Below are 71,361 nucleotides of genomic sequence, written 5' to 3'. Positions count from 1 at the left end.
GAGAAAACAGTGAGAAAAGAAAGTGAGAAAAGAAAGTAACAACCGAAATTGAGAAAAGTGAGTGACAAAAGAAAGTGAGAAAAGAAAAAGAGAAAAGAAAGTGAGAAAAGTAAATGAGAAAAGAAAATGAGAAACGAAATTGAAACGAAATTGAGAAAAGAAAGTGGGAAAAGACGCTGAGAAAAGACGGTGAGAAAAAAGTGAGAAGTCAGAAAAGAAAGTGAGAAAAAAAGTGAGAAAAGAAAGCAAGAAACGAAATTAAGAAAAAAGAGTGACAAAAGAAAGTGAGAAAAGAAAATTAGAAAAGAAAATGAGAAAAGAAAGTGAGAAAAGAAAGTGAGAAAAGAAAATGAGAAAAGAAAGTGAGAAAAGAAAGTGAGAAAAGAAAGTGAGAAAGGAAAGCGAGAAACGAAAGCGAGAAAAGAAAGTGAGAAAAGAAAGTGAGAAAAGAAAGTTAGAAAAGAAAGTGACAAAAGAAAATGAGAAAAGAAAGTGAGAAACGAAATTGAGAAAAGGAAGTGAGAAAAGAAAGTAAAGAAAGAAAATCAGAGAAGAAAGTGAGAAAAAAGTGAGAAAGTGAGAAAAAAAGTGAGAAAAGAAAGCGAGAAACGAAATTAAGAAAAAAGAGTGACAAAAGAAAGTGAGAAAAGAAAGTGAGAAAAGAAAATTAGAAAAGAAAATGAGAAAAGAAAGTGAGAAAAGAAAGTGACAAAAAAAGTGAGAAAAGAAAATGAAAAACGAAATTGAGAAAAGAAAGTGAGAAAAGAAAGTGAGAAAAGAAAAAGAGAAAAGAAAGTGAGAAAAGAAAGTGACAAAAGAAAGTGACAAAAGAAAGTGACAAAAGAAAATGAGAAAAGAAAGTGAGAAAAGAAAGTGAGAAACGAAAGTGAGCAAAGAAAGTGAAGAAATTCAGAGAAGAAAGTGAGAAAAAGTGAGAAAAAAGTTACAAAAAAAGGGAGAATAGAAATTGAGAAAAGAAAGTGAGAAAAGAAAATGAGAGACGAAATTGAGAAACGAAATTGAGAAACGAAATTGAGAAACGAAATGAGAAACGAAATTGAGAAACGAAATTGAGAAAAGAAAGTGAGAAAAGAAAGTGCGAAAAGAAAGTGAGAAAAGAAAGTTGGAAAAGAAAGTGAGAAAAAAAGTGGGAAAAGAAAGTGAGAAATCTCGGGGCACTTTCTTAAGGCCGCGCTCAACTTTTTGAGTCTCCTTCTGTCAGACTCTCGTTTGACAGACAGAATAACTCAACGCCGTCTGCAACCGTTCAATAGCAACCATAATTTGTTGCTCAAATTTTTGGAGCTCAGCTTTAAAGCTTTGCTGCAGTCCTTTTGTTCGTAAAGCAGTCATTTCTGAAAGTTATCTTTAACAAAGAAAGGCGAAGAACGTTTTGGCCAAGAAAATCGAAGAAAGTTTTAGCGAAGAAAAGTCAGCAGGATAACTGAATTGCAGGATAAGAATGAGACAATGAATGAAATCCGAGCAAAGCCTCACAAACCTTAAGACCAGTTCGAACCTGCCCACCCTAATTAATTTTGATCACCAATGGATGCTTACCAAATCATCGGCCATCTGGGATATGCGAAAATAAATGCATTAGGTATGATATGTAAAAAGAGCAATCAGTATTGCATTAAAGCAACTCAATGTAGTGGTTAACTTCAGTTAACTGTCAACAGCTCAAGGTCTCACACGCGTGCACGGAAACACACATACATACATACACACACACACAAACAGGTTCACACACAAACACACAAGAATAAAATTCAGTGGTTGTACTGCATGCCATGGTTAAATTCAGTTGAATTTTATTAGTTGAAGGTCATAAAGACACACACACACACACACACACACACACACACACACACACACACACACACACACGCACACACACACACACACGCACACACACACACACACACAAAAACAGTCACATAGACGTAAGCGGTCAAGTTTAAAGAACGTTCGAAAACAAATCGAACGTTTGAAAACCAAGCAAACGTTCGAAAACTAATCAAACGTTCGAAAACGCATTGAACGTCCCCAAACCGAAAAGAGCAAAATGTTCATTTGAATGCCTACATGCACACACACACACACAGACACATACGCATGCACGCTCAAGGACACACGCACGCACACACAAATAAAACACATCACTCACACGCAAGCTGAAACCAAGCCACACGCTGCTTGTTTAAGGACCGTTAAAACATGTGAAGATTGGCGCTTAAACATGGTGCTGTAGGATGCATGCCTTACGCTAGGCTGTATGTTCAAGGAATTAATATATAGATATAGATAGATAGAGAAGATAGATAGTGACAGGAGAGACAAGGAGCACGAAAATGTGTAAAAAGAGGAGAGATTGGAGAAAGGAGAAACGATTGCGAAGTTAGTGGACAAAAATCCCTACAAACTACGCGCCTCGCCTGCTCCTTAGTTCAACTCATTGCGCTCCCGCTCCTCAATCCTTAGACCCCGGTTCAAACCCGACTGTTGCCAGTCGTTTTCTCAGAAAAACATATTTAAGGGCCGTTAAAACATGTGAAGATTAGGAGCTTAAACATGGTGCCTTTTATGTCGACACTGAATTAATATATAGATTTGCGCAATTTCTTTATTTTAAGATCTTTCAAACTATTTCGTCGAGTCCAGTAACCAAGTTTTAAGCCCTAATAACGATTCATTCGCTCGCAGAGATTGAAAAACTTAAGAAAAATGATGAAATTTTCAAAAAAAAACTTTCAAAAAAGAATTTGCAAAAATTAATACAACTTTTTGTAATTAGGTTTGCATTACCAAACATATGCCTCAAAAAACAGTTATGAAGAGAAATTCTAGCTTGCTTAAGACTACTAGGAGCTTCAACAAATATCAATTGAAGTCCTGTTCAAGAAAAGTCTCCATGACGGACAAAATAAACAAGAAAAAATAGCACAATTTTGTGGTCAGAACTTCAAAAGTGACGTTGAAATTTGACAGTCCCTGTTCACGTTGAATTTTGACAGTCCCAGCAACTTAGTACATTTAGCACCTTATAAATGTTTAGAGGCATTCGAGGCTTGTATTGCAACTTAATCTCGGTCGAGTTATCTTAATTGGGTTTCGAAAGCTAGGAGTCATCAGAAAAATGCAGGGAATTATCTAAAAAAAAACATAACCGGAAGACTCGGAACCGACTCGGAGTACACCTTCCTTTAGGCTCCAGCTAACCACTCAATGAAAAAATGAGCCTACTAAAACTATTAATCATTTTCAAACAACAGAGGAAATATAACATGATAAAGTAGAAAAATTATATCTGGAAAAATGTCTCAAAAATTTTCATAAGTTAAGCAACCGAAAAGATTATTGCCAAAAATAATTTGCAATACATTTAATTTTCATTGAATAAATGACTACCCTTTTATGAAAAAACGAGAGACGCTATATACAGAGAAATCCCAGGAAAGGGGAAAAATTGTTACAAAACTCCAAAAATGTCGAAATGCTAACTCTCATTTGTTGGTCAAGGGAACCTTTGATAATTTCCTTTGCGCGATCAGTGCTCTACGCAACTGCAGTCAGTACCCCACAATGAAAGGCAAACAACAAAAAAATCGCAGAGAATTTACAATTATTTATAATTCATTAATATCCGCGTCCTCAATTCTAGGCGGCTATTATAGCGCTCCTAATTTTTTTTTACTTCGTCTAACAGATTTTTGTTTCGTCTTCTTGGAATTGACTTTTTCAATGACTTACCTCACTCAAAAAAAAGACTTCTGAGCTTACTTATAAAACTTTAAATTTTATGAGCATTTTCTTATTAAAGGTCAATAGTGTGCATCTAAGTAGTGCCAAACATATGCCCTAATTCTTGAATATTAGAGTCTTGAGATTTTGATTTCGAATATTAATTTTGGGATCTTTTCCGTTTGTGCCCCCCAGTACGTTATGCGCCCCCCAGTTACAGAGTACGTGCCATTACATAGTAAGTCCTTATGCAAAAAATATTTCACGTGCATCTGAGGAGTGCAAATAATATGCCTCCAGTAAGCTGAGGGGGCACAAACGGAAAATATCTTAATTTTGAAAAGCCCTATTAGGGCTTTCTTCTTAGAGTTTTTGTGTCTCATAAAAATGACAGTCCAAAGCTAACCCGAAAAGTCTAGTGGTCTATTAAAGGACTGGTGGTCGATCTGTCTATTTTGTTTCTATAGTTGTTTCAAATTCAAGCTGCCGGCTATGTTTAAAAGTTGCTTTTTTAAAAACATTGAACTGTCAAGACTTAGTAGCATTAACTATATACTAATTCTATGTTAAATAATAATCACGAAGAGCTATTGCCAAAAGCTTAATTAGGACGAAATAGGCAAAACAAAGAAAAAAAAGACCAAAACAGGCAAAGATGTGATTAAAATATAATTACCACATTTTTTAGGAAACAACTCAAAAACATGGCTGGCAGATTACCAGAAAATCCACAATAGCTTCGTAGACCTGCCTTCTCAAAAAGGTGATAAAAGAGACTGACCAAAAAAAATGTTTAATGCTGAGATGAAAATGGAAAAAAATTAATTTTTTACCAAACAATCCAAAATTGAATTCTATTATATCGAAAGACCGCCTAAACCACTAAATTATCTAAGTTCAATCAAAAGACTCACCTGATGCTATTAAATTTTGGTTAAGATTACAAAAATTTTTTTCACGTCTACATTTCTTGCTCTTTCTCAGAATAATGGATCAACGAAAACCACTAAGCTCTCTGCTTTTGCCTTTTGTTCAGCAGATTGATCTTAATTGCAAACCTTTTCGTGAATTGCTCTCAAACGAAGTTGTAGCATTTATATTTTTTTCTAGTCTTAGACGTTAGATTTTTCGTCTTCCAACCTTTCCTCAAAAACGGAATAAACAAGTAAAACCCAGAAAGCATCAAGCGGCTGAGCAGCTCTCTTAAGCCTTAATAATCTCTTGAGCACCCGATGAAAATGCGAAAGAAAGGTACTGAGTTAATGCTCAAACGTTCCCTACATTTCAGGTATTATGCGGTGCTATTGAAAATGTCTTGACGAATCGTTACTAATTGGGCCAAAAGAGCGATGATTGAGTCGGTGAGTGCAGGTGTGCTCATCAGGTACTTCAATGCCATCCAAAATTCAAACAGCGGAAAAGACAAGGCACTCCGGCTATTGCAGTACACAATCAGATTAGCATCCAGAATTCTATCGAAACACAGCCTAGCCGCAGTGCTGGAAAAATTCCTTCAAAGATTAGCTCATTTAGAAGGAGCAATTTCAATATCGAGAAATGTGTTCTCTTTTGGAAACTGTTTTGAGTCCCTTATGTGCGCACTGGATGCGCTGGCAATCGCTGACGACAGCTTGAGGGTGTGGTCTGTTATTTCGCATTCGGCTAAATTTTTTCACCTCTCCGCCGACCACTTGAATTTGCTTCAAAAGATAAAAGTCGCCCATATTTCAGACGTATTGCCAATTTGGGTCAATCGACTTTGGATTTTATCCGCTTTCCTTAGTTTGGCCAGAAATATGCGACATTTCAAATTGCTCTGTGGAGACATGAATGCTATTCAAGTTTTCACCCATTTTGCAGCTCAACCCTCAATCAGGGCGAATTTGCCCGGATCCATGTTTCGGAAGTTCGATTTGAACACTCCTTGTGCATCTAAGGGATCTTCCCAAATATCGGAATCGAGGCTGAATTTGTACAAGGACATTTTAGACCTGACATGTCCCCTGAGTAATTTGGGATATGTGAGGGCGGAAGTTGGTGCTGTGTCTGGAATTCTCTCTTCCGTCATTGGACTGATGCAAATTATCAAAAAAGTTAATTAATTAAAGATTTGAACCAATTATATGCAGCTTTTTGCTTTTTATTATTTATTTTTTGTAACCTGTTGATAGAAATTTCAGTTTTGTAGAAAAATTTTTTTTATACAGAAAGTGATACAGAATGTAGGAAACATAAATGGGCTATCATGTCAAATTTAACGGGGTAAACCGTGGGCGATTTTTATCGTTCAGAGTTGCCTGTTTAGGCGAACAAAGCCTTATCGGGCGCATCTGTCTACATATTTGTTATTAAGTGATTGATGTTTTGGCCCTTAGTCGCAAAACAGCACAACGGAAAATGTATTCTTGACTAATTTCAAAAATATGTTGAATGTATCAATGAATACAATCGAAAACGAGCGAAGCAAAAATCTAAATCCTCACCAAACATGAGAAACACGTGAAACAATGAGATTTTTTAAAATGCAGATTGTTTTCTGAAAGCTTGTTTTGAAATGCATATCAATGTTTTTTCTGCATGTGTTGTTAGCTGTCAATGTATTTTAAAATACAATTATTTTCTAGCATCGCATACTTTGCGGCTGTTTTGAAGCAGACAATTGAACCTTTTTCAAATTGTCGAAAGTTTTTAATCCAATTATTATCTACTTCATGCTCTCTTCTACAAAGTTACTAACAATTAAATGTAGTTCGCCAAATTGTTTTTGGAGGGGTTACAGTTTCCCAAATGATGTTTATATTTAAGACTGGCCTTGAAACGGATAATCATATTCGAAACATAGGAAATAAATATTTTTAGTAAGCGCGAAGCGATAGCTGGGGGCTATTATTGGTCTGATCGTGATTTTTTAAAACTAATTTGTCTTTTTCCTCTATTGTGTTACGACAATGTGATGTCATTTATTACAGCGCTCCATATGAGTTTTTGTGTTAATAGAGTGATAAATTTATTGAGCCCATTTGTTTTAGCTCACTCAGTATCATTGCTAATGCATTCATTTTAATCGAATTTGTAATTGAGGCTCTAGTTGAATCGGAGAGTTGTCAACTAATTTAGATTATTATAAAGCTCTTATAATTGTAGGTCGTTAGTTCAAAATTTATTTTCAAAATATGTATAATGTATAGAATATAAAATTATTAACTTTGTTGAAACGCATTTTCTTGTTTTTTTTTGTTTTTGTGGCATTCGTAGCGCGAGGATCTCAACAGTCTGTTGTGCTGCTAATATTTAGCGATCGGGTGGCTATATATGATAAATATATCAGTTTAATTGACACGGAATTTTTAAGCAAGTTTTGCAGTCTTGTGCTCTTTTTTTAAAAATATTTACGGCTTAAACTCAAACTAATAATCAAAACTCGTGCTAAATTTAAAATTGTGGGAAGAATAACCCGTGGAATTGTACCCAGAAGCCTGATCTACTACTACTACTACTATTGTTTTCTATGTCCTTGAATTTTCGAAGTTCTTGTGACGAGCGGAATATGTAGAAAATGACGACAGTTCATACTTTTTTTGGATGTTTTCAGGCAAATTTCGTAATTTTTTCATCCTACATGACTTAGCTCGCTCAAAAAATGTCTTCTGAACTCACTAATTTTAAATTGAGAATGAAAAATCTAGTTGAATCGTCTTTGAGGTCACTAAATTAAACTATAAATGAAAATTTAGATTTCTTTATCTTTGATTTCAGTGAGCTTTCTAATTTTAATAGTCTCACCGGTCTATTTCGAGGCTATAGTTTGACATTTTAGTGGTAATGTTCTGAATTGGAACTATTTGTAGGTATATTGAAAAGCCATTTTGTCCTTGTGCTGACAAGTTTTGTATTTTTGTGCGCTTAATTGTGCGTTAAAGTGTTTTAAAAAAGCAGAAAATCTGGCGTTTCTGACGTAATTGTCCGCATTTTTGCTGTCTGAAATAATTGGGAACCGAATCTTTGACTTGCGTACAGGTCACCAAATATCCGGTTAGCTTAGAAAGGGTGTCCAAGAAAACAAAGTTTTTGTGTGAAGAATTTAGAAGGCATAACGGAACTAATTGGTGAAATTTTGGAACAATCTGGAATTTTTACTTTAATGATTGCGCATTAACCATTTTATTGCTCTCAAGCGAAGTTTGTAGCAATGATATTAGTCCTGTCGGTCTGTTTTAATGCGATTTTCGATTGACCGATTTTTTGTCTGATCCATTTCACTTTTCGTCCTCAAAAATGGGATAAACAGGTAGCTCCCACCAGTGCTCTTAGAGCCTTTCTGTTCACTAGTTTCCAATTGTGCAATTCAAGGAAACTGTTTTGGAGACTTATACTTATGGTGTGAAGGGTGATTTTTAGAGGTGGACGCTTGTCGGTTATGTTAATTTTACAGTTGGAACTTTTTATTTACCAAAAAAGAATTGTGATGGAATGCCGTTTTGAAGTATGTGTTAGCACGGTATAGACCCTGCTATCTGCGCACCCATACATGAGGAAAAATATTTTTCAAGCTCTTAAGTGTATTTTATTAATCCAAGATGTTAGTTTTACCCCATTTGCTCAGGTGTTGGAGTGCAGATAGCGAGGTCTATATCGTACTTTGTTCAAATCTTTGAAAGAAGTAACCATGGATTAGTACTTGATTGAAGTGAAGGTTTTCAGGTCTAATCTTTGCAATTGTTTTCGGGTTCCCCATAGTGGCTTGATACGGGCTTTGCTGCCTATTAATTATTTTTAAAATTGTTTTTTCTATTTCTGATTGATTTTATTGTTGCTCTATTTTGAGCTGAGATTATTAGCAGATTTTATTTGGTTTAAATAGGTGTATATTTTTAGTGGTTTAGAATAAGTATTTTAACTACGTTTCCTTTACATAGCTGTAGAATTTACTGACATTCATACCAGATTTTTCAATTTGCATTTGCCAACTTTTCCTTTTTTCAAAGGAAAAAGTAACGCGCATTTTTGATCTTTTGCCTGCTCGATTTTTTGAATATGAAGACAAAAAACAGCATTTTTTGTTAGATATCCTGCAATTTTTGTTCAAAGATATTCCACCAACATTGCAATATGCTGTATTCAAAGTCTTGAAAGTCGAACTTGAAACTGCAAATTTAAGTTATCGAAGATATTCATTGGTTTAAAGACATATGTCACTCATTTTCTGTGGCAGATTTTTTAACTGACATTATTTAGAAACATAAAACGAAAAATATTCTACCAAAGAAAATGCAGATCTGATATCACGTCGACAGTATATACAGAGTATTTATTGTGTTCACGGAATATATTTCATGTTGAAATTGGGGATATGAATTTTTTTTTCGTATTGACAACTTTTTAAATATAAACAAACTGTTGGCAGAATAATAATGCCAACTATTCATCCGGGCTACAAGCAATCCTGTGATTATTCTTGCAGCAAGTTTTTGTTGAGTATTGACAGATTTTGCTGTAATCTAACAGCTTTTTTATAAATAGCAAATCATTTCATAATAAAAGTGGTGTTTGCTTTTTCCGACTAAAACCCACACAATTTAAGGGGATTTTTAACAGATATAAAACACCGGTCACTCCAACATTTTCAAATTTTCTGGTTTTTGATTCTGAAGTATAATATGCAAATGAAATTTGTTTTTCGGAACATGTTCTAACTATTGCAATAAGTTTGAAATCATTTGAAACATTTACATAACATTGCAAGTTTCGTTACACAGTGCGATACATAAAAATGTGTGATCAGTCGTGTAGAAGTAAAGGTGTTTTTTCTCTGTAAAAGAGGAGGACTTTGCTTATTTTCAGGATTGATTTGAAGCACAGATGTTTAACATAAAACTTTTTAGAGTTTTAAGAGGGCAATGTGACGAGACTGAGTTTGAGAAAAATCTGAAATCTAATGCTTCAGATGAAGCTGAACTTATAGAGATAAAAGCACGCTGTGGAAAAATACGTTGAGTTAAAGATCCGTTTTTGGTGTGAGATCATAGAATCAATTGACAAATGTGCTGCAATGTTTTTGAGACCTTACAAAGAGGCTTGGGCGGTAATGTGTGATAGATATAAAAGTTGTGAACTGCCTCGTCTAAATCAATTGATTCAAAAGTTGACTAATTTTAAAATGATTTACGAGAAGTTGATGAACAAGTCAGTTCATGCTTATTTCTATTTTTAAAGTTCTCACAGATGATTTTGATAGTTTTGTAACAATATGCAGATTCAGCAAGGATGAACAAAGTCTGGATAGTATTAAAACAGATTCAGTGAATTTTGAATATGACAACAGACAACGTAGCATTTTTGAGCGTCCGGAGTCTACTTTCTTTGGCAATAATAGAGAGAAACCAAAATTGAAATGGAATTTTTGTGGGAAAATGGGCCATAAGGAAGAGTTTTGTTTTGCTACAGATTTTTAAACAAAAGAAATATGAAATTTTAAAATTGTGTTATTTTAGTTCAACTAACAAATGATTAACGCAAACCAAAACAAAACAAAAAGTACTGTTCTTTTTGCAAGAAGAACAACCATGACCGCAGCGATTTCCGTAAACTTAGAAATGGTACCAGTAACAATGAATCAGCTAATTGCCTTCGGGAAATGAACTCAACTTCTGAAAAAGGTTTCTGCTTTTTTGTCTGTAGTGATAGTAATGTTTTAGGTCTGAATAAAGTTGACATAATAATTGATTCAGGATGTACTTATCGAAGGATCGCGAACTGTTTGCTACATTAGATGAAAAATTTTCGGGATTTGTTGGCTGTGTGAACAATTCTGAATCCGAAATCAAAGGAAAAGGTAGGGCTCAATTTTATGTGCGTGAGGATAGTGGAAAGAGAGCAAAAGTAACTTTGTCAGAAGCTCTTTTTGTTCACGACTACGGGAAGAATTACATTTCACTGGGCAAATAGAAAAATTCTGTTAAAAATGGAATTTGGAGACAACGACCAGATAGTAACCAGAGATGGCACTATTTTGGTTAATTGATGCAAGAAAACAGTTTATTCCGGTGGAGTGCTGAGTTTATTAATCATGAGGCTCAAGAAAATGATTTTTGCAACGGACAACGCTTAGCTTCGTCAAATTTGAAACTTTGGCATAACAGATTAAGTCATAATAATTTTCAAGATTTGATAAAACTGCAAATCCATGTTGATGGGATGCAAATGGACAAAAATGATAATTGTGAATTGAAGTGCGATACTTATGAATTACCCAAAGCTAATCGTAAACCAGTTCCAGAAGATAGCATTGACAGAGTAAAAAACGCGCTTGATAATGTTTATGTTGATATTTTAGGACCAGTGACACCTGTATCAGTTGACAATCCTAGATATGCATTTTCTTTTGTTGACAGTTTTTCCAGACTTTCGAAAGTTTACTTTATGAAGACTCGCGACAATTTCCTCCAGTATTTCCAGCAGTTTTGTGCTGATTTAGGTTCACCTCAAGCACTTGTAAGTGACGGCGCAAAAGAGTTTTCTTCTAGTCAATTTTCCAGCTTCTGTCGTAAAATTAAGTTGACTTGAAAATTAAGCACCTTATACACCAGAGGAAAATGACAAAGTAGAGAGAAAATGGGGGACTACTACCGACATGACAAGATTTTTGTTGAATAACGCAGGATTGGGAAAAGAATACTGGACCTATGCAAAGAACTACGCTTTTTACATCAAAAACAACTGTTTTCACTCTGCAATTGGAGAAATACCTTACGAAAAAGTGTCTGGATCCAAACCAAACGTTTCTTTTGTAAAGTTCTTTGGCTGTAAGGCCTTTAGCTACATCGAAAAGCAGTTTCGGGGAAAACTTGAGCATCATGCTCAGGAAGTAGTTTTTCTGGGATTTTCAAATAACAGCAAAACGTTTAGAGGATTCCAGACGAGCAAGAAAATTAAAAGATTACTATGCGAATTTTCACGAGGATATGTTCTGTAAAGCTAAAAACGATCACATTCAACTTTCTTCGGATGATCCCTCAGTAGCCAAATTTAACTTTGGTGATGATAATGAGACAGATCTTTGCATTGAACCTGTTGCAATTCTGAATGAGGAAACAGTAGACAGTCAAATATCACCTCTTCGTATATCAGTTCGACATAACCGGAATACACTTTATGAGTTTTCTGTAGAAGGGGAGGAAATCTTGAATTGTTTTGCTGAACTCCCTCGAAACACTAATGAAGCCTTTAAAAATGAAAACTGGCAAGACGCAATGCAATTACAATATTCGTTAGTTGAAAACCACGTTTGGGAGTTAGATCCTCTTCCAGAAAATGTGAAAGCAATTGGGAGCAAATGGCTTTTTGCTAACAAATATGATAGTGATGGTAATGTCACTAAACACAAAGCACGTTTTGTGGTAAAAGGTTATAGTCAACAACAAGGTATTGATAACAAAGACATATATTCATCAACAACTAGAATCGGTATCATACGCATCATACTTCAAATGGTGACAAATTTAGGTGGTATTCCCAAACCAATGGACATCAAAACAGCGTACTTGAATGCACCAATTGAGAAAAATGTTTGCATACTTCAACCTAAAGGTTTTGAAAAGGTTGACCAATTAAGGAAGTAGCCATGGATTGGTACTTGATTGATGTGAACGCTTTCAGGTCTAATCTTTTTATTTGGTTGAAATAGGTGTATTTTTTAGTGGTTTAAAATAATTTGGTTTAAAATAATTATTTTAACTACGTTTCCTGTACAAAGCTGTAGAATTAACTGACATTAATTCCAGATTTTTCAAATTGCGTTTGCCAACCTTTCCATTTTTCCAAGTCTTCTTTTTCAGTTTTTCTAGAATTAATTCGTGGTTGATGGTTTTCAATCTGTAAATTACAGAATAATAAAAAAATACAATTTTTTTAGCCTATTTTTATTCGAACGTCAGATGTCATACATCAAAATACATCCGTTTGTTTTGGATACAAGTTCACAAAGTTTAAACAATAACCCGCGAATAGTCAACCAGTTTCATGACATCAAGAAATCAGTGACTTAAAAGAAAAACATGTGCTTCTGAATTTTTTTATTGCCTCAATTATTTTCTGATCTTATACCATACGTAATCATTATAATTTTGATTGAAATGTTTTTTGTACGCACATAAGATTCCTTGGCCCTACAGTCGCATAACCTTGATACAATTGATAGATACCGGTTTTAATTATTTTGCTTTCACTTATTTTGAATTGATGCTAGCAAATTTTGCCTACATGAAATTATTTTGTTGCATCATTGTTTTGTAGACTGTTTACTTCTCTTAGTTGCGATCTGAAAAGTCATGTTTTGCCCACAATTATTTCTAATGTCTGTATCTTTTTGATGAGAATTTTTTTTCCCTACCTTATTATTAATTGCTGTCAAATGAAATCTGTAGCAATTACCTTAGCGATCTCGTCTTATTGCAATTTTCCGCCTGACTGATGTGTCACCTGACCCGTTTGACTTCTTGTCTTCAAAAACGGGATAAACAAGTAACGCCTGTAGGCATTAATTTCTTTTAGAGCCTATCGGCTTTAAAACTATACGTATGCGATTCAACAAAACTGCTATCGGGATAAATACATAGTTTGAAGGGTGGATCTTAGATGTTGACCTCCTTCTTACCCCCAAACCCCCTTCAATCTAGCTAAAGATGGCCCCCCTAAACTGAAACTAGCTACTGACGAAGCTAACCGCTCGCCAGTCGTTTGAGAGCAATTCGGTCGGTTATTTCCCTTTGCATAAGTTCTTCGAAGTTATATAGGCCTTGTGATAAATTGTAGTCTTTTCAATCATCACTTTTTTGTAAAAGAGGCTTTTTAACTTTTGCAAGATGCTTACTTTTTTGCAACAACCTTACTATAAGAAATTTGTAGTCAAGTGCAGAAGTGGGAGATTCTGTGCTACGCTCAGACTCATTCGAGCTTTCTGATTTTTCCGTGATCGGTTTCAAAATTACATTAGGAAAATCTCCAAATGGCAAAAGATGACAATCGGTAGAGCCGTTACGTTTTTTGTGGTGAATTTAGAGGACTCGATATCTTTGTTAATTATAGTCGTCATTGTTTATAGGGAAGTAGCATCGTGCCAGAACCAACAGTACGAATGTCCTGTTTAATTAAAGCACTTTCAAGACCATGAGCTTTGGAAAGGCTGATTATTGGCAAAACCTTGACATCAGAGTGTTGGTTTGTTTATTCATCTTTCTACTGGACATTTTGGTTTAGTAAATAGTTTGAATGGAAAGTTCATCTTAAGTGTTGGCTGTGAACAGCGGTAAGGTCTTTGTAGTCATTACTAATAGAATTAGAAATATTTTGCCTTGGCGGTGTTTACATTCGAAGAATTGGCTAGAGGGCGCGCATGGTAAGGTTGATCAATACTGCTGAATTTTGACTCTGAAAAATGCTATCTACAAAATCCACTGGCTCTTCCGCCATGACTCACGAAACAATTCCTTTAAATACAGAATCCACTGTCGCGTCGAAATCGACAAAAATCAATATTCATCGTAATGACTTTTTTGCTGCTCGGAATTGTATAGCATACGCAGGAATCGTCGGTTATTTTCTATGTTACTCTTCGAGAATTATTCTAAGTGTTGCGATTAATGAAATGGTTGTGAAACAGCAGAAGAATGAAACTTTCAACGAAGACTGTCCCGTTCCTGGATCTGACAGAGACCTGAGTCCTGTAACTAAGATTATATCACAAAATCATGGTGAGTTCGGGAACAATTTGACATAATCTTCTTACACTAAGTAACAAGCAACTGATAATAGCTTGGAAGTGATCATAACGGATGGCGATAACGGATACCAATGAGAGGTAAGTGGTGCAAATCTTAACTTTTTTAATGCTAAGAACAAGTCTATTCTGGCCACAATATTTCTTGGGTCTTACCTCAACCAGTATGATATTTGAAGTCAATTTACAGCAATGTAGCGAAAATAAAAAGTCTACTTGATCTCAAACGAAGGTTTTAGCAAATATTTGTGTACTGTTGGTTTTTTCTGCAATTTTATGCAATTGTTCGCTAGACATTTTTTAATCTGACGTGTGACTTTTCGTACGCAAAAACCGCATAAACTGGTAACGCCTGAAGTGATCAAGTCTCTTCTGCGTTTTTTGAGCTCTGCTAGTTGCTAAAAATATTTTCCACCAAAACTCATGAGGTTTAATTTTATGAATAGGTTAATTTCGGGAGGTATGGAACCCCATTTAGTGAGTTGAAGGGTGAATTAGGTGATCACATTTTGTCCAACATCTCTGGGGTTTTTAACAAATTTCAAGCTCATGTCAAGTTTCTTTAGCCCAATTCAAGCTCAAAATGAAATTTGTATAACGAGAATGGCTTCTAATAGCTTTTCTAGTTATTAAGTTTTAAAAAGCTCATTTTCGATTTTTTTTGTTTGAAGCTTTTGAACTCCGCCCTGTCTATTGTAATCAAAATGCTATTGACTAGTAAGTTTCTTTCAAAGGTATATTGGGCAATCTGTTTTATTCGTGCAATGGATGGTTTTTCTCAATTAAAGTGATAACAATGCCAATTGAGTTGAATAAACGTAATTTTTGTAAAATGTTGTGATGAGTATTTAAACGTAAATAGAATGCCATTTTTCAAGTTGGCAATATGATATTTAAGTGTTTTGTTTTAACAGAGCTCAAGGTGAAGTAGGAATTAATGTTAGCCAAATTTTTTGTTGTAGGGGTTCGCTTATTCCGTTCTGATTATCGAATGGTTTTTGGTAACCTAATGCAATGACACTTGAATGCAAATTGGCAACTAGTTTTTGAGTGAAGTGAGAAAAAGAACTGGACAAATTTTGAGTGCATAGGCCATGTTTCTATTTCACATCCCGCAATTTGACTTCCGATAAACCAGTTGTTTCGTAGTTTTTCGTTTTTATTTAAACCATGTGGTCATTTTGGTGCTGAATTCTAATTCTTTTTTAGTTTTTGCTTTTTAACGCCTTCACAATAATGAAAATCATGCTCAAATTACAATCATGCTCAAAAACATAGCCAGTAGAATACGGGAATCTACTTGAAGAGTCGTGCAGCTTAATCTCTGACCTACCTAAATCAAAATATGACGCAAGAAAAACAAAAGACACGAGGGGGTGGGATTGATAGTTGAGGGTAGGTCGATGGTGTTTAAGTAGGTGAGGGGTGGGGGTATGTCTGTTAAAGTTCATCGTTCAAAACCAAGTCAGTGCTCGAAAACAAAGAGATCAAAGTTCAAGTCTTGAACAAACTTCAGCTAAAAAGGAAATAACTGTAGGTTACCATTACTCCTCTTCGAGTCGTAAAAACATACCTCAGAGCAAATTTTATGAATTAGTATGGAATGCCATATATTGCATTTTGAAACGAACACGTGCTATCTTTTTTCATTGTTTCCGAGAACACATTTTTGTTCTCCTTTTTCTCAGATTACTAAACTACAGTTTCTTGACTTTCACGTATGAAAGAAAATATTATCATTAGTTCAAATCCGTGATCAAATATCGCCTCGATCTAGAAATCAAATACCCCGAAACACTTTCTTGATCAAACATCAACAAAAAGCAATCCCAGTGTTTCTGCAGTCATTTTAAAGTTTTCAATAGCTGGGACGTTTTCAATAGCTGGGACGTAATGTTTTCAATAACTTCGTTGACGTTATTAATAGCTGAAAATTGCTCAAAATACAGACATGAACTTTTATTCTTTAGGTAGTAAAACAGTTTTTGGAACGCGGATAGGAGCAAAAGCCGAGAATTATTATCAATTGCTTTGTAATCGATTTTAGACAACCCCGTGCTTTGAGCTACTCAAACTGGCAAAATGATGAAAACCAGTCGTTTTGATTGTAATATTTTGGATCCTTTCCGTCTGTACCCCCGCCCCCAGTACGTTTTATGCACCCCTCCCTCTCAGTTAGAGCACGTGTTATTACATAGTAAATCACTATGTAGAAATATGCACGCAATTCGTTGAGATGCAAATAGTATGTCTGCACCCACTAAGCTTGAAGTTGGGGGGGGGGGGGGCACAAACAGAAAAGATCCAATTTTTTGAACAAGATAATTGGTTTAACTAATTAATAGCCGCCCTCATCTTCTGAGTCGGCTGTTTTACAATTCTTTTTTTACAATTCAAAGAATTTGAATTGTATTGGGGCGCTTTCTTTTTTTTTAAGATCTGTTCACACATTTTCATGATTTTTGAAGTCAAATTGGAGTAGTGATTTTGGTCACGCCGAAGCAGGAAGTGGAAAATCGAGTGGTTTTGCGGCGTGAAATTTATTTGCTCTAATTTTGAAGTAGAGAGAGAATACGGTGTTTGAACAAAAATTCGCGTTAGTGGTTTTTTTCACATGCGGCAATTTCACTTTGATTTTTTACTGTTTTCGATTTTTTGGATCGGATTTTTTTTTCTAAATGGGTTTTGCAATCCATTCATAGTCCGTTCTATGTCTAGTTTTCTGTTTACTTAACGAAAATTCTTTGAGTTGTACGTCAGGTCTTGTCCTGTTATGTTTTTGTACTTCGTCGAACAAAAAAATGTTTCGCTTTACCTCATTTTGCCGCTTTTGCGAGAAAATTTTTTGACTTCTCTAGGCTAGTTTCTCTCTTCTCTCATTCTGCTAAAAGTGATTGTGAACATCATTTGCTCAGCAAAGCAACTCAAAATGAACAGTCAGTATAAAAAATTGAAGTCAGAAATAGAAACGGGATAAACCCATAAAGCCCAATTTTTTAGATGCTCGCTATTTGAACGTCGTTCCTATAAGTCTTAGGTACCATCTCTAATGCGTATTGGTATTGATAGTAGCCCCTGTAGCCTCTCTCTAAGAAACAGAAGTATGTTCAACTATGAAATGACATCAAAATAAATCGGACTTAAAAAATGTTTTCGTACAAAAATCTTTTTTTTCTTCAATATCTTCTATTCTTTCAATCCCAATCATGCTTATTGGAATCAACGACGGCTGTTTTCCGGCAATCTGCCGGGTATGTTTGTATTATATTTTTCTGAAACCTCGAGGTTTGCGCTTATCACATGTCAAATTGTCAGATTTAACAATCTTACTCGAAAACTGTGTGCTCTCACAGAAGAAAGCTTAAGACTGAAGAATTAGGTAATCAGTGGTTTGATTTTGTTGAGGACGATCCTTCGAATTTCTTTGACCGTTTTCAAATTCAGATGTTTATTGGATTACTTATTCTTTTGATGTCTTAGAATTATTATTGTTTTTTACCGGGCCACGTGATAAAGATTTAACAGCTTTTCGTGCGTCCTTGTGGCATGCAGTTTCTGTAGTTCCGCAAAATGAATTCATATATTCAAAACAAGCGTAAGTGATCTCTGGCAATAGCCTTAAGAAGTTTTTGGATGTTAATATTTGTGATAACCTTAATTGTAGTGCGCCTATTCTCTCTACTTTTGGTAATTACTTATTGTGTTGATTACCGTTGCTATTATTAGGCATATTCCGTATGGGCATTATATGTATAGGCTATCAATTTGAAGTCGTAAAGAAGCAAGTTATTGTTGCGAGCGTTGTGTTAATAAAAGAATAAGTATGACGTGGAATTGGATGCATGGGCCGGCGATCGTGCTTCTTTTATTTCTTCAGACTATAATTAAAGAGATGTTAAGATGAGACAATACAATTCATTCAAAAGATTATAAGGGATGATTCCCTTTACAGTATTTATCGGTTACAAAGAGAGACTAAGTAATCAAATAAATTTTTCCGTGTTAATCATAAAAATATGTGGAATTAAGTTGAAGGCAATATCGAGTAGTGTCCTTCTCTAATTATCTAAGCGTGCCTGTCTTCTTCTGTAGTAGTATATCTAAATCCAACTAAAGTATAAAAGTTAATCAGTTCCCAGTTTCTTTCTCGGCCAATAGAAATTGTTTTCGTCATTATTGCGTTGTTCTATTTTTGTCTGCTTTTACTTCTTTATTGTGGATAATATATAATAATATGTGTAAGCATATGACACTACCGGACTTAGGAAAATTTTGTATACAAAATATAGTTTCATTAGTTTAAGCCACTCATCGTCATTTGTTTCTTTTTTTTGGATTGCCGTCCTTTTTCTGGAAAACTTTTGGGTTTTGGGTTTTTTTTCCTAGATGACACTGTACTCGGGGGCACTGGTCTCCTGATCAAAATCTGTGAACTTCGAGCCTTTGTCTGTTGGCAGAGTTTGTAGTTGCACTTGTTGGTTCCTTAATGTAGCCAATTGTGGGTAGACAAAGGAAGAAATAGGGTTAACCGGGGCGTGAATACTGGCCATGTCGTCTTTCAAAGCGGTTGCTCTAGAAATGGGGAGTCCAAACGTTTCCTTCCACAAGGGGCAGTCTGGGTGCTTCGTCAAATAATTGTAGTCGTCTTGGTCGACCACCGTCATGGGTTTGGAGAACATTGTCCTCCCTCTGAATTGTGACCTAAAAGGAAATTTAGTGTGAACTTGTAAATATTTATGGTATGCATAAGTTATCAGAGTATGAAGTATAAATGCAAAAATTGCTGAGAAAATCCATAAAACAATTTGTCTAAAGGTCGAATCGGATGATGTAAAATTATCCGAAAATTGGGGTCTGATTGTTTGAAGTGTATATGCGGTCTCCATTGCTATGGCTGACAGTTGCACTTCGTTGAATGACGGCGTTGGTAATTTTGATAGTTTTTTCCTGATGTCCTTCATCATTTCTTCTTTTGCTGCATTTATTGTGGGCATATGTGGCAATTCTTTCAGCTCAGGTATTTCAGTAAAAATGCGTTTCCGTGGATCGGACAGTTTTAAATCTATCCATATTGGGGGTATTCGTTTGCAGGCAGATAAATCTGATGTAATTTTTATGTTAGGCCCAGATAGGGTATGTCCGCATTCTAAGATAAAAATGCATGATAGACATCCTTTGTGATTTTTCGTTCGAGCAACTTGACCCGGATACTCAGACGGAATTGATTCCGTTAGTTGGTAATTAGACGTAAAGGACGTTATTAGCCATACGCCATGTCCTAAGTTTTCTGCCTTTTCGTACATTGGTAGTTGAAGTGATTTAATATTGCAGTTTTTCACAACTGCATGGGTGTCGCGGTATATAAGTGAGCTGAGACATGATTTGTGGTTTTTCTCTATGGGGAAGCCATTCGTACAGATACCTATGGCCGGCGATCCAACACAAGTATCAAGTTGCTCTTTCGTCAAGAGAACTTGGTTGTCGCCTTGTTGAGCTAAATATTCTGTTTCAATATCCCAGATAGTTGCCATACCTGGGTTGTTTTCATCCGGCATTGGAATTGGTGTAGCCTTAAAAACTGTCATTTCTGTTTCGACTGAGGCGAGTGGTATTGAAACTTGGAAAACTAGGCCAATGTCGGTTGTTTCGACCCTTTGGAGTAGTTGGGTTTCGTAGTAAGTGAGTATTTGCTTCGGTGGAATCGCTAAAGTTAGCTTCTGTCCGTTGTTCACGAGTTCATCAGATATATCTAGCAAGATACTCTCAAAGTCTTCTTTTGGTAATAGCGCCATAGGGATTCTTTTATTTGTCATTGTTGTTATGCTGTTAAGGATTGTAATGCGATACGCATATGCTGCCGATCTATAAGCTTTGATGTTGTTGTAAAAGGTTAATAGCATTGAGACCAAGTTTGTTTCAATGTGAAGACGTTGGTCACGAACATATAGAAAATTTTCACATTCTTCCACCAATCTTGTTCTGTTTATAAGTGCTTCAAATTTAGTGTCGATAATTTCGAAGTTCAAGTTGACTGTATTTGACATTTCTTGTTGCGTCTTCTTAAGGTCACGAAGTTCAGATCCAACTAAATAGAATTTTTGTTGATTTTGCAAAGTTGTTTTGGCCCAAGCGTCCTTCAATGATTCGAAGTTCTGGGCAAGTATTTTAGGATTTTCTTTGTTTTCTTTTGCTTGTTTTCCACAACCACCAAGAAAAGACTTAAAGGCACATCCGAGTGCGGAGCCTGTTCCTAGGCCTGCTGCTAAAGAGCCAACAGTGAGCGCAGCAATTGCTCCGAGACCAATTGCTCTCCTGCTTCGGCCTGACGTTGTTCCATATGTATCTATAGGGTTCACTCTTGATGAGAGAACCTCGTGGATTTCGTCGCGTATGTTAGTGACATCATCCATGGCTTTTCGATGTTCTGCTCTGACCAAATCTAGCAATGTATCGTATTTGAAATGATCTGTGTCATTCAAAGCAGAATGTAGAAAACAATTATAACCTGTTCTTGTCCAAAGGTGATATAGCATAGTTGAAATTTGTTCTATTTGTTCTGTTATATTTTTCCCATTTAATGTAGTGTTGTAACTAGGGAATGGAACTCCGAAATCAACGTTAATATATTTATCGGCCATTAATACTTGTTTGATTGGGGTAAAATCAATTCCGGAATTATCTATTTCGTGTTCTGGCCAAACAGGTCTGGTTTCTTCGAACTCAGTAGAAGTTGGACGAAGTTCTCCCATAAGGAGGAAAAATATTGTCAATATTTGGACTTTTTCTGTTTTTAAAGTCATTTTTTTGTTGCTCTTTGTGTTTTCTCTGATGAACTGGGAGCCTAGGAGTCAATTCACTGAGAATTTAAGCAAAAAAATACTCTTTTTACCTGTTTGTTTACTCTGACATATGTTCTTCTTCTTCTGAGAAGGCTGAATCGGCTGATGTTGACTCGGGACTTAAGACTCCGGGAGGCAGCTGGATTGGTGTAGGGTCCGGCGCAAAAAATCTGGGGTCGACAATTGGCTGTAGTATGTTGTTTGTTATTTCCAACTCGTCGTCTTCATCGTCGTCTAGGGCTACTGGCAAGCTTTTCGCTAGAGCAAAGCCACTTGAGTAGATACGGAAGAAAAACTCGTCTCCCAAATAAGTGTAGTATTCAGCCTCGTCTGTTGTTGCTTGTGGATTGTAGGCAAGATAAGACCAAGTTTGAGTATATGTTAGATGGCGAGCGTAGTGTATATTTTCAAAATATTGATAAGTTGATTGAAGGAAGGAAGGAATTGATTGAAGTTTACGTAGGAAGAGATCAGGTATAAGGTTACTGTGCGCTGCGCAAAAATAACAATAATTTCTAACGGGCATTTAGTTTTTAAAAGATGTTTCCGATAACTGATTTGTTTGTTTAATTTTTGGCAATTAAATTGTTGGAAATAAATTTTGGCCTATTGAAAGAGTATTTGACTGAGCGGCCAATAGGATTGAGAGGAGTAATTGAGTTCTGTTAACTTTAGCTCTGACGATATTCAGGTCGGAGTTGTAATATAATCTCATCCAACCTGGTGGTCAATTAAATTCTTTTTTTGTTCCGGGATAATTTTCCCGCCTGCTTTGTGATAAGGAAGGGGAATTGGAGAGGGATAGTTAATTAAATTGCTTTTAGTTGCTAATACTTTGCAATTTTTCCCTCCTTTTTGTTTTGAGTGACAGCTCTAACTTCCGTGATTTAATTTAAATTCAATTAGTTTTGTGTTATCTTTCCTCAGACTTTCCTCAGTCCGCCTGGGAAAATCGTCTCTTCGGCGAGGGAAAAATTTGGCTTCAGGTGCCCTGTTTTATTGTTTTAGGGCTGTAGGAGACTGGTTGTCTGCCCTGAGTGGAGTCTGATGCAAAAACTGTCTGGGAAAATTTGATGTTATCTTAATTGATTTGAGAAGGTTTTTCGTTTTTCACAGACTATGACTAAGTGCGGTAGTAACGGACTAACAACATGTTTCCCTTTAACGGCTTTTAAAGAGTGATTCATTAACCTTGAAGCTTGAGTAGTCTTTTTGATAATGTTTGTTGAATAAAAAAATTGTTTTCAGATCAAATGGACCCTCATTTGTATTTTGCCATTATTGATCAGTTGCAGGATGGTACATTGCGCAATCGCTCCGAACTGACAACTGCGGACATGAGAGTCCGTTTCCGGAGACGGTTGGAAAATTGTACTCTCAACATCGATGATCTGCCTCTCTTCGATGGTCAATTGATCCCACTTCCAGGCGAGATTGATTGGATTGTTGAGGATCATCACGTGACGGAAGATGGGACGCACACATCAAAGAAGAAGGTGCAGGACATCGTCTCTGTGTTGAGTGCAACTGGTTTAGCTATACCCAAGTTCTGTGGTGGCTTCGAGCGGTTTGTGCGCAGGTATTGAATGTTACATAGGTCTTTCTTTCCCAATGAGAGGGGAGATAAGATCTTCTGTTGTTGTGTTATCCTTACCTGATGTAGTGGGGAGGATAACACAGTCATGTAGTGAATGTGAGGAGAAATTGATTGTAATTGTTTTCATCCAATAAGCGGAGGAAACTGTTGCTAAGAGTTTGTATCCATAGTTGCCACGTGTTTTCTTTGCAGCTACATTCATCAGTGCATACCGTGCTTCATTCGGGACAATTCCAGCTTTCGTCCTCGCTGCTACAGCGTTCCAAAAGAGACCAGGGTTGCTTTGTGTCAGCGTTTCGGACTGCAGTTCTGGCGCTGTACCGTCCTGGAGGAGCGAGCGGTGGTGACACTGGGCGTTCCCGAATGGAGGAATGTGAGGCTGGATAACGCAGAGGGCAATGGGGAATGTGTTATTTCTACCTTGTTCTTCCACTTAACTGGTTTTGTTTCCGGTAAAGAACATTCGTTAAAACTGTTTTAAGTTATGTTTACTCAGTGTGAAAATGTTCTTTCTGCTAGATTGCTCCCGTTCTGATCGTGACTGTGATGTTATTCGTCAATCCATTGGCAGAGAGATGAAGACTGAAATGTTTAAATCTCTCTGTCGGGATACTATCGATCAAAACGTCAATGAGTTTATGGTTGGCTATGAGATGCAGTACCGGGGACGTGGTTGCTCTGAGCAGTGGGTAAATGAAATGCTGTGCTAGTTAATTTTTCTTCGATTCATCAATTTCAGTTTTGTCGTTGCTTTTAGTTTCTTGGAATTGCTTATGCCACTGGCGTAGATGTACTGGTATACTGGCAATACGCACAAGGAGGTGCCTGGGTGAAATATCCCCATAAGCGAAATTCCACGAATGGCGCAGCCTTCGTTTTTCATAACGTGTATCAAGAAATGGGAAACCGGTGTGCGCATCATTGCGAGCCGCTCCTGGAGCTGCCAACTGGCAGGTACTAGCGGCTTATTGCATTGAGCAAAGGCTCAGATTTTGTTTTACGTTGGGTTTTCCTCAAATTTGTTGTGCTTTATAGTGAGGACGGATCGTTTGCTGCTTCCAGCTGTATATCTGCTGTTGAGCGACGAAATCCAGTGAAACGAGCCGCAAAACCAGTGACCTTCAAGGAGAAAAAACAGAAGAAACTTTAAACTGATGAGTAAGTAAAGTTATGTAATTTGTTGTATTTGTTGTTGTTGCTGCTTTGTGTCTTGTGATATTTGCAATGTTTGCTCTGAAGCAAGCAAAAAATTCGAAAAAGCCGAACCATACGTTTGAAGCTAAGGTTTTTTGGTGAGGGGATAGCGTCATTCTAGTGGCACTGGCTGCTTCGTATGTAATAAAGGGTTAGATCAACAAATTTATTTTTGCAACTTTTTCTTGATTTTTTTGTTTTTGTGTCTTTTGAGTGTTTGGACACTTTGAACCTAACTAAGGACTATTGGATGCTCTATAATATGTTGCAGCATTGCTTGTTGTACTATTTGCATTGTTCTAGCGTGGTTAAATTGTTTTGAAATGTTGGTTTTTTTTATATTTTCGTAGTTCTCTGGTGTGCTAGGGTGACGTTTTCGTATTGTTTTTAAGTAGGGTGAGATTCCACTGCTTTTTTTATATGTTCTACGGTAATGCCTACTGCTGCTTACTATAGCAGAGCTAATAGAAGTAGGTATATATGGGTTTTTGTTGCTTTATGGCACTTTATGTTTGGAAGATTGTGTTTCCGTCGCGGTTTTTACTCATTTTTCCGCCGTTTTAAGTGCATTCTTCAGTTCATTTGCTTGATTTTCATCGCTAGATGTGTCCAATTGGTTGCTAACGACCTTCCGACGGCGGCAGGGTAATTTTCGAGGGCCATTTACCGTTTTGGCCTTGTAGGTGTTCCGAAAAATGGCTGTTTTTGGGTGTTCAGCACTTAGGCGGATAAATTAGTGACGGTTGGGCAACTTTGGAAAAAAAATTTTCGATTTTCTCAAATTTTTTCCCCTAGACCTCAAGATCCGGCTATTTTGGTACCCATATGGTAAATCTGGGACTGTACTAACAGTATTTTTGACTCCAGCCACTTTTTCCGAAGGCTAGTTGAGGTCGTTATGATCTTTTTGTTAATTTTTTCGATTTTTCTTCCCGCACAGATTGTTCAAGCTTGAGAATTGGCGTATGAACGTTCCCCAGGTCACGTTCGGTTAGTTCGCGCCCTGCGAAGGCGCCTAGAGTGTCAAGTTTTTATCTTGTGAGCATTTTTGCATGATTTTTAGTAGTATTTTGGTTCGGTTTTTCGGTACTGTCGCTAGTTTTCGGGTTTTAAACAGCTTTTCGATCTTCGGGGTTGCTTCTACTACTCTCCCACTGTTAGAGCGGATGTAGTAGAGTTCTTTTTGGTTATAAAAAATTAGTAACGGGAAAGTTATAGATTTTTTTCTTAGATTGTCCAGGAAACTGTTAATTTGTTTTCGTTTTGTTTTAAAGATTCTATCGCTTTTTTTTCTGATTTCAAGTGTTTGTGCTTGCTTCATTTGTGCTGTTGGTTGTGGCGTAATTAAGTATTTACCGTCTAGGCATGCGCGTTGCGTCATGATGTATAGGATTATTATAGAACTCCGTTTGACTGCGGATGCGGGACGAAGTCCGACGGGGTGGCAAAGGAGGTGTATCGGGATTTCCAATGATTCCCATATTTTGAGGTCTGTTGTGAGTAACTAGGCTTGCCGGTGGGCGCACGAAAGGTGGTCTAGCATAAAAAGGGGCGAACATTGGGGATTGGTGGAGAGTTGGTTGTGTATTAGTGAAAGGTTGGCCTGGACTATGTTGGTGATTAATTCTTGAACCTTGGTGTTCTGGAACTCTGATTACCTCCGGTTGTCTAAACGGTGGTGTAATTGGTCCCTGGTTTTCAACTATGAACACTTCTGAATTCTCTGTTTGTGTTGGTGATACATTCGGTGACGCAGTTATGTTCCCTTGTGTTAATTGGGGAGTTGATGCAGTTGGTGGAGTGAATAAATGACTCTCGTCCAAGTTGTAGTTAGTTTCGATTGGTGTTTGGGGCCTCGATACTGTCGGGCTACTTAATGTCGTTGAAGTAGGTAGGGAGGTTCTTCTGCTTGGGCTGCTAAAAAATGTGCTAGAAGTCAATATAGGGGAGTTTTCATTAGTCGGTTGTGCTGAAGGCAATTGCTCAGCTTCTCTTCGCCGTGGAAATGGAAGTTGGAAGGTAACTGTAGGCGTCTGGTTAGCATGGGGCATTCGCGCAAAAGGGAAAAAACCAAGACGGTCAATTTGCTGGTCCAAGAGTTCGGGTTCCCTAGCATCTTTCTCAATTGATGGATCACAGCTGAAATTTTTTGGATCAATTATTTCAAGGTCGTTTATTTGATGCTGTGGTTTGATCGGACGTAATCGAATACGGTGCGCAATTTGTGTATGGTTTGTTCCCACTTTGCGGATAAGATAGTTAGAATTGGTCAGGGCTCTCTCAACTCGATATAATAACTGAAATTTGCATTGTAATCTCTTCATTTTTTCTGATTGAGTATTTAAAATTGGGTGTAAAAGTGAGCAATAACTTTTAGGTCGTAGTGGTTGTGCCCTTGCTTTCCTATCATAGTATTCACGATACTTGTGATACGACGAAAGTAAGTTTTCGTGCTCTTGTTGAAATATATGTTGCATTTTGTTGTGTAGTTCGATGTTGAAGTCGTATTTTGGTTGTTTGTTTTGTAAGTTCTGTGTGTTGAATCGAAGCTCTAGGGCACCAAATGGCTCTCTTCCGTGAAAAATGAAAGATGGTGTGCATCCTATTGAAGCATGGTACCGAGTATTGTGAGCGTAGGCCGCAGGTGTTGCTAACTGTGGCCACTGTCTTGAATTAAGGTTTTCGTAGATTCGAAGATACTTTTTTAAAGGTCCGTGGGCTCTTTCTAACAGTCCAATTGTTTGTGCGTGTTTAACAGAAGCATTCTCAATTTTGATTTCCAGCATTTGTGCAAGCTCCTTGATTAGGTTACTTGTGAAGACGGAACCTTTGTCACAGAGTATGCTTCGTGGAATGTAGGAATGTTGAAGGAATAAATCTGTTAAGTGTCTAGCTACAGTGCTAGCGTCGGGGTGCTTTATTGGGATTGCAAAAAGGTATTTGGAGAACACATCCATTGCCGACAAGATGTATTTGTACCCTTTGCATTCGGGTAGTTTTCCTACTATGTCAACTTGCATCATGTCCTCAGGATAGAATTGTAGCGCCGAAACAGGTTGAAGAGGGGGTCTCTGTGATGTAAGTTTGGCATTTTTGGCTTGGTGACAAGTTGTGCAATTACTGATGTAGTCACGAATGCTCTCTTGATATCCGGGAAAGTAGAAGCCTTTACGTAATTCTACAAGAGTGTTTGAGATTCCCTGATGGCCTTTTTGTTTTGAATTATGGAGGCGATATATTAGTTCAGTCCTCAAGTGCTTTGGTACACATAGTTGTAAGTGTGAGATGTTGCCAATGTGATTGAAGTATTGTCGATAAAGAACGTTATTGTTAACAGTTAACCTTTTAAATTGCTTACGGTATTTTTGTAAGTCGAAATTGAGGTATTTCGATGTTGGTGTTCGTTTTCTTCGCAACCATATTAGTGTCTCAGTGATATCTTTGTCTTTTCGTTGTTCCTCCTGCATATTGAGCGTTGAGTACTTCTCCGAAAGATCTGGCGAGTCCAGTGGGTTGTTCAGATATAGTGCGTTGAGAGTTCGTTTTTCTTTTGTTGTAAATTTAATTGCTTCTGTAAGGATGTTCTCGTCTGTGAGAAGATGGGCTAGCGTTATTATGAAGACTTCTGGTTTTAATTGTTCTTCTATGCACTGTTTTTCCTCATTGTGTTCCAAATTAGCATTTTTTATTGAGGAGAGTGTGTTATCTGGTTGTTTGGGTGTGATTTCTATTTCGACATCATGAATGGGCAGTCGGTCTTTCAACTGCAGTTTGAATTTAGTGTCGGGATTGACATACATTCGTGAAAGATAATCTGCCGCTGCATTCGCTCGCCCTGGTATATGGCCTAAGATGAGGTTAAAACTCATAAAATATTCCGCTTTCGACCATAAACTAGGAGGGAGGGTCTTTGACTGAAAAAACCGTGTTAGGCTTTTGTTATCTGTTAATAATATAATTGGATATTTTGTCGTCCCCAGATATTTGCCTCAAATGTTTCTAGTGCTTACACTGTTGCCAGAAATTCCTTGCAGTACATTGATAGCTTCAACTGATTTGGGGTGAAAAGTCTTGATCCGAAAGACACGGGAGCATAGTTTTTTATTTTCTTTCCTGCTTGGTTCTCACAATAGTCTTCAATAAGTAGTACATATCCTGCAGCATAGTGACTTGCGTCAGCCAGAATGATGTACTGTAGATCTTTTTGAGCTATCCTTAGAGTACGTTCACAGGCCTTTTTGAGCGAAAAGGTAATTTCCTCTAATGCTTTTTCATGCTCGTGTGTTATGATAATTGCGTTGTCATTCCGGAGCAATGAATAAAATGGGCGAAGCTGATTTGTTAAGTTCGGTATGTAACTCTTAAAGAATTGTACAAATCCGATCAGTCGGCGGATTTGCTTAAGGGTTTTCGGCATCTTCAGTTTTTTCAAAAAATTGTTTACTTTTTCTTTGTTGGGAGTAGTGCCTTGCTGGTTTATTGTGTGGCCCAAGAAGTCGATGGTTTTTACGCCAAATTGGCATTTGTCCATTGATAATCGTAATCCTGCGTTGCGGACGCATTTAAATATCTCTCTCAAGTTTTTTATCAGCTCTTCTCCGCTGTTGGCGCCTGCTCCGATGTCGTCAAAGAATGAATAACACTTATCCGTGGCAATACATCTTTCCAAATGGTGTCGAATGCAGGAACTGAAAATTGTTGGCGAACGGCTTAGGCCTTGTGCTAGGCGTTTAAATGCCCAAGTTCGTGAGCGAAAATTAAATGCAAGAAGTTGTACACTTAATTCATCGGCCATTCCAATAGAAAAATAGGCTTGACTACAATCAAGTTTTGCAAAAATACTCTTATTTGCTAGGTGCTGTCCAGCATCTGTCATTGTAGCGACGGGGAAATTGTTGTTACTATAGTCGTGTCGTAGGAGGAAGTTGATTTTTCTCAAGTCAATTAAAATTCTTAACTTGCCGTTTGGTTTTCTCTTGGCAAATATTGGGCTGGAGTATTTTGAGTAGGGCAGTGTTGTTACAATATCGAAGTATTGCATTAGGGCTAGCTCTACAAGTAAATCTTCTCGCAAATGAACTGGTGTCTGTGGATTGGGAGCATAGATTGGCATATTATTTTCAGGAGTTAATTTTGCCTTGAAGGCGGTGTTCAGCCCGACGTCAAATCGATGTCTGGCAAAGATGTCGTGGAATTCTACAAGGAGATTTTCCATCTTGTGTTTTTCGTTTTCGCTGAAGATACTTTGGCTCCAATTAAATTTCGTTAAAAATTCTAGTCGTTCTTGTTCAGAACGTTTCGGGTCCAGTTCTTGTTTCAGTTTAAAGTCACATAGCGAATCGTAAATTCGGCGCTCGATTTTGTTTAATCTTGATGGGTCTTTACACGTTTCAGGAGTTGGAAACCAAGGTTTCTCCGCGTGTTTAGGCTTACTTGCGTCGGTTTTGTTTTTGATTTCAATTAAGTTCTGTAAATTGTTATGTAGATCTTCTGACTGTAAAAGAGCTGGTTCAAGTGGAACTAGGTATTCTGCTTGTTCAGGAGTAAGTAATTTAAACGTTGCTACTATTGTTTTTGCAGGTATAGTTATCATATAAGGTTGTACGTTGATTGCTGCAATTGTTGTTAGTCCATTTTCATCAATACGGCTAAGTGACGATGTAATACACAGCCCTGTCTTTCCTTCAAACTTGATGGAAGGCTCCACAACTCCAGTTTTGTTTCTCATTTCTGGGTGATCAGTTAAGTCGCATTGTATCAACTCTTGGCAGTCTGGTGGAATTGTAAGTTTCTTCACTGTGTACAGAGCAAAAGGTTTTTTTGGTGTTCGGCAATGTTGCTTTTCGCCTGCTTTGTTCTGGATCATATTTAAGTGTAGACTTAGGTCTTGCGTTATCAGAATTCTGTGTTTCGCATCGATGAGAATGTTATTTTTCTCAAAAAATGGTAGTCCTATTAATGTGTTTGTCAGGTTAGGGGCTATGAGAAACGGTTCGATGTATTCAATATTTGATAGGGTAAATTTTATGACCGCTGTGCTCAATATTTTCACGGGCGATTTATTTGCCACTGAGACAAACTTCTGTTGTTCCTGTTTGATCGATACGATGTTATCAGGGCTTAGTTGTTTTATTTTTTGTAATGTTTTGAAACTCATTGCGCTATGGAAAGCTCCTGTATCGAGACAGGCTTCATGCGTGTAATTTTGTGTTATAAACGGGACATAGAAAAGAAGTGGTTTTTTTGTCGAGACGGCAATCACTTTATTTTTTCTGTCTTCACAGACGTTATGTAGAAAAAAGAGTTTCATTTTTATTAGTATTTTGTTGGTTAATAGGAATTAAATGACGTGGCTTTAGTAGTTTTTTTGGTACGTCTGGTTGCTCAAGGCTCCATGACTACTCATCATTTGAGGCTGCTGATTGCACCCGGGCGCGACAAAATATTCACTAAAATTTTCCACATTGTTTGGAATATACTCAACCGTGTTGAAACTGGCTTGTTTATTCTGTTGGTTTTGGTTATTAATGGTATTGTATGGGAGGAACTGTGGTCTGAGGTGAGGGTTTATATGCCAACATTTGGAGATCGAGTGTCCAGTCTTGTTGCAACCCTTGCATACTGGTCTATTGCGGTAAAACTGTCCTTGATTTGCAAAACGGGGTTGACAGAATAGTGCTGGTGCAGGTGCGCGATTCTGATTGCGATTTACAAAGTTTTGGTTGAGATTTTGTTGATTCCATTTATTGGGAAAGTTTTGTTTCTGAAAATTATGGTTTTTGCTGCGTCCTTGCTGATCTGATGTACTGCTTTTTGTTGCTTTGTCCATTTCGTCTATTTGTTTTTTCATTTCTTCCAATTTCTGAAGAATTTCTGATGTATCTCTCTCTGATTCGCTTAGTGCTGGCGGCGCAACTTGGTTGAACGCTGTGACAACATCATTTTCTGGAAGGAGATTTTCGAGCATCAGTCGTTGTGTATACTTTTCACAGAGATCTTGAACTGTTGTTGTCTCTGGTTCTTGGAGTAATTTACGTTGGTGTTTCTGCGGTAGGCCTTTTATGAAGGCATCTCGTACTCGTCTTGTTCGTTCGACATTTCGATTTTCTTGCTGTACATGTTGTTCGGGGTTAGCTTCGATGTCAGGGAAAGCATATAGAGCTAAGCGTTGTAATTCAGTTAAAAAATCGGCTGGTTGTTCAGTTCCCTGCTGAAATTTACGGGCATGGAATTGAATCTTGTACAATTGAGTATGATTTGCCGGGTTATATCTCTGGTAGAGCCTTTCAAGTGCCCTTTCAAAGTTTTCTTGTATCTCTTCCGGCAGCTGTTGATAAAAAGCTAATGCTCCTCCCGATAAGTTCAAATGCAGGTAGTGATGCTGCATTTCTGCAGGGATGTTACCTATTTCTAGAGATGAAGCTAATTGTCTTGAAAATTTAACAATATCCTCATTGGGGGCTCCAGAAAACTTGGGCAGTGTTATGTTAGTTGGTATTCTAAAGGCATTATTTTGAACAATAACTGGAGGGACTGCCTGATTAGCATCTGCCATGTTTTTAGTACTGTTTACTTAGCTCTTATAGATAAAATGTCATAAAAACTTGCCTGTGTCTAGTTGTTTGTGTCTGAATGTGTCTCCACCTCTGACTGTGTCTTGCCAATCACTATCGGGAACTGCTTGTCTGCAGGTTTGAAGAAGGTGAGTTGTTGGTATGGAGAGACCCGTCTTCGTTGAATTCTTCTCTTAATGCTCAGTCTCTTCAATTGTCTGATGACTTCAACGACTGTCACCATGTGATAACCTTAATTGTAGTGCGCCTATTCTCTCTACTTTTGGTAATTACTTATTGTGTTGATTACCGTTGCTATTATTAGGCATATTCCGTATGGGCATTATATGTATAGGCTATCAATTTGAAGTCGTAAAGAAGCAAGTTATTGTTGCGAGCGTTGTGTTAATAAAAGAATAAGTATGACGTGGAATTGGATGCATGGGCCGGCGATCGTGCTTCTTTTATTTCTTCAGACTATAATTAAAGAGATGTTAAGATGAGACAATACAATTCATTCAAAAGATTATAAGGGATGATTCCCTTTACAGTATTTATCGGTTACAAAGAGAGACTAAGTAATCAAATAAATTTTTCCGTGTTAATCATAAAAATATGTGGAATTAAGTTGAAGGCAATATCGAGTAGTGTCCTTCTCTAATTATCTAAGCGTGCCTGTCTTCTTCTGTAGTAGTATATCTAAATCCAACTAAAGTATAAAAGTTAATCAGTTCCCAGTTTCTTTCTCGGCCAATAGAAATTGTTTTCGTCATTATTGCGTTGTTCTATTTTTGTCTGCTTTTACTTCTTTATTGTGGATAATATATAATAATATGTGTAAGCATATGACAATATTACACGCCAAAAAATCGTCCCTTGTTAACCTGCAGAAGATTCAATTGTTTACGTTCTATGAATATTATTTAATGAAACTCTAATGATTAGGAACGTTTGACTGGAGTGTGAAAGAGCAAGGAGACGTCTTGGCAGCGTTTTTCTACGGATACGTCATAACCCAATTCCCTGCCGCTTTCATCGCCAGACACTTCGGAGGAAAAGTAACGTTCGGAGTGGGCGTGTTCGGCACTGGCATCTGTACCCTGTTGACCCCTGTCATGGCTTATGCCGGAGTGACGTCACTATGTGTGCTGAGGTTTCTAATGGGACTAGTCCAGGCACGTGATTGCCATTCAGTAATTATGTAAAATTATTTGCCGTAACGCGGCAGTGAAATGATAAAATTATACAGTACGCTCGAAAATGACGATTTTAGATCCCTTTCTGTGTCCTGTTTTGAGAAAATTTGGTCACCTAAAATTTCGTGCAAGCATCACTCGATCATTTTGTGCAAGCAATTAATGACGACTCGGGGGCATTATCTCAAATGGAGATAATATGCACGTAAGTTTTGAGCAGCATAAATATGGCATCACCGTTACGGTAGGCGTGGCAAAGTACAGACCAGTTTGTCATAAGTTCTATCAAAATCGGGTTGAAAATTTTTGACGAAAGCTCAAGTGCACGAATGATACGTAGAAATGTTTGTCTAAATGAACTATTGGATCTGTCCTGTGTCTTTCCTGGTCTAGGAGCTATCCTACATAGATACTACTCATGTATACTAATTCGTATATCTATTGTACTAACTGATTAATTTCTCTCCAACAAAAATTGAAGCAACTAATATAACCTTGTATATTTTTATGCAAAATTTTTGCGTGACCGTTGTCGTCTAGAATGACTTTTTCACAAATCAGTTTTTGATTTTTTAGAGTGATTTTAATTGCAAGCATTCAAAAATTAAGACTGATGCTAAAATCAATCCGATTGTGAAAGCTGAGCGGGAGTAGCCCGTGTAGCTTATTGGTTAACGTGAAAGAGTCTCATTAGGGAGGGTAAGGGTTCGAACCCCTCCATGGTCAGAAATTTTTACATCATAGTTCTTCTAGCCTATGCGCCCTTCTAAATTGTTTGCATCGACCGGAGTTTGAGAGCAATTCGTCCGACGTTAATCGATTTATTTTTAAATTATGATAAAATGGCAACCACGGTCACTTTTCCCAGTTCAGGGTGTGGTGTTTGTGTCTATGAATCACTTGATGGGAGTGTGGGCACCAGTCTACGAAAGGAGCTTCTATTCCTCCTTGATTGGGTCTGGTGCCGATGCTGGCAACATTGTGTCTCCCATCGTAGCCGGATATCTTTGCTCTCTCGACTTCCTCGACGGATGGCCCCTCGGTTAGCGAAAAGATTCCCGAAAAATGTAAAAATTTCTGAATTTGATCGGTTTCGAAAAAAATATCACCACGGAAATGAACCCCCAACTTGACTGTTTAGGAGCTGTGTGTTTTAACATGCCTTGCAGGTCTTGGGCATGCCTTTCCGGCCTGTGGAACTTGATATGAAACTCTCACAGCAGAAAAAATTATCAGGACCAAATTTCAACGTTAACATTGGGGTTTCTGAGGAATTTTTCTTATTAGAATCCAACTAGGGGTAATTTTCCAGGGGGTTATTTCTTGGACCTGGATTTGTTGCATCAATTTGCGCTTATCTTCAAGTTATTTAGCAGACTTCAACATGCATCGCTATGCAATGTAACTTCAAACATCTTGTTTCCCTTAGTCAACACAAAAGCGCTATGTGATCTAAAAGAGTATTGACATCTGGTCCCGTATAGGGGAGCGAAAGCTGAGTTCTTAGCATTTCAGCGCGATCAAAAACTTTCTGAAACAAATGTTATATTTTTGAAACGGAGTTGAGGTAAGCTGTTTTGTAGTCGTCTTGTATCAAAAGCATTCATGGTGTCCAGCTTGGGCTATGAAAGTCAAGCTAAGATGAATGAAAAGACGGATAAACACCGAATCGTGTCTCAATTATGTTTAATATCAACGTTCAAGGGACGAGCTAGAGTTTATATTTTCATGATGGTAATTATTACCTTTTGACTTCTAATGTTATGATTTGGATTCGACTTGTAACAACCCACGTTTGCACCCTAGTAACTCATTATAATATGGAAAAATTTTGCTATCGAGCAGCAAAGAATTAAAATTGCTTCTAATCATGGTATTTTTTGTTCCAGTGTTCTACCTTCATGGACTTATTTCGATGGTGTGGATTTTGTTCTGGTGCAGAATAGCAGCCGATTCTCCATCTGTTCATCCCAGGATCTCCTCTGAGGAACTCTACTACATCACAGGGGAATCCGCTCTCACTCACTGCCATGTTACTACTTACTCAAATAAAGCTTCAACATCATCCACAATAAGCTACAACAGAACTCTACCAAAGTTCCCATGGTTCGTGTAAATTTGATTCTTCAAAGATTCCCAAATGTTCACTTGAGAATTTGGAAATCCCTTATTGAGTTTAATCGAAAAAACGCCGGGCTGTTGTCGCTCAGTCCTCCCGCAAACCCGCGTTTCGCTTTACAGATAATTGTACAAACACCTAATTTAGTTTATGTTATTGAGTTCAGCATGCTATGCGTATCCGTGGAATTAATTTATTCTTTGATTGGTCTACAAATTGCTCTTTTAACCTAACTATTATTTGTTGCAATTATTTGGGTCCTGTTTGTCTTTTTCAAGCAATTTTTTGCGTTCCCAGTTTTTGTCTGACAATTATCCTTTTCGTCAAAATCGAGATAAATTGTGTTCGGCGCTCTTGGAGCTCTACCAGTCTTTTAAAAATATATTTTACCAAAAAATGGCCATGCAGGTATAGTTTCATCATTTGGAGGAATTTTAGACTCCCTCAACATATTTTTTTTAAAGTTCCTCAAGTTAGTATTTTTAGCTATTATTTGGATCTTGTTAGACTTTTAAGCAATTTTTGGGCTTGTTCACTTGTTGGTCTGATAATTTTGCTTCTCATAAAAAACCAGTCTTTTAAGGAAGTGTTTCACAAAAACTGCCGAGCTGGTATAGTTTCATCATTTGGAGGATTTTTAGACCCCTTCCTACAATTTTTTTTGCTAATTTCATATTTCCTAATTTGAAGAGGAGTCAGCTGAGTGTGAATAGTTTGTTCTTGGCTTCGACTAGTGTTGGGTTATGGGTTTTCGCAAGCGGAATAAAAAGCGTTTCTAACTAAGTAGAAAAAATTAATTTCTCAAAATGAGAGAATAACAAGAATGATATTTTACAGTAGAATTTAGAGATTTACAGGAGAGATCTGATTATTAGATCAAGATGGTGATTTGATTTTGGAGATGAAAAAGGACTCAAAAATCAGCTGTATATATACCCATTATCAGTGTGAAAAGTCAAGATACAAAACTAATCTAAGCACCATGATTTATAGTGGGGGTCGCAAGGGTTACCCAATATGGTTTGTTTGTGCGAATCAGTCGCAAAGAGAACCAAATGGAATGCATTTGCACTTTTCTAAGAATTCATTCTCACTTCCGGAGATATCATAATCATTTAATACTTGCTGGGAAGATTTTACATCAATTAATCTAACTCTAATAATAGTAATCTAGAATCATCAGTTTGAACCGAGTGTTGATTCACAGCCTTATTTCTTGAAGATTCATTTATATCAGTATTGGTGACTTGAATCAGTTTACCTCTGTCAGATTAATTTGGTAAGTTAAACTTTCTAATAATACTAAGTTTAAGTCTGCAACTCGAATCAAAATTCTAACACCCCCGCTCAAACTTGAGCTGATTGCGTAGAATCTGTTCCCATCAAAATGTTTCCACTTTCGGAACGGGTAAGGACTTTGTGAAGATGTCCGCTGCCATTTTGTCTGTAGGAACGTAATGAATTGAAATAGTCTCATCCTCCGTCTTGTCCCGAGTGAAATGAAACTTTGCCTCGATGTGCTTGCTCCTCTTGTGCATGACTGGGTTTTGGCAAAGTCTGATGCAACTTTTGTTTTCCTCTCCAATTGCCATTGGACGTTTCTGTTGGATGCCAAAATCCTCTAGAAGTTGTTTCAGGTATAGTGCTTCCCGAACTGCTGCTGCCATGCCCTGATATTCTGCTTCTGATGAAGAAAGAGCAACTGTGGCCTGCTTCCTGACACCCCAGCTGAGTGCTGCGCCACGTCCGCTGAGCTTGAAGTAATAGCCCGTTGTTGATTTTCTGTCGTTCACATCTCCAAAGCAGTCTGCATCACTTTCCCCCACTAAATCATAACTAGCCTTTTTTGTGTAATTAAGTTTTAAACCTTTTGAACCTTGAAGATATCGCAGAAGTCGTTTTCCGCATAGCCAGTGTTGATTGGTAGGTGCGTTCATGTGCCTGGACAGAATGTTGACTGTGAACATGATGTCTGACCTCGTCTGTTTGGCCAGATAAAGAAGTGATCCAACCAAGCTTCTGTAGATTCTCTGGTCCACTTCTTCGTCTCCGTTTTGTGTTGTCTGAAGTTTCAAATTCCAATCAGCTGGAATTCTTGAGGGTTTGCGTTGATCCATTTGAAACCGCTCAAGCATTGTTTCTATGTAGCGTTCTTGGTCGACTGTGACTTTGCCCTCTTCTTGTCTGGTTCTAAGGCCCAGAAACCAGTGTAGTCTCCCTCTGTCTTCCGTGTGAAATGTTGCCTCTAGTGCCTTCTTGACATCGCAGGTCACTGTCATACTACTTGATGCTTCTATGATGTCGTCAACCCAGACCAAGATGAAGGTGTGATCCTCTGCCTCTGATCTTGTGAACAAGCAATGATTGTTCCTGCTTCTGGTGAACCCCTGTCTCAGTCGGAAGTTTGTCAGCCCTTTGTACCAGTTGTTAGCAGCCTGTTTCAAACCATAATTTGATTTATTTAGTCGACATACTAACTTCTCCCCATCTGATCCGCGTTTTACAAACTCCTGTGGCTGTTCCAGATACACTTCATCCTCGATTGGTGAGTGCAGGAAAGCAGTCTTGACATCGAATTGGTGCATCACATGGTCCTGCTTCGCTGATAGCTGAAGTAGAATCCTGAATGTCTCTGGCTTACAGGTAGGCGCAAAAGTCTCAATGTAGTGCAGTCCTTCCACTTGTTTGAAGCCTTTCGCCACATAGCGTGCTTCGTATTTGTCGACTTGACCACTGGGTCCCAATTTCACTTTGTAGACCCATTTGCCCGTATGACGTCCCTGTCTGTGGGTGGTCTCACTAGGTCCCAAGTCTCGTTGTCTTGGAGTGCCTTGAGCTCGTCATTCAATGCCCGGTACCACTGGTCCCATTCGTCAGCTTGCTTGGCTTCGTAGACTGTTTTGGGTTCCACATAGTTACCCTCAGTCACAGCAGGATGGGTCCTGACTTCTCCAAAAAATTGCGGAACTTTCCTTGCTCGTGTCCCTCGTCTGGGCTCTGCCCTGTCCGCTTGCTCCAGTGCTTCTTCAAAGAAGCCAACTGTCTGTGAGAAGTCCTCCGTTTCACTGTGTTCCAGTGATTCAGAGTCTCTGAGACTCCCTCTTGTTGCAGTAGATTCTTCATCCAGTGCTGCTTCCTCAACATCTGAGGCATCTCGTCTCAGTGTTGCTTCTTGAGTGTTCACGCTCTCTGCGTCATGCCACTCTTCCTTTATTGCAGTAGATGTGCCCTGCTCCTCTTTGTTGCCATCGTCTTGATGACCATCATCTGGGTGCGAGATTCCCAGTTGCTGTGACCCCTCATCTAGTAGGTCGGGCGTCTCTGTGTTGTCAGGGATTGAGCCCACTTCGGACTCCTTGATAATCACATCTCGAACTGCCACAACTTTTTGTGTGTTGGGTACGTTTACCAGGTATCCGTTGTCTCCTTCAGTGTAACTCACAAACTTTCCTTCCAGTGCCTTGGGTTCAAGTTTGCTGACATCTCTGTCCCGCTTCCTCATGAAGACTGTGCAACCAAAAAGATAGTTTACTAATTGAAAGCTTAGGTTTTATACCTCACATCAGCTCTGCTGGGCATTTTTCTTCTCGTCTCACAACCAAGTTCCTGATCCTTGTTGCGTGAAGAATTGCTGCTCCCCACATCATCTTGGGAAGTCCTGAGTCAAGGAGCAAACATCTTGCCATCTACAGCAGTGTCCTGTTGCACCTCTCAGCTAACCCCTTCTGTTGTGGCGTCTCTGGTATGGTCTCATCCTGTAGAATGCCTGCATCTAAGCAGTGTGTCTTGAACTGCTCTGAGAGAAACTCCTTCGGATTGTGTTGCCTCAGCTTCTTGGGCGTCCCCACACAGAACAAATTTCTTCAGGCTGGCCAGTGCTTCACTCTTTGCCTTAAGCAAGTCCACAAACACAAACTTCGTGTACTGGTCTGCAAACACAATGCAGAACCGGAACCCTGACAGTGACGCTACTCTGAAAGGTCCCATAACGTCTGTGAACACCCTCTCCAGCTTCTCTTCTGCTTGGGTCTCTGCCACTCTTGGTACTGGAGTCTTTGTGATCTTGGCCAATGCACACACATTGAATACATCATCGAGTTCCCCCACTGTCTCTGGTGCATTCGTGACCACATCCACTTGATTCAAATGACCCAATCGTCTGTGCCACTTCCTTGCACTCTCAAGTTTCACGCTGTTGGAACTCATCTTGAATTCTAGAACGCTGAAGGGTAAGTAAAACAAATTATTTTCTTGTTAGTTTTACCCGAGTTCCCTTCTGGAGTTTCATGCAGCTGTTTCATTTCTCGAAAGTGAAGCTATGTCCCCACTCCGTGCATCTTGAGACTGATGGGAGGTTTGAAGAATAGTCCGACACACACAAAGCATTTTTGAGTTCGCATTGGAATTCCCCTTTGTTTGAGGGTATGCTGATCCTCACACATCCTCTGCCCACCACTCTGGAAGCCTCTCCGTTGGGATTTCTGACCACTGATTGAATGGGCACAAAGTCCAGGAACGCATCGATGTTCGTCACTATGTGATCTGTACAACCACTGTCCACTAGCATGCCTGCTGTCTTCCACTGGGTAAGAGCTGCCCAGTATTCCTCGTCTGGTGAAGCCAATGTTGGACCCATTGCTACTGACTCTTGTTTGCCTCCATCTCTTTGTCTCTTGCATGCCCTGTCTAGGTGACCTTTCTCACCACACTTGCTGCATTGTGCTGTCCTTCCTCCTGCAGTCCTTGGCAAAGTGTCCAGGGATCCCACACACAAAGCAGTTTCCTTTCTTGCGTCCCTTCTTGAAGTCACGCTTCACTGCCAGTGCCACTGAACCACTTTGTCCCTTGTGCCTCTGTGCTGTGCTCTGATGGAATTTCTGCAGCCTTCTCCTCAACTGAAGCTCGTTGCCGGGTTAAAGCTTTCCTGTATAGCAAAACTTTCATACCTCATTGGCAGACCATTGAGGACCAAGGCGTTGAAGAGGGTCTCTGAGACTGCTTCCCCTCCTTCCTGTAGCCTTGTGAGCAACTCCTGTCCTCTGATGAAGAAGCTATCCAAATCCTCAGCATCCTCGATCTGCAGTCGAGCAATCTGTGCCACCAAAGTCACCACTGTCGGCGTCTCCACACTCTGAAATCTCTTGCAAACGCTTCCAAGCCTTTGCTCCATCTCCGATGCCCTCATCTCCCACACAGTCATGTCTCATCAGCATGAGGGTTGTTGCATCTGGAGTCAGTGCCAGATGGCACCACACATTGTTCCGTTTCTCCTTGATTTCTGCAATTTCCTTCTCATATGCATCCTTCAGCACCTTGTGGTTCTTCTTTTCATCATTGCTCGCCCCACTGGCTAGTGGTGCAGGCTCGTTGGGTTGCTCCTCTGTCCCAAGTAGTAATTTTGTTGAGTCCCTTCGTCTGCATCATTGCCACAAATCTGGTGCTCCAGATTGGAAAGTCCTGCGCCTTTCCTGTGTAGGTCAGCAGCTTCACTGTCTGTTGATCCATCGTAGTTTGAGCAGGCAAAATAGTTGTGCAAAGAAAGGGTACTAAGCAGAACAGGATTATTACTGTCAACGGCAAATTAGTTTTGTTTTAGAAATTAGTTTTAAGACTTAGAAAATTGCTGGGCGCATAACCTTTTGGGTTATGGGTTTTTGAATGCGGAATAAAAAGCGTTTTTAATTAAGTAAAAAAAATTAATTTCTCAAAATGAGAGAATAACAAGAATGATATTTTACAGTAGAATTTAGAGATTTACAGGAGAGATCTGATTATTAGATCAAGATGGTGATTTGATTTTGGAGATGAAAAAGGACTCAAAAATCAGCTGTATACATACCCATTATCATTGTGAAAAAGTCAAGATGCAAAACTAATCTTAGCACCATGATTTATAGTGGGGGTCGCAAGGGTTACCCAATATGGTTTGTTTGTGCGAATCAGTCGCAAAGAGAACCAAATGGAATGCATTTGCACTTTTCTAAGAATTCATTCACACTTCCGGAGATATCATAATCATTTAATACTTGCTGGGAAGATTTTACATCAATTAATCTAACTCTAATAATAGTTATCTAGAATCATCAGTTTGAACCGAGTGTTGATTCACAGCCTTATTTCTTGAAGATTCATTTATATCAGTATTGGTGACTTGAATCAGTTTACCTCTGTCAGATTAATTTGGTAAGTTAAAACTTTCTAATAATACTAAGTTTAAGTCTTCGACTCGAATCAAAATTCTAACAACTAGTTGTTACACAAATGTCAATAGTTTATAGGTGCTTTTACCGAAAGTTGAAGCGTTTGTAGTTTTGTGTTTTTGAGGCTAAAATGTCTTGAGAAGGCTTTTGGCCCTTAACCGTTTTAAATGTCAGCTTTTCCCATCTTATCTGTTGCCTTTTATTCGATGCCATTTTGGTCATTGTAGAGTCTGGAATGCAATTGGCACTAGTCGACACTGTTCTGCTGTTTGTTTTTTAATCCAAAGTTTTCTTGGACGGCTTCGACTTCACCCTTCAATTCTTTAATATGAGAATGTATCTATTCAACATATGTTAATAACTTTAGTTGCCCTTGGTTTAATTTTTTTTGCGTTTTAATTCAGTTTTCAGTCGTTCGCTACTAAAATGAAATGTTAATTGCGACAACTGGTTGCATTTTCAATTTTAAATTATTTTTGTATTTTAGTTGTCTAGAAGCTCTATTAACGGCAAATGACATTCGAAACCGCTTAGTGTAATCAATGCCAATCTAAAGCAGGCTACAATGATGCCTTGCCGCAGATAAAGCAGGCGACAGTAAAATCGAGCTCTCGCCTGTTGTTTGAGAGAAATTTATCTGACGTTATAGTTAGTTATATATTTTTTCAATTTCTCTCAAATTATTATTTGTTGCTATCATTTGGATCTTGATAGTCTTTTTAAGCAATTTTAGGCTTGTTCAATTGTTGGTTTGATCATTTTTCTTCTTCTCAAAAACGAGATAGACTTTTTCAAGTGCTGTTAGAGATGTACGGGTCTTGTACGTATTTGTCTCACCAAAACTGCCGAGAAGGTTTAGTTTCATAGTTTGGAGATCAATTTGAAGAATTTTAGCCCCCTCCCTCTTCACAACCAACCCACCAATTGAAATTAGCTTCCATAAGCGTAACCTAACTATTAGCAAAATTCTCCCTTTGCCAGTCGTTTGAGAATGTGATCCGCCCGACGTTAGTGGGCCATGTTTTTTTTTTAAATCGCAGTGGCTCAAAAATCTGTCCCAAAATATGTGTACTGTCTCCCAGTTGCCGCGTTTTGTACTAAATTTCGACAATATTCTTGTATAGTTCGTCACATCAACAGAATGTCAAGTTTGTTTTGAGATAGTTTGTTTTGAAAACTAAAAATTATCCAACCTCAAAACAGACTGAACAAATTTGGTTAATATTTGGTTATATTTTGGTGAATGTTTTTTTATAAGGTGTTTATCTGCTTGTATAAAACTGAGTTTAAACGATTCTGAGAATACAAATAAAGTGGAATGTCATTGGTTCAATTATGATAGTGTTGAGGAGTTTGCTCTGCAACATTGTAAGATGTTATAATGGTGCAGCTATTTGTATCTGATATATACAGGTTTAAAGTGATTAGTTAACGCCATTTACATGGTTGTGTTTATATCTTCAGGCTTCAGCGATATAGTCCTGTCAATTCTGGAAGAAATATATTTTCAGTTTTGATCATTCAAGTTTTGCGCGATACGATATATATTTGGCGAAGAGATTATATGAATAATAAATTGGTTATTAAAATCTAACGTCATGTTATGAAATATAATTGCAATTACATCACTCAGATCTGACAGGGCATTAATGGGCTTTAAAAAAATCTGTTCAATTGATGTTTTGAAGTAGAGTTAAAGATATCCATCACAGACGTGTTGATCAAACTTAATGAGTCATAAGTGATAATAACATTTTCCTTTGTTTTAGGAAGAGAGCATTTACTAATCTCCCATTTTTGGCTCTGTTTGTGGCTCAATTCTGCAGCAATTGGATCAACCTCGGAATCATGCTAGTCCTCTCTCCATATCTCTCCAGGGTCCTCAACTACAAAATATCTTCTGTTAGTTTTGAATAACGTGCTTCCAAAGTTTTCAGCACTAAAAATTTTTCACCAATTTTTGCTAGTTTTTGAATTTGAAGTTTCACAATGTTACTTCTCTTCTCGTTTTTCAACATATCCAAATCAGCTGAATTACTTTTCTCGATGCAGAAATAGAGGGAGGAAGGAATTAGCCAAGATATGGCAAATGCAAGATTGAGGGGCCCATTTTTGGCGATGTCGGTGTTTTTAATTGCTCTCAAACGAAGTTTGTAGCATATTAGCCGTGCTGGTTTTTTGCGTTTTTTTTGTACTACCGACTTTTCACAGCGCATTAGGAAGATTATCTTTACAATCCGAAAGGTAACACCCAGTTGGAAAGTCATCAAGTTGGCACGGGGTCCTTAAAGTGATGCAAATAACGCATTTCATGTTTACAGACTGGAATCTTCAGTTGTGTTCCCTGGCTCTGCAGCAGTTCCTCAATCCTATTAGTCTCATACACAACCGACTGTGTGATACGAAAAGGCCTCCTTCCAGTCACAATTGTCCGTAAGATCAACCAGTCTATAATTGGAGCATTCATATCCAGTTTGTTTCTCATCCTGGCTGCCAATTCTGGCTGTGACACAGTGACTACCTTATTTTTCTTCACTCTCGCAATGGTCTGTTTCTCAGCCACCTTCTCCGGATACCACTGCAACAATCTAGGTAAATTATGTTCAGTACGTAATAATAAATACTTGTTCTGTGTTAAAATCAATTTATAATTTTTTTATCCGAAAAACTAGTAATTTGGCAGAAGTTCGACTGTGAAAAAAACTTGTTTCCGAGAAAATTAACATAAGCAAGATTAAAGTTTCATCTTTCATTTAAGCTTTTGTGCTAATTGTGGTTCAGTGCTGACGAAATCTATTCTATTAATTCTAAGTCTATTAAATCGTACTTGAGCGCAATGATTAACAGCGCTGCTATCTTCGCATATTTTAACGGTCTTTAAACATGCAGCCTACACCACCATGCTTAATCTCCTGATCTGCAAATGTTCTTGTGCTCGTTAATCAGCTTAGCGAAAACGAGAGAGATAAAAAGCGATTAACCAAAAATGTGCTTATGTAGAAAGTTTAATAGACAGCAGTAGTTACCATCGGTAGCTTAAGTGGTTAGGCTTCTAGCTGTTAAGTGAGGGGCATGGGTACGACCCCTAGTACTGAAGGTTAGAGAATCATAATTTACGTGGTAAAAAAATCGGGCAGTTGGTTCTCCTTTTCCTCCGTTCATTTCTTTTTTATTGTTTGTTCATCTTCCTTTTGCTCAGTAATTTTATCCTGATGGTTACCCTTTGAGTCTAACTTCTCCATTTCTTGTAGTTTTAACAATTGTTCAAGTAGTCGGATCAGGGCACGTTTCAGGTGTTGGAAACCACAATTTTTCTTATTCCGGGGCCGGTTTTGATGGTTGCTCTTTTCTGTTTGTGTATCTGTGACTTCAATTAATTGATTTTTTTCAGTCAATTAATTTTCACTCATTTTTGCAACATTTATTAGTTGAGGGTCTACTTCTAATAATTCTTCGGCTTGGTCCAACGTTAAGATTGAGAACTTGGCTGTTTCTACGCTTTTTTATTAATGGTGAATGGGTGTTCAGTAATGTTCAGGACATAGATATAGAGAATACTATTTGCAGCGACTTTACTTAGAGAGGACGTTAATATTACTTCGCTATCTTTTTCAAAGATTTCATTCGGAATTATTTCCGCACAAATGTCAGTGAATGATTCTAGTTTGTCCTGGAGCTTGTATTCTAAAACTGCTTGTTGACTTGGCTGTAATATTTGCTTTTTCTGGGTACAAAACCCAACTTCCGTTTATCTACCCTTCTAGGTTGCTTTTCTGGCTTAATTTTGTTTATTTGCAAAGTTTGATGTGGCAATTTAATGTAGCTTTGTCCTGGGCAGATGCTAACATTATGCTTAACAAAGAATGGGTCGCCTAATGTTACAGCAGTTGTGACAAATAAAACAAGGCAATCTTCAGTGAATGTTTGTGTGCCCAATTTAAATGTCACTTTTATTGCTTTATCAATTTTTGCGATTTTTCCGCTTGCCATTTGATTTTTATCAAGATGAGGTTTTTTTCTGTTATTGAATTTATATTTTTGTTCCTTGTAAACCTCACGACTTATCACGTTTGCAAATGCTGCTGTGTCAATTAAAGCGCGTCTATCCAATTCTTCATTAAATTTAACTTTAACATAGGATAATGTTCTGCCAAATTGTGAGACAATGATGAATAATTGCTGAGAATTTTTTACTGGCTTTGATTCGGGATGAGGTACTTGTGTTGGGAATTGCGCAGATTTTTTTAAATTTATTTTTGTTAATGTTATTTTCGCGCTTTCTACTCTTTTTATTATTTTCGTTATTAACTGGTTTTTTTTACTTTTTCTAAACTAGGACTAAAGATGTTTTCGTTATAATGATTAACTAAGTTCTGTGGCTTTTGAAATTTTATTTTGGTTTTTAAGATTGGGTGGATGTATTAGTTTTTTTGTTGATTAAAGGGGTAGTTCATAGTCCTGTATTTTGATACTGAAATGAACCTGCGTAACTGAACTCGTTTGCTTGATGAGTGCCATATCGTCATTAAGCTAAAGTTGGGCTATTATAGACTGTTCCCTGTCTAAGCAGATTTGCAGAGTTAATTTTTGTTGGAAATGGATGAATAGGTCTATTAAAATAAGCTGGGTGAACAAATGGTGAACTATCAGAAGCTTCACTCCAATAATTTTGGGTTTGTGGTTGCTGGTTTTGATAAAACGGCCTAGGAATAATAAATTGGGGTCTAAACTCTCGATGATTTTTCAAACGGGGGTGTACTGTTGCTGGGACTGATAATTTGGCTGATTTTGACGATAATTTGGCTGCTATTGACGATAATTAAGTTGAAATTTTTGATATTGGGGACGACATTTTGGTCTATAATTCTGTCTACAGACTTGTTGAGTGTAATGTGGTCTGAAAATGTTAACTGGGCCTTTCTCTGGCTGCTCATTTTTAGGTGCTTCACTCTGCTCACAATACTGTTCTATTGCTTTTTTATATTTGGAGATAGATGTTATTGCTTTTAACATTTTTTTGTGTTTGTTTCTGTTATTTCTTTAAATCCGTCATCATAGTACTCTTCTCTATTACACATTTCTCTTGTTGCATATTGTTGGCTAGCTAAGGTGCATAACTGATCTATTGTGCCCGTTTATGGCCTTTCTAACAGCTTGGGTTGTAACCAATTTTGCATAGACTATAAGGAAGTGCTTTATTTGCTCGTTTTCTGACATTTTAAGGGCAGAGTTTCTTGCCTAAGTTCCTAGAGCAGATCTACGGGTTTCAGCATCACTTGCTCCTGCTGGTACGACTTCAATTACGGACGCTGGATATGCTTTATTTGCTTCTGTTCTGAACTCGTCGGGGCTGTTATACTGTCTGCAAAAACTAGTCTGGTGGCCTTTGGTAGGGTTAAAAAGTATCTTAGGGCGTCTCCTTTAAAGTTTAACTGCAGAAAGTTTGATTTTCGCGCTGCTGCAACTCCTGCAACTCCGATTGCCCCCGTTATTAAATGTTCAAACACGGTAAAGTTATCAGTTTCTCATCCAGAGAAGGGCGTGATGTTGATTTGTGCGTGGGCCATTTCCTTTTTACCCGTTTGGATTATAAACTTTTTTGTTCAATCAGCCTTAATTCGTTCTAAAGTATTAAATAGCGCACTTAACTTAATGAGGAGATTATTTGGTTTGGACAGATAAATGATGATAAATGAAAAACAACTATGCTAATCATTTATTGAGCAGAACAAAATGTCAGAAAGAAAATTACTGAAACCATTTGCTCGAATAATTTTAAAAATTGGCTGCTAATGAAACTAGTGCCTAAAGCTCCGGTCGAATCATCAGACTGTATAATGTTTAAGCCATAAGGGCTTCCGAAGTCTCACCTTTGAATAGCGCCCCCTAATCTAGGAAAATCGTGGGTACCACCACCGCACAGGCTTTGTGGAAGCTGTACTCAGATAGGCAACGGTATAATGGCCGAGGCCACCGTTTGATTTATTCACCTTCTGAGCTGATTTAATAATTTTGGTTTGGCCTTTCATAATCAATGTTCAAACTATGGTTTCAGTAACTTAGCGTGTTCTGAGGTTTCCTGATAATCAGTGATTACCCTATAAGCGTTAATATCACTGTCTTGTTGAAGTTTGTTTCGAATAAGGACAAATTGTCGCGCTTTTTCATTTAGACTTTTAGCTATCCAATAAATTACAACACGTTTATCGTCGTTATGTAGCATATAAATTACTTTAGATTTGTGGATTGAGACTAAGAAGGCGGTTACTATCTCAGCTTGCGTTTTGTTACTATTCTGCGTGTAGATAATATTATTTCCTTCTATATGTTCATCAAAATTGGGGTAAGCACGGCAATTATTCATAGCGGGAAGAATGTGTTCTTATAAATGACATAAATCAAGCACCATAAGTTAACTTGACAAATTCGTTTACTCGCAATCTCCGCGCTTGTAAAAACTTTGTTGTTTTTTTCCTTTGAGTTAGCTGTGGTTGAGTTTTGTCAAGTTATTGTCCGCTCAAACACTTTTGAATTGTTGTTACAGTTAGTCCTCAAAGACACAAACACAGTTTCCACCTTTTCTATCCTCTGTTACTGTTTTCTACATTACCGTCTTACTTGCAATTGATGTGCTGGATGTTGGCTGAAGCTCCTTTAGGTAATCAAATGAAAGAGGTGAAGAAAAGAATCAAATGATGTAAGAAAATCTCGAATTTGTCCAAGAATTAATCTGAATTTCGGTCTGTTAAGCTGGGAAACAGTTGATGACTCCTGTCAGCATGTTACGCACTAACTTTTAGATTGTTCCTCTCGATGTTACGGAGGTCAATATTCAGAGTAATTAACAAGAGTTACCCCCATTGTAAAGGGACTTATTATAGTTGTTTCATAGTGCGATTTTTGTGGATATAATTTGAATATAATTAGCTAGTAATAGCCCTCTATTGAGCGGTTTGGATGAGTGATATATCCACTGGTTGCTTTGTATTTTTACTGCTATAATAGAGTTCTGTCAGTGTCTATTATAACTTAGAATTTGAACAAAATTTTCCAGTTAAATCTTTAATTATTATAGCCAAATTTAAATAGAAAATTTTTGAAGACGAAAAAGAAGTTTCAACAGTTTCATGAAGTTTTGCGATCAATTGATGATCAGGCTGTTTCTCCGGTGTTCTGATGATTGTAGGTGCCGCAGCGTTGTACCTCAAGTTGTTTTATGTGTCCTTCTTAAATATTTATTGATCTTGAGGTGGGGCAATTTCTGTGTTTTGTATTACTTTATTTACCAATTATATTAATTCATCTTCACGAAACTTGAAAGGTAAATATTGAGGCTTTTGGTTACGTAATATGTTTATCAGTAATAAGTCAATCTGCGGTTGTTTTTAATTAACATAAACAAATAAGAGGTTTCAGGCCTATATGGAAATACTAGCTAGATATGGCCTTGAAATCTATATGAATATGAACTAAATTATAGCACTTTATATCGATATTTAAAGAGAAATCATCACGCAACTATGAGGCACGAAATAGGGGTGTGTCAAGCTTTTTTCTGTTCTGTCACGATGACTTACTATTGGCAACTTTCTTCAACTGGAAGTCCTTTTTGGACTTAAAAAAGATATAGAGCAGTCTTAGGTGACCTAAATTAATTTATTAATTCAATTAAAGAGAGCTGATGTTTGCGGTGTGACAAATTATAGAACAAAAAATGAGTGCCTCACACAAACTGAGATGGAACGAAAAAACACAGGCGCCGCGTACAGCTGCGCTCAGCATAGAGATTCTGGAACAAAAATGAACGAGGTTTGCGTTTATTTTTAAAAACAACGCTGCACTTTTTAACGAATCATATTTTCATGTAAAAAAGTTGAAAGAGAATATATCTCATTTTCTTTACACTTCAGACATTGCTCCAAATTTCTCCGGGATGGTATTCGCAATTTGCAACACGTGCGCAGTTATGCCCGGCTTCATCTTGCCCGCATTCGTCACCTATTTCACCCAGAGCAACGAACACAGTCCAGAACTGTGGAGAAAAGTATTCTACCTGCTGGCCGGGATCAACTGCTTTGGGGGGATAGTTTTCCTTCTACTGGCATCCGGGGAGAGGCAGAAATGGAGTTTGGATGCCGGAGATGGCTGCAATGATGATGAAAGTGATGAGATTTACTTGGAGAAGAGAAGATATGAGATTATTGAGTCGGGTTGACACAGCTATTGAACTCCAGAGTATTGTTTACAGCGTTTAGATCATGTTTAGGTCAATGTTAAAAAAACCGGCCGAAATCTCAACATGGGGCTAATTCAAATATTAATATTATGTTATTGAGGAAATTGTTTATAGAGACGAACTGCATTCACTTCGTCCTTGCATGTGTTGACAAATGATAAATGACAAATGTATTAAAGATTTATTCAAAACAGCTTGTGTGTCACTTAGGGGATTAATTGAAAGACAAATTTTGAAAATACTGACATTGAACATTGAAAACAAGAAGGCATTTTTCAATTGATGTGAAAAATTAACTACCTCATTCCGTAGTAGTAGGTCCTCTAAAAAATAACTTGACAAAAAGCCCCGTTCTCGGAAGTTATCGTCGGTTTTTTGGTGTTAAAAATTGTGTGCTATTGATTAACCAATTAATTTAATTAAAACAATGAAAACCTAAGAAATAAATTGTTTGCTGTGTACCGCTTTAAGCATTTCAAATTGTCTTGAATCTCTGGAGTTCCAGAGAACTTAAATTGAGTTTAAGAAAGATCTTGGTTTAGGTTTAGAAAAAAGAGGGCTGGTCTCAAAATTTGATGAAATTTTTTTAATTCGTTTTCAATCCTTCTCTTACCATTTTTTTCTCCATATTTTAATTTTTTAGTCGTACATTTGAGATACTTAAGTCGTATGTTCTCCCAGTTAGATTTTAAGCGACAAAAACTGAACGAGTGTTCGGCTAATTGTATAAAATAACCAATTTAGGCTAATTGTATATCCTACATCATTTGCACTATTGAAAATGATGAATACTGATAGTTTTCTCTGAAAGATTGTTTCAATCACATCCCGGACGCTACAATTAGTCAAAATCGTGAAGCAAATGCTGCGCAAAAATTCAATTTTATTGGTGGTATTGCCTCTCAATTTCCAGTGCTCAAAATTTAAAACAACCAAATTTTTATTTCTTAAATCTGCCGTGGAAGCTCAATGATGCTAAGGCCGACTATTCCCAACGGCAGCACGTATTAAACTCTGCAAAAAAGTACTGTCACAAACGATAAAAAACAGGCAGAACAGTTTTGACAATATGTTTGATTTACTAAATTGAGTAATTTTTAACATAGATATCAATAACTTTTTCGACGGTTATATCTAGTCGACGGTTTACCAAGTCCACACGTTATTAGTTAATTAACATCAGTACAGGTTTTAAATTAACTAAGTACATGTTTTTAATTAACATCAGTTGTTCTGAGATTTTTAATAATACTATCGGTAATAGAAAAATTTAGAAGTCATAGACAGTGTTCTGGAAAAAAGAGGACAGCGGAATCTGGCGTGGTTGTTAAATTATGCCTAGGATGGTCTGTATCCAGATGCAATGTTTTCACATCATCGCAAATGATGCATCACAATGCTGAGTCGCATATTTTGATACACAAGCAAACATAACAAAACCAGTTGAAAACATATCTTGAACATCTAGTTTAATAGAAAGACTCCTATTTCTGTAACAACATAATTAAAAAATATATGGAAATCGATCTTAATACTTTTGAACTGTTTTTGGTAGCTTTTCTTACAAATCTTACCCTAAGTCGAGGTCTAACTTTGAGAGTGAAAAATAGATGAATCGTTATAAATTGCTCTCGAACGAAGTTGGTTGATGTTGGTCTTTTTTATGCAAATTTTTGCTTGACTGTTTTGAGTTTTCGAGGGACTTCTCCGCCCTTGACGTTTTCGAGGTATGTAATAGCCGTCATTTGAGGTCCACCCAATTGAAGGAGTTAGTTACCTCCCCCGGCTGAAGCAGGCTGCAATTAATTCCAGCTCCGATGAATAGTTGGAGAGCAGTTCTTCCGATTTTAGTCGGTTATGTTTTAAAACTTGGAGGGCAGTTTTTGAGGGCCGCGGAAAAATTCAAATTTTAAGTCATTAAACGCACTGTTCAACCATTTTTTTTATCACCCTTTGAACCATTTTCAATCGCCAATTTGTGATAAATTTGATGAAAATCTATGAGAAAATTTTTACCGTTCCCTAAATTGGGCTCGAGAGATGCTCCCTCTCCTTGGCAACTATCTCGACAAATAACATAGAGTGCATTTTGAGGGCTAAATTGTTTCATTATACAACAGTTATAACTTCAGATAAACGCTTCAGCGGCCCTTTCCGGGTGCATCCAGCTTTATTTTCATTTCGGTATCACTCGTTCTACCCCAAATCTGAGAAAAGTTATGATTTTATGAAAAGTTTAGAGAATCTGAGAAGTTGGTATTTTCAATGAAATGTGATAGGTTAAAGCCGCCAAAATTTTTTGACATAGGGCTTCAATTTGTTTTGCTTGGTGTATGAGCAATCGTATTTTGAAGTCGAACCGTTTGCATCCCAGAAACTTTTGGTAGACAGTTTTTGAACCTCCCGCTTCTGAATAACCGTAAGTTGCGATTTCATAGTTAAAATTTGAGATGCGATTAATTAAACTCACGGTAGTTGACACAAAATCTCAATCGAACGCCTTGAAATATGTTGCTATCTATTTTTATGGTCGGTTGAGATCCCCCCCAGTACGTTATGCGCCCCCCATTACAGAGCACGTGCAATAACATAGTAAATCATTAGGTAAAATATGACACATGCGTCTGGGGGGTGCAAATAATGTGCACCAACTAAGCTGCGGGGGGGGGGGGGGGCACAAACGGAAAAGGTCCGTCGTTTGTAGGTCACAGTTTTTACCCAAAGTCGTCTATGAAAACTATGTACCAAAACAGTTCAGCGTACGCGTTCCTTCATCATCAACCGGATGAGGAATGACAAAGTGTAAGACAAAACAAAAGAACCAATCTTGAGATTATCTGCAACCATATGACATATTGTAGGTGGCACATTTGTCAGTGAATGCGTACTCGTTGTTGCCAACAAAAGTTAGCAAATTATTCTTTGGTTAGGTTGATGAGATAAAAGTAATTAATTAGGCGTAATTTGTGATTGATAAAATTCTCCAGAATCCTACGCCCTCACTTTCGAGATTGGAAACATTTCTCTTTCTTACTTCTCTGGAAATTAGTTGCCCTCGTAATTTTCAACAAAATTTCTCTCAAATTCAGTAACATTCTTAGTTCGTCTCAAAAACTTCTATCATTCCAGGAGCAAAATATTGTGAATTCTGCTTCCATAATTCGTAAACTACAAGTTTAACAAGCAGCGACAAAGAAAAAATGAATTTGAATTGTAAGCTGAAGTTGTTCAGCATTTTGTTCACTGCGCTGCTTGTCTTGCCGGGCAAGTGGCTGTTAGAAGTGTCGTGTTGGGTGGATTTTGGGGTGGGCACCAGCAGTAACCCTGCGAACTCTGGAACTTCTTCGGCTGCAATGCAGGACAGCCTAATTTTGGTGGTCAGTTTAGGTATGTAATATCGAATTGCCGCAGTGCAAAAGACATGTCGACAAATAAAATCTGATTAAATAGCAAAATTGGTTCTTTTCCGTTTCTGCCCCCCCCCCCCCCCCCCGCTTAGTGGGTGCAGATTATATGCACCCTCCAGAGACGCTCGTACCATATTTTAACAAAATGATTTAAACTATGTAATGACACGTGCTCTGAGGGGCGCATAACGTACTGGGGGGAGGGTAATAACGCGGAAGATCTGCAGAATGTGTTAGGTAAGTTGTAAGCTGCTCCCCAAGTTTCAAGTTTCTGTCGAAAAATTGGGATCTTCAACAATGATTCAAGTTTTTGTGGGGCAATAATTCAAGCTTTTGCATTTCAAATAATTCGATGTTGACAGAAATCATCGAAAAGTCGACTTGATAGACTCGTCACTGCGTTTGAAAAAACTTTCAGGTCTGTTGTCATCCTGAAGTTTTCTCCAAAATAGGTGTCGTTGCGGAATATTCACGTTAGCTGATGGCTTATTTTGACTGTATCACATTCTATCAACAATATACTCGTCAGACTCACAAAATAGACCAGCTTTTATTCATTGATTTCGCGATATGTAGCACTAGCTATTAGGCCAACTGGCTCGTTTTGAAGAACCTTTCATAATGGAGGAGAAATTCTAAGCTTGCTTCTTTAAATAAGATTAATTAAGATTATTAAGATTAAGTAAGAATTGTTTTTCAGCAGAATAATGAATCAGGACTTGTTTCTAATCTGTTACTTTTTAGTGAGACACGGAACCGCGACCCCTGGCATTCTGCTTCCCAATGACCCTCATATGGAGATGTGGAACAAGATTGGCTACCCTCAGAAACTGACTCCAGTGGGATCACAGCAGCAGTATGAGCTGGGAAAACTGCTGAGGGAGAGATACGGTAACCAATACATCTCGGAACGCTTCTCCCCAAATGAGGTAGGGGGTGTGCGTTTGCACGGGTTAGGGGTTGAGGGGGTCTACAGCACAGGATGTTGGGTTTAATCAAATGCTCTTTGTATGATAACATTGAATATTAGGTCTTCAAAATTTAAAAAATGTTACGAAATAAAATGTGGCGTGGTTATCATAAAAATCTACTTTGGAAACGACAGTCCTTCACAGTCCAAGAAAACGCTCACAATTAAGCCTTTAAAAATGGATTTTAAAAAATTGTACAACAGCCCAATTATCGTAGAGGCTGATAACAAGGGTAGTCAAAGATGATAGAATCTTGTTTATAAATCAGATTGAGAGAAGTGTACTTAAAAGGCCGACATCGCTTGATCGTGTTTAAATGCCTAAAGGGATCTCAATTTTGCAAGACTGGGATCTTAATTAGTCAACAGTTATGGGCTTACCTTATCATGACAGAATCGTGGCTTCAATTATTAATTGAGAGTTTCAGTAATTATAATGTTGAGCAGATTGTAACTAACACTGGGCAATGCAAAACTAGCTCTTGGCTAAATACACAGGGAACTACACAGAGACCAAAGTTGCCTGTTCGATTTTTCGAATCTTTCAGCTAAAGCAGACTAGAACGTATTGATTTTTGTGAAATGTGATTGGTCAGTTTGTGATTGTTGTGCGTAGATCTCGATTGTGAGTACTGGGAGGAGCCGGTCCATGTTAGCAGCCCAGAACACAATGGCAGGGTTCTACAATCTACAGAGAGACCAGACAGACTTCGAAAAGTGCAGCGGAATGGAGGTCCGTTGGAACATTTGTCACTAATTTGACCTGTATTTTTGAGATCTGATCAAAAAATGAATCCATTCACTTTATTTCTTGCTATTTTTTCAACAGCTCAAACATGAAATACACTTCATAGAGAAGCATTCCAGCGTAAAAGATAATAGGGTTTCATTTATTGGTGTGCTTACAAACGATGTTGTAAACTCTTTCTGCGATCAACTTACATATCTTTCAGTGGAAAACGTGGTTTTTTTCTGAATATATTGAAAATGTAGCCAAGCGACCAATTCGCTTTTAACTGTTTCTACATTTTGAGTTTTAAAATGAACTGTGAACTCTTTACAAACGGAAAAGTTCTGAAATATAGCAATTGCTGTTTTAGGTGCACCCTGACTGTGAAGTATTCCCTGTTGAGAAGACAGCTGAACTAACTTACAGAGAACTGTGGTACAACTGTTCACGACTTCTCGAGTTGAACAGAAAGACTATCGGGCCACTGAGAACCATTGCTTTACAAGGTGCGTCAAATTTGTTTGTTTGTTTGTTTGTTTGTTTGTTTGTTTGTTTGTTTGTTTGTTTGTTTGTTTGTTTGTTTGTGTTTTATAATGTAATTTGTTGGCATTTTGCTCCTAAATTTTTGTTTTAGAAGAGAGTCAAGTTTGGTTTAACTTAAGCAATTAATATATCTTTTTTTGCATTAAATTATTGAATTCCCGAAATATAGAAATCTATGGATAGTCGCTTGCAATCATGATTTGAAAAATATTTTTCTCGGCATGTTTTGAGTTCCTGTTGCCCGTAAAATGTCCTATCTGGTTTCGTTTCACAAAAAATAGAAATCAGTTTTTTACGACGTTATTTTTGAAAACTGTTCTCGTTCTCATCACAGCCACGTTCGCCACCAAAATGAAGCCCCTAGTCGTAGTATATTTACGACAATAGGAAGTTTATCAAGTTTTGTTTTGGTGGCTTCAATGGGAAAAGGCAAAATAAAAGTTTCCTTCAAACTTTCTAGTTTATTTTTTTTGAAATTTCTTACAGAACTTGAGTTGTTGGCTTGATATAGAATTGAAACAGGTATGATCCTGAAACACTAGATGTATTGACCAGATGTATTTTCGTAAATATACCACAAGTAGGGGCTTCATTTTAGCGTGGCTGTGATGAGAACGACTCCACCGTTTTCCAAAATAACGTTGTAAAAAAGTGATTTATAATTTTTTATTGTGACACGAATCGAGATAGGACGTTTTACGGGCAACAGGAACTCACACTATGCTAAGAAAATGATTTCTTAAATATAGGCCACCAGGAGTTCTTTGAGAAGATGACTCGAGTGACAGGATTCCAACTGACCAACTTCAATGAACTCAGAGATGTACATGAGGCCATAGATGCCATGAAGGCCTACCACCTCCCACTCCCACCCTGGGCCACAAAAGACATCGTCAACCAACTTAAGGCTCTCTACACGTTAGAACATCATACCCTTACTGTTCTTGTATTAGATATAATAATTCGTTTTCAGATTGGGTCACCAATTGTGTAAAATTTGAAAATCATTTATTAAGTCCTCAGCACCAAATTTGAGCAAGCACAATATCGCAAGGAGAGATGCCCACCAGAGATATATACACTGACCTTTAATAAAACTATTTCTTAAGCTGCGATTTACTAAAAGGATAAATAAAGAGCTATAATCTATTGTGATGAATTTTTTCAGTCGCTTTTCGCCCCTTACTTTTATTCACAATAAAGATACCCGACAACGTGTCTCTGTTGACCTAATGATGTTATTACACATAGATTTCACAGAGACCACTCTTATTATTGAATATAATTTCTTAAGGCTTTCGACCATTTTTTGGTCACTTAATTTTTACCTTTCGGGAAAGTGCTTCCGTGTTTCGTTTTTTACTGAAAAATTGTTTAACTCTCCTATGAAAGGTACATTTACCTCGATTCCACGTCATGTTTAGCTATCAAAATTTATTTTGTCTATTATTTTGTTGATTGCAAAATCATAACACCACATACGTTCACATCAACATTGTTATAAAAATTGGATCCTTTCCGTTTGTGCCCCCCCCCCCCCCAGGTTAGTGAGTGCATATTATTTGCCCCCCCGCGATGCACGTGCCAACGTACCATATTTTTACATAGTGATTTACTATGTAATGGCACTTGCTCTGTAACTGGGGGGGGGGGGACACGGGACACAAACGGAAAAGATCCGAAAAATATCAGAAAGACAACAATAAAATCTAGAAAATTACATAATTTTTTTGGAGGGAAAAATAAACAATAACTTCATTCCGTGGAATGATTTACCATTTAATTGTTCAGACACGACTACGACTTGTTGTTCACTGAGGAGGAACAGAGGAGACTGACAGGGGGGCCAGTTCTCAACATCATACTCAACGCACTCAAAGAGTCAGCACATGCTGCCATCAATTCATGCAAACATCTCAACAATCATCACGACGGTCACCAAGGTCAGTTACATAAGAAGCTTACATGACATTTTACCCAATGCTATGCTAGAAATTTTACACAATGTTATGCTAGATCTTCGCTAAGCTAGTTGATAAAATTTTTTCTCAGCATTTGACTGCCCAAATTTTCTCAGCATTTTAAATTGAGCAAGCTCAGCTCTCGAGATAATTTGTCCTTTTTTGTAATGTGGCCAATTTTCTCGGTTTCTATTGTGTGTTAAACATTGTCAAATGAGACTAGCATATAAACGCAAAAACGTCAAAATTTACGGTTTAGTATTTATCAGATGCTCATTGGTACTTCGAAAGATCTCTCAATCCTCATATTTTTTCTATTTATATTTTTATTGAATGTGTTCAAAGTTTTAAGATTTTTTTTAAATTATGGTTTATTTTTAATTCATAATTTTTTTAAATTCAAATTTTTTGAATTCAAGCTTGTTTTGTGTTTAAATTTTCAGATTTAATTTGCTATTTACTGGCGCTTTCTCTGAGATGTCCTCAGTTTCAATAAATTTGTCGAATTTTTGACGATTTGTTTGGTCACAATATCATTTTTGAGGTATTTTGCGCCAAAATTTTTCCATTTCGTTTAGCAGAACATATGAGCCGTTTGTCGGAGCAGTGAGAAAACGTCAACTAATTCAATTAATTGTTTGTCAACTGATTATTTATGTTTGTTGCATCTAACCCAAAATCAAACGAGTCCAATTCGATTAGTGGCAGCAACAGTAATCAAAATAAAGACCTGCAGTCTCTAGCTAACAGATTTCATTTAATTGCGCCGACTTGTTCAATTGAATTAATTTATTTCATACTTTTTTTTCAAGTTTGGAGATGCTTGTTGTTTTCTTCGTATGAATTTGGAACTATAGACTTATTATTGTTTCGCTCCGAGTTTGTTTCTTTTAGTTATCCAGTTATTTTGTGTTTATTTTGTGTCCCTTGCGCTGTTTTGCCAAACCGCTCATTGGCTAACGAATTGCAACGGTGGACAACTCGACCCGGACACCAATTTTCTATCACATTTTTTTGTCCCAGAAGGAAAAATTTCTTGTTCAAAATCTTTAGAATTTTAAATTCTCAAATTTTTTAAGAAAATTTAGTTTTTACCTGAGGTAAGTTACAAGATTTTTCCCTGCCTACTAGACATTCTTGCTGCTTTGGTCTGCCTTTGCTCTCAAATTACTGCGAAAATCTGCTCTTTATTGAGAAACGCGTAGGGGTTCGAGTTATCAACTTTGGCAGAGTCACGTAACCTTGCTTGAAACAAGCACTTTGGCGCAGTTTCAAATATAGCATTGTATATTGGAGAATATGGCATTTAATAGTCTGGCACTGCAGAGATCTAGTATTTCAAAAGATGCACGTGCGTGTTCAAAAGTTTTTAACATTTTCCACTTTGGCCGACTAAGGAACATACAGAATTCGTTAATTTGAATAATCTCTTCCGTTTGTCCTCCCCAGCTTAGTGGGTGCATATTGTTTGCAAACCCAGGCGCAGCCGCCATTTTTTTAAAATAACAATTTGCTATGTAATGATACGTGCTCTTTAAATGGGGGAGGGGTGGGTGCTTAAAGTACGGGGGGCATGAAGGGATTTCTCTCAAACGACTGGCGAGTAATTGGCTACGGTAGTACCCAGCTTGGGAAATGCTATCATGAAGGGAGGAGAAGGGTGAGCAGAGTGGGGGGGGGAGTTTGGGGGGTTCAAGGGATGGGGGTAGGGTTGGGAAGGCTGGACGAGAGGGGGTCCAAACCAGGCGGAGGAAAGTGGACTGGGGGCCTGTTAGAGGGGGGGGGGGGGTGGATTGACTGAGGAGGTCAAAGATTAGCCTTTAAAACCATAAAATTGTCTCCTCAATGCAGTTTTGTTGAACTGCATTCTTAGTGATTGGTAAGGCGTAAGGTTCTAAGAGCCCTTGATGCCCTCCGGGCGATACCTTTGTGTCCCGTTTCTTATGACGAAAAGTCCAATGTGTCAGAGGAAAAATCGGTCAAGCGAAAAATTGCATTAAAAAGACCACAGGGTTTATATAATTGCTACAAACTTTGCTTGAGACCAATTAATTAGTTCCCAGTTTGCTAAAAGTGTAATTTTGATGTTTTTTTGTGTGTTTTGGTTGAATTCTGTTAAACGCTGTTGGTTAGCAGAATGTCAATCACAAAACATATGAGGTACAATTAGAGAAAAGACATCATTGTCGTTGACGACTTGACCACAAAGGACTTTGATTAGTCGCGACGCCAAAGAAGGGCTACTGTTTGGAATGGCCAATTTTAGCATCCATCTGTTCAATTGTTATTTTTTGTTTCCACAGACGAGGAATGCTTGAAGGACGAGGACTTGCCGCCCAAAATGAAGCTGCTCTTTGGTCACACCAGTTCCATGATGTCTCTAACAAAGGCAATCGGAATTGAACTCAGTCACGTGCCCGGATTCGCAGCCTGCCTGGTTTTTGAGGTAAGTTCATTTTCTGTTAACTTGTTGATATTTTAGAACGGATCTTTTCCGTTTGCCCCCCTCCCCAGCTTAGTGGTTTCATATTATTTGCACCCCCCCCCCCCCCCCAGACGCACGTGCCTAAACTTTACATAATGATTTACTATGTTATGGCACGTGCTCTGTAACACCATCAAATTATAATTGCTACGTGCATTATGAATGACATTTAAAGGGGAAAATAACAATATAAAAACATTTTTTTCCCGAGCCCAGAGTGCTTTCAAATATGTTGCACATAATAAGCAAAAAGTTTAGTGCGCTTATAGTCCCCCCTAGTTAGTGCGCTTATATCTTTTACGCCGCCTGGGGGGGGGGGGGACAGAATATATCCTATTGCTATTATTTACAGTTTCACAGTCATTACATAGCGCTAAGTATTTGTTTCATTTCAGCTGTACCAGAGCAGTGACAACCCTGACAACTTCTACATCAAAACCCTGTTCAAAAACAGCACCCAAATCAGTGATTTCTACCTACTGCAGATTCCCCACTGTGGCAGCAAATGGTGCGAGCTGAACAAATTTGTGGACACTTTGGAACACATGGCAGTGACTAACTACACTACAGAGTGTGGGAAAGTGACACCATTGGAACCATACACAGTTGGGAATTCGTTCCTCCTCAAGCGAGGAAAACAAAACAACAAAACCAATAATAAACAAGACCAGTCCACTTCGAATGACTTAGCAGACGAGAAATCATCTTCGAATGATGGGAAAAAATTGGTTGAGAAAAATTCGTCACACGATATTGGGAAAAATGGAGGCAAAACGAAGTCCAAGAAGAGCAAAAAGTTGGCCAAAAACGACCTGTAGTTTTTGATAATGGATTTGTTGTGCTGCGAAAAATTAGCATGGTTTCGAGAATTATGTGTCTGTGCTTTTTATAGTGTAGTTTAGTTCTGTATAACAGTAGGGTGACCTGTTCGAAAATTGACACATGAATGTCTTTGAAATAAATTTATACTCGGATTTCATATATTTTTAAAGAATTGTTCAGAAAAATTTAGTTTATTTTACTTGAAAAAGTAGTATTCTGTCTAACAACAGAAGTTTGCAGCCTGCTGGGTTATCTCTTAGTCTTCAGTCGGCTTACTCAATCAGTGTTAGCAATAGGTGGGTCTGCAATCATGCTGTTGTATAGGCGCAAATGAAAGGCGAGCAAACCTGCGAAACTTTTGCTCGAATTCAGCTGATAATCTATCTATTGTTTTAAATGTAAGTCGCATTTGAGCACAATGATTAACAGCTATCCTATCTTCACATGCTTTAACAATTCTTAAACATGCAGCCTACTCCACCATGCTTAAGCTCCCGATCTGAACAAGTTTTTGGGCTCATTAAGAATGCAGCTTAACAAAAACAAGCGAGACAAAAAGCCAATGACCAAAAATTTTCGCATGGAGTCAGTTGAATAGACAAACGCAACAGGCTTGGGTATCGCAAGGGATTAGACCTATGACTGTGAAGCGATGGGTAGGGGTTCAAGCCTGAGTAGGGGCGGAAATGGATGCTGAGTGTACTGGTGTAAAGGTTTGGAATTTGGATATCTTTATCTTCTGTTCTTTATCTCTTTCCTCTTATTTTGTTTTCTATATGTTCCTTTGGTTCTATGTTCAGTCATTCGTTCTGCATTTCATTCTCTCCCTTTCATCTATCGTTCTATCTATCTTCTATTGTTTTAAATGTAAGTCGCATTTGAGCACAATGATTAACAGCTGTCCTATCTTCACATGCTTTAACAATTCTTAAACATGCAGCCTACTCGTTCTGCGTTTCGCTCTCTCCCTTTCATCTATCGTTCTATCTATCTTCTATTGTTTTAAATGTAAGTCGCATTTGAGCACAATGATTAACAGCTGTCCTATCTTCACATGCTTTAACAATTCTTAAACATGCAGCCTACTCCACCATGCTTAAGCTCCCGATCTGAACAAGTTTTTGGGCTCATTAAGAATGCAGCTTAACAAAAACAAGCGAGACAAAAAGCCAATGACCAAAAATTTTCGCATGGAGTCAGTTGAATAGACAAACGCAACAGGCTTGGGTATCGCAAGGGATTAGACCTATGACTGTGAAGCGATGGGTAAGGGTTCAAGCCTGAGTAGGGGCGGAAATGGATGCTGAGTGTACTGGTGTAAAGGTTTGGAATTTGGATATCTTTATCTTCTGTTCTTTATCTCTTTCCTCTTATATTGTTTTCTATATGTTCCTTTGGTTCTATGTTCAGTCATTCGTTCTGCATTTCATTCTCTCCCTTTCATCTATCGTTCTATCTATCTATTATTTTAAATGTAAGTCGCATTTGAGCACAATGATTAACAGCTGTCCTATCTTCACATGCTTTAACAATTCTTAAACATGCAGCCTACTCCACCATGCTTAAGCTCCCGATCTGAACAAGTTTTTGTGCTCATTAAGAATGCAGCTTAACAAAAACAAGCGAGACAAAAAGCCAATGACCAAAAATTTTCGCATGGAGTCAGTTGATTAGACAAAAGCAACAGGCTTCAGTAGCGCAAGGGATTAGACCTATGACTGTGAAGCGATGGGCTCGGGTTCAAGCCTCAGTAGGGGCGGAATTGGATGCTTAGTGTAATGGTGTAAAGGTTTGGAATTTCGATACCTTTATCTTCTGTTCTTCACCTCTTTCCTCTTATTTTGTTTTCTATATGTTCCTTGGGTTCTATCTTCAGTCATTCGTTCTGCATTTCATTTTCTCCCTTTCATCTATCGTTCTATCTATCTATTATTTTAAATGTAAGTCGCATTTGAGCACAATGATTAACAGCTGTCCTATCTTCACATGCTTTAACAATTCTTAAACATGCAGCCTACTCCACCATGCTTAAGCTCCCGATCTGAACAAGTTTTTGTGCTCATTAAGAATACAGCTTAACAAAACAAGCGAGACAAAAAGCCAATGACCAAAATTTTTCGCATGGAGTCAGTTGAATAGACGAAAGCAACAGGCTTCGGTAGCGCAAGGGATTAGACCTATGACTGTGAAGCGATGGGCAGGGGTTCAAGCCTGAGTAGGGGCGGAAACGGATGCTTAGTGTACTCGTGTAAAGGCTTGAGATTTGGATATCTTTATCTTCTGTTCTTCATCTCTTTCCTCTTAATTGTTTTCTATATCTTCCTTTGGTTCTATGTTCACTCATTCGTTCTGCATTTCATTAATTCCCTTTCATCTATCCATCTATCTAATATTTTAAATGTAAGTCGCATTTGAGCGCAATGGTTAACAGCTGTCCTATCTTAACATGCTTTAACGATCCTTAAACATGCAGCCTACTCCACCATGCTTAAGCTCCCGATCTGAACAAGTTTTTGTGCTCATTAAGAATGCAGCTTAACAGAAACAAGCGAGACAAAAGGCCAATGACCCAAAATATTCGCATGGAGTCAGTTGAATAGACAAAAGCAACAGGCTTGGGTAGTGCAAGGGATTAGACCTATGACTGTGAAGCGATGGACAGGGGTTCAAGCCTGAGTAGGGGCGGAAATGGATGCTTAGTGTACTGGTGTAAAGGTTTGGGATTTGGATATCTTTATCTTCTGTTTTTCATCTCTTTCCTCTTAATCGTTCTCTCTATCTTCCTTTGGTTCTATGTTTACTCGTTCTTTCTGCATTTAATTCTCTCCCTTTAATCTATCTAGCTATCTATTTTTTTAAACGCAAGTCGCATTTGAGCGCAATGGTTAACACCTGTCCTATCTTCACATGCTTTAACGATCCTTAAAAATGGAGCCTACTCCACCATGCTTAAGCTCCCGATCTGAACAAGTTTTTGTGCTCATTAAAAATGCAGCTTAACAAAAACAAGCGAGACAAAAAGCCAATGACCTAAAATTTTCGCATGGAGTCAGTTGAATAGACACAAGCAACAGGCTTCGGTAGCGCAAGGGATTAGACCTATGACTGTGCAGCGATGGGAATGGGTTCAAGCCTGAGTAGGGGCGGAAGTGGATGCTTAGTGTACTGGTGTAAAGGTTTGGAATATGAATATCTTTATCTTCTGTTCTTCATCTCTTTCCTTTTAATTGTTTTCTATATCTTCCTTTGGTTCTATGTTCACTCATTCGTTCTGCATTTCATTCTCTCCCTTTCATCTATCTATCTTCTATTATTTTAAATGTAGGTCGCATTTGAGCACAGTGATTAACAGCTGTCCTACCTTCACATGCTTTAACAATCCTTAAACATGCAGCCTACTGCACCATGCTTAAGCTCCCGATCTGGACAAATTTTTGTGCTCATTAAGAATGCAGATTAACAAAAACCAGCGAGAAAAAAAAGCCGATGACCAGAAATTTTTGCATGTAGTCAGTTGTATAGACAGAAGCAACAGGTTTCGGTGGCGCAAGGGATTAGACCTATGACTGTGAAGCGATGGGAATGGGTTCAAGCCTGAGTAGGGGCGGAAATGGTTGCTTAGTGTACTGGGGTAAAAATCTTGTATTTGGATATCTTTTTCTTCTGTTCTTCATCTGTTTCCTTTTAATCGTTTTCTATATCTTCCTTTCGTTCTATATTCCCTATTTCGTTCTGCATTTCATTCTCTCCCTTTCATATATTTGTCTATTATTTTAAATGAAAATCGCACTTGGGCGCAATAGTTAACAGCGCTCCTATCTTGATACGCTGTAACGATCCTTAAACATGCAGCCTGCTCCACCATGCTTAATCCATGCTCCCGATCTGCGAATATTTTTGTAATCATTCAGAATGCAGCTTAACAAAAACAAGCGAGACAAAAAGCCAATGACCAACAATTTGCATATGTAGTCAGTTCAGTAGACAAAAACAACAAGCGTCGTTAGCGCAAGGGACTAAACCTATGACTGTGAAGCGATGTCCAAGGGTTCAAGCCCGAGTAGGAGCGGAATTGGATATATATTTATTGGGGTAAATATTTGGGATTTGTATATCTTTTTCTTCCATTCGTCATCTCTTTCCTTTTAATCGTTTTCTATATCTTCCTTTTGTTCCGTTCTTTATTCTCTCATTCTTTCTGCATTGCATTCTCGTGGAATAGTTAACAGCGCTCCTGTCTTCACATACTTTAACGATCCTTAAACATGCTGCTTAAGCTTTTGATCTGCACATTTTTTGTGATCTTTAAGAATGCAGCTTAACAAAAACAAGCGAGACAAAAAGCCAATGACCAAAATTTTTCGCATGGAGTCAGTTGAATAGACAAACGCAACAGGCTTGGGTATCGAAAGGGATTAGACCTATGACTGTGAAGTGATGGGCAGGGGTTCAAGCCTGAGTAGGGGGCGGAATTGGATGCTTAGTGTACTGGTGTAAAGGTTTGGGATTTGGATATCTTTATCTTCTGTTTTTCATCTCTTTCCTCTTAATCGTTCTCTCTTATCTTCCTTTGGTTCTATGTTTACTCGTTCGTTCTGCATTTAATTCTCTCCCTTTAATCTATCTAGCTATCTATTTTTTTAAACGCAAGTCGCATTTGAGCGCAATGGTTAACACCTGTCCTATCTTCACATGCTTTAACGATCTTTAAACATGGAGCCTACTCCACCATGCTTAAGCTCCCGATCTGGACAAATTTTTGTGCTCATTAAGAATGCAGATTAACAAAAACCAGCGAGAAAAAAAGCCGATGACCAGAAATTTTTGCACGTAGTCAGTTGTATAGACAGAAGCAACAGGTTTCGGTAGCGCAAGGGATTAGACCTATGACTGTGAAGCGATGGGAATGGGTTCAAGCCTGAGTAGGGGCGGAAGTGGATGCTTAGTGTACTGGTGTAAAGGTTTGGAATATGAATATCTTTATCTTCTGTTCTTCATCTCTTTCCTTTTAATTGTTTTCTATATGTTCCTTTGGTTCTATGTTCACTCATTCGTTCTGCATTTCATTCTCTCCCTTTCATCTATCGTTCTATCTATTATTTTAAATGTAGGTCGCATTTGAGCACAGTGATTAACAGCTGTCCTACCTTCACATGCTTTAACAATCCTTAAACATGCAGCCTACTCCACCATGCTTAAGCTCCCGATCTGGACAAATTTTTGTGCTCATTAAGAATGCAGATTAACAAAAACCAGCGAGAAAAAAAAGCCGATGACCAGAAATTTTTGCATGTAGTCAGTTGTATAGACAGAAGCAACAGGTTTCGGTAGCGCAAGGGATTAGACCTATGACTGTGAAGCGATGGGAATGGGTTCAAGCCTGAGTAGGGGCGGAAATGGATGCTTAGTGTACTGGGGTAAAAATCTTGGATTTGGATATCTTTTTCTTCTGTTCTTCATCTGTTTCCTTTTAATCGTTTTCTATATCTTCCTTTCGTTCTATATTCCCTATTTCGTTCTGCATTTCATTCTCTCCCTTTCATATATTTGTCTATTATTTTAAATGAAAATCGCACTTGGGCGCAATAGTTAACAGCGCTCCTATCTTGATACGCTGTAACGATCCTTAAACATGCAGCCTGCTCCACCATGCTTAATCCATGCTCCCGATCTGCGAATATTTTTGTAATCATTCAGAGTGCAGCTTAACAAAAACAAGCGAGACAAAAAGCCAATGACCAACAATTTGCATATGTAGTCAGTTCAGTAGACAAAAACAACAAGCGTCGTTAGCGCAAGGGACTAAACCTATGACTGTGAAGCGATGTCCAAGGGTTCAATCCCGAGTAGGAGCGGAATTGGATATATATTTATTGGGGTACATATTTGGGATTTGTATATCTTTTTCTTCCATTCGTCATCTCTTTCCTTTTAATCGTTTTCTATATCTTCCTTTTGTTCCGTTCTTTATTCTCTCATTCTTTCTGCATTGCATTCTCGTGGAATAGTTAACAGCGCTCCTGTCTTCACATACTTTAACGATCCTTAAACATGCTGCTTAAGCTTTTGATCTGCACATTTTTTGTGATCTTTAAGAATGCAGCTTAGCAAAAACCAGCGAGATAAAAGTAGCCAATGACCAAACATCTGCGTATGTATTCAACGCAATAGACAAAAGCAACAATAGTCGGTGGAGCAAGGGAATTAACTTATGGCTGTGAATCGAGGAGCATGGGTCAAGTCCGAGCAGATGCAGAAAACGATGCATTATAGAGTGGCGTTTTAAAAAATGGGGTTAGGTTTTCTTTTTTATTTCTTTCCTTCTTTATTTCCTTCTTCCTTTACTTCTTTCTTCATTCCTTCATTTTTCTGCATTGCATTGTCTCCCTCTCATCTATCCATCTTTTATGTTGAACAAAAGTTGCTATTGAGCGCAATTATTAACAGCGTTCCTATTTTCATGTTTAAATGGTCCAAAAACATGCAGCCTACATCACCATGCGTATGCTCCTGATCCGGGCTCATGATCATGTATTTGTGCTCATTAGGCGTGCAGCTTAGGAAAAGCCAGTGAGAAAAAATTGCCAACGATAACCTTTTGCGTATGTAATCAGTTCAATAGACAAAAGCAACAGGCGTCGGTAGCGCAATGGATAAAATCTATGGCTGTGAAGCGAGGGGCATGAGTTCAAGCCCGATTAAGGGTTGAAAAGCATTTTCTTGATTTAAAAAATTGGTATTTGGCTGTCTTTTTTCCGTTCTTCAATTCTTTCCGTTTATTCGTTAGTTCTACTTTCGTTCTTTAATCCTTCATTCTTCCTGCATTATAAAATTCAATAGGCGTGAGCAATCGGCATACTTAGCGTAAAGGATAAGACCCATGACTGTTAAGCGAGAAGCAGGGGTTCCAGTCTAATTGACTTTCTTTTTTTTTCTTTCGCTCGTTTTATTTCGTTTTTTTTTCGTTTTTCTTTTCTTTCCTTCCAATCTTTCTTTTTTCATATTTTGTCTCCTAATCTGCTGATGTTTTGCGCTCATTAAGCTTGCCAAAACAGACGAGCCATAAAAGCCCTTGACAAGAATTGCTGATTCAGGAATAGGAATAGACAATAGATAATGAACGCGCTTTGCCACCAACTATAAGATCGTTATCTGCAGAAGTTTTAGCGCTCCTTAAACATGCAACTCGGCAAAGCCAAAAACGTCGATTAACAGAAATTTACTGTTACATAGGGTTAAAAACAAAAAATACGCATCGGTAGCATAGGCGTTAACACCTATGCCTGGTAAATGAGGGGCATATGGATTCGAGCCGGAGTTGGCACGAAACATAAATTCTAATTTCTTTTAAACCTTCTATTCGGTTGAAAGATTTTTCTTGTGATATGTTTTTGCAGGCCTGCTAGTCTATATATTAATTCAACGTCGACAGAGAGCCACTGAACACCATGTTTAAGAGCCTATCTTTGCATGTTTTAAAAGGCCTTAAACATACTGTTCTGCAAAAGCGACTAGCAGCAGTCGGGTTTGAACCTGGGTCTACGAGTTGAGGAGCGGGAGCGCAACGAGTTGAGCTAAGGAGCAGGCGGGCGCGTAGTTTGACGGGATTTTTGCCCACTAACGTCGCAACTGTTTCTCCTTTCTCCAATTCTACTCTTTTCACACTCTTTCTTGCTCCATGACTCTCCTGTCACTATCTATCTTCTCTCTCTATCTATCTAGTTTCTATCTATCTATGTTTTAAACGTAAGTCCAATACATATACCCTATACCAATATCTTTAAGCTCCTAATCTTCACATGTTTTAAGGCCCCAAAAATGTGCACCATATCGTTTTGCATGCTTTTTGAAAAAGGTCAATGACTGAAAACTTGCCATTGCCAAATAGTCACTGACCGAAAAGCTACGTATGCCGTAAATGTCAATGACTGGTTAGCCATCGCTGCAAAATAGGTCATTGGCCAAAAATCGGCCAATGACCAAAAAGCTGCTTGTGCCAAAAAGGTCAACGACCGAAAAGCTGCGGATGAAAAAATAGGTCAATGACTGAAAACCCGCTTTTAAAAATCGATCCATGAACGACAAATAGTAATTGAATGACCTTTGCTGATGCATCACAGATATTGACAATAAAGATTCTTTGAGTAGAGGTCAATTACCGAAATGAAATCGAAGATGAAAGATTGTCCATTTAATTGATAGAAAAAATGATAGAAATTTAAATTACCTAGATAGAAATGGAACATGGTCAAGCTTTTGTGTAGCGTTGCGATTTCTTTTCTCTTTCATTTGTCTTTTTCTCTATCTTTTCTTTCGGTTTTCTTTTTCTTTTTGTATTTCTTTTCTCTTTCGTTCTTTTTTTCTGCCTCTTTCGCTTTTCTTTCTTCCTTTTCCGTTTTCCTTTTCTGTCAATTCTCTCTTTTGTACTTTCCTTTTCGATATTTCTTTTTCTCTCTTTCGTTTCAGTTCTTTTTTATCTGTCTTTCTTTTTCTTTGTTTTCTTTCGTTCCTCTTGCGCTTGTATTTAGTTTCCCCGTTTCTTTTTCCTTTGCTTTTCTTTCCTGCTTTTGTCTTTCTTTTGTGTCGTTCTTTTCTCTGTTGCTTTCCGTGTTTTTTCCCTCTTGCTTTTCTCTGTTTTTTTTCTGTCTTTCGTTTGTCTTTCTTTTCTCCCTTCTGTTTCTTTGTTTTCTCTTTCTTTTTTTTGTCTGTCTTTTGTCTGCTTTCTTTTCTCGTTTATGTCTTGCTTTTCTCTTTTCTGTTTTTCCTGTTTGACTTTCTGATGTGTTCTTTTTTGTCTTTCTTTCTCGCTTCTGTTTTTTTCTGTCTTTCTTTCTCATTCTTTTTGCCCTCTTGTTCTCTCTCGTTTCCCTTTTCAGATTCTCTTTCTTTCTCTTTTCTCTTTCTTCTCTCCTTTTCTCTTTCTTTTGTGTCTTTCGTTTCTGGCTTCCTTTCTCTTGTTTTCTGTTCTTCGTTTCTGCCTTTCTTTTCTATCTTCTTTTTTTCTGGTCTCTTTTTTCTCTCTGCCTTTTTTTATCTCCTTTTTTTCTCGCTCTCATTTTCGTTTCTTTTTTCTGTTTTTTTTGGCGTTTCTTTTTTTTCTGGCTTTCTTCCCTCATTTTCTCTCTCTCTCTCTCTCTATTTTCTTTCTTTTCTGTCTTTTCATTTATCTTTGTCTTTTCTTTCTTTCGTTTCTCTGTTTTTTTCTGTCTTTATTTTCTCTCCTTTTATTGTCTTTCTTTTGTCCTTCTTTTCTCTTTTTCTTCTATTTTCTCTCCTTTTTTCTGCCTCTTTTCGCCATCTTTTCTCTCTCGCTTTTCTCTTTCGTTCCGCTATCGTTTCTATTTCCTTTCTGTTTATCTTTTTATCTTTTTCTTTTCTCTCTTTCTTGTCTTTCGATTGTCTTTCTTTTCTATTCCTTTTTCGCTCTTTCTTTTCTGTTCTTTTCTCTTCCTCTCTTTTCTCTTTTGTTTCTTTTCTCATTTTTTGTTCTTCGCTCTGAATTTCTTCTCTTTTGTTTCTTTGTTTTGCCTTTTTCTATTCGTTTTTTTTTCTGTTCTTTTTTGCCTTTCTTTCTATTTCTTCTCTTTTTCGTTTTTTCTTCAGTATTTTTTTTTCTTGTCGCTTTCCTATCTCTTTTGTTTTTCTCTTTTTACTGCCGTTCTTCTGCTTTTTCTTCTTGTTTCTTTTTTCTTTCTTCTTTATCTCTCTATTCTTTCTATTTTCGGTATTGTTTATTTTTCTCTTTCTTTTCTGTCTTTTTTTCTCTTCCTTTATCTCTTGCTTTTGTCTTTCTTCATTTTCTTTTCTCTTTCTTTTCTGATTTGCTTTTCTCGCTTTCTATTCCTTACTTGACTTCTTTGTGTTTTTCGTTTCTCTTTTTTTCTGTCTTCTGTCTTTTTCTCTCTTTCCCTCTCTAGCTTTTTTCTCGTTCCTTTCTGACTTTCTTTTCTGTCTCTCTTCTCTTCGCATCTTATATTTATTTCGCTTTCTTTTCTCTTTCCTTTCTGTCTGTCTTTTCTCTTCCTTTCTTTTCTCTTTTAATTATTCTCGTTTTTCTGTTCTTTTTTGTCATTCTTCTCTCTTTGGTTTCGTGTTTTTTCCTTTTCTTCTTTTTCTATTTTTTAGCCTTTCTTTCTAATCATTCTCTCTTCGTTCCTCAATTTATTTTTTTCTTTAGTTTTTTTATTTTCGCTTTCCTTTTCGTTTTTGTTTCTCGCTTTTCTCTTTCTTTTCTACCTTTTCTTTTCTTCTTTCTCCTTTCTCGATCTTTCGTGTCTGTCTTTTCTCTGTATCGCGTCTTTTTCTCTTTATTTTCTGTCTTTTTTCTCTTCTCTGGCTTTTTTCGTTCTTTCTCTATTCTCTTCTTTTTGTTTGGCTTTTCTCGCTTTCTTTTTTCTTATCTTTGTATTTTCTTTCGTTTCTCTACCTATTTTATTTTTCTGTCTTTTTTCTATCGCTTTTTTTCTCTTTCCTTTCTGTTTCTCTTCTTTGCTCCTTTTCTGTTTTGCGTTTCTCTTTTTCTTTTTGCTTTCTTTTCTCTTTCGTTTTGGTCTATCTTTTTATCTCTTTTTATCTTTTCTCTTTCTTTGCTCTTTCCTTTGCCTCTTTGTTTTCTCTTTCCTGTCTTCCGTTTCTGTCTTTCTTTGCACTTTTCTGTCTCTTTTCCCTCTTTATTTTATGTTAATTTCTCTTTTGCTTTCGGCCATTTTTCTTTTGCTGCGTTTCTCTCTTTTGTTTCTTTTCTCCTTTTCACTTTCTATTATCTGTTTTCCTTTTCTGTTGAGTTTTTTTACCTTTCTCTCCTATTCTTCACTTTCGTTTCTTCTTTACTTTTCTTTAGTTTTTTGTTCTTTTCTCCTCTCTTTCTGTTTTTCTTTTATCTCATGCTTCCTTTCTTTTTTGTTCTCTTTTATTCTCTCATCTCTTTCCAGCTTTTTTTCTGTCTTCTGTCACAGATCAGCGGAATTAGCTTCCTGAGAATACACAAGTTA

The 71,361-nt window shown here is 37.7% G+C and overlaps 3 protein-coding genes across 3 annotated transcripts; all 3 read left to right on the top strand.

The window, feature by feature from the left end:
* Positions 1-5,002: 5,002 nt before the first annotated feature.
* On the top strand, positions 5,003-5,937 carry LOC142339757 (uncharacterized). The gene has a single exon (XM_075390013.1). It carries the CDS (start codon positions 5,094-5,096, stop codon positions 5,844-5,846), a length of 753 nt encoding a protein of 250 aa, XP_075246128.1. The 5' UTR covers positions 5,003-5,093; the 3' UTR covers positions 5,847-5,937.
* An 8,100-nt stretch (positions 5,938-14,037) lies between these two features.
* LOC142339756 (sialin-like) lies at positions 14,038-49,697 on the top strand. Its single transcript, XM_075390012.1, has 7 exons — positions 14,038-14,492; positions 32,647-32,876; positions 33,771-33,939; positions 34,787-35,003; positions 42,986-43,118; positions 43,538-43,808; positions 49,127-49,697. Exons 1-7 carry the CDS (start codon positions 14,177-14,179, stop codon positions 49,429-49,431), a joined length of 1,641 nt encoding a protein of 546 aa, XP_075246127.1. The 5' UTR covers positions 14,038-14,176; the 3' UTR covers positions 49,432-49,697.
* A 2,779-nt stretch (positions 49,698-52,476) lies between these two features.
* On the top strand, positions 52,477-60,527 carry LOC142339755 (testicular acid phosphatase homolog). Its single transcript, XM_075390011.1, has 8 exons — positions 52,477-52,839; positions 53,604-53,788; positions 54,446-54,562; positions 54,930-55,065; positions 55,852-56,020; positions 56,894-57,045; positions 59,367-59,509; positions 59,944-60,527. Exons 1-8 carry the CDS (start codon positions 52,653-52,655, stop codon positions 60,364-60,366), a joined length of 1,512 nt encoding a protein of 503 aa, XP_075246126.1. The 5' UTR covers positions 52,477-52,652; the 3' UTR covers positions 60,367-60,527.
* Positions 60,528-71,361: the final 10,834 nt, after the last annotated feature.

The sequence above is a fragment of the Convolutriloba macropyga genome, chromosome 5 (assembly GCF_964194025.1).
Source record: "Convolutriloba macropyga chromosome 5, txConMacr16.3, whole genome shotgun sequence".
Lineage (NCBI taxonomy): Eukaryota > Metazoa > Xenacoelomorpha > Acoela > Convolutidae > Convolutriloba > Convolutriloba macropyga.
Note: the sequence above shows the minus strand (reverse complement) of the source record. Positions and strands in the feature narration are given on the sequence as shown.

What these genes read in the sequence shown, in the direction of transcription:
- LOC142339757 (XM_075390013.1), top strand. Translation starts at nt 5,094, where the DNA reads ATGATTGAGTCGGTGAGTGCAGGTGTGCTCATCAGGTACTTCAATGCC.
- LOC142339756 (XM_075390012.1), top strand. Translation starts at nt 14,177, where the DNA reads ATGCTATCTACAAAATCCACTGGCTCTTCCGCCATGACTCACGAAACA. An exon ending in TTCTAATGGGACTAGTCCAG is followed by an intron (nt 32,877 to 33,770) that starts GCACGTGATTGC and finishes TTCCCAGTTCAG; the next exon opens with GGTGTGGTGTTTGTGTCTAT. An exon ending in ACTCTACCAAAGTTCCCATG is followed by an intron (nt 35,004 to 42,985) that starts GTTCGTGTAAAT and finishes CCTTTGTTTTAG; the next exon opens with GAAGAGAGCATTTACTAATC.
- LOC142339755 (XM_075390011.1), top strand. Translation starts at nt 52,653, where the DNA reads ATGAATTTGAATTGTAAGCTGAAGTTGTTCAGCATTTTGTTCACTGCG. An exon ending in AACGCTTCTCCCCAAATGAG is followed by an intron (nt 53,789 to 54,445) that starts GTAGGGGGTGTG and finishes TGTTGTGCGTAG; the next exon opens with ATCTCGATTGTGAGTACTGG. An exon ending in GAGAACCATTGCTTTACAAG is followed by an intron (nt 55,066 to 55,851) that starts GTGCGTCAAATT and finishes TCTTAAATATAG; the next exon opens with GCCACCAGGAGTTCTTTGAG.